The sequence below is a fragment of the Pseudochaenichthys georgianus genome, chromosome 7, assembly GCF_902827115.2.
Source record: "Pseudochaenichthys georgianus chromosome 7, fPseGeo1.2, whole genome shotgun sequence".
In the NCBI taxonomy this organism is placed as follows: domain Eukaryota; kingdom Metazoa; phylum Chordata; class Actinopteri; order Perciformes; family Channichthyidae; genus Pseudochaenichthys; species Pseudochaenichthys georgianus.
Genome location: NC_047509.1, coordinates 16,706,737 through 16,767,684, shown reverse-complemented (window position 1 = coordinate 16,767,684; position 60,948 = coordinate 16,706,737). Strand labels below are relative to the sequence as shown.

The following is a 60,948-nucleotide window of genomic DNA, read 5'->3' as shown; positions in this document are numbered from 1 at the left end:
AATTGTGAAACAAGAATTGACTTCACTTGAAGATCAGTTAGAAAGCAGTTGAAGGAGAAATATCATTTTTCATATGATGGGTTTTCCCACTGGGATTACAGCTGAATGAAATATGATTCATTCTATTCCAGCTTTGTGTGTGAATGTGTGTGTTGGGTGGAGGTCTGGGCGTTAGCCGGAGGAGCATCATGACAGTCATGTCAGAGCCTGTCTTTGAGTAGGAAGATGTTTCTCGTTGTTTTTGCTCTAGGCTTTCTGCATTCAGTCTTGAATACACGTTTTTTAGACTTCAGAGTTCCAGGACACTGAGCTGAGCTACAAAAGTCTGAAAGACAAGAAAGCCGTTGATTGAAATAAGAATTTATTTACACCCTTAAACACAGGGGATTCAATGGATGGTGTAGGAGCCATTTTATGGGTGTCGTGTCACAACGAAATTGCCATTACAAATGGTAATAGGAGGAAAACCACGGGGGATGGAAAATGGATATAATGAGTGTTGTAGGTGATGGTATTGTGGAACCAGGTGGTACTATAGGTGTGCCAGGAAAGCCAGGGCTTGGTTTGAAGCAGTGGCAGCTGGGCGAGACTTATGGTTAGGGCCCACACTGCTCACTCAGCATGTCTGCAGTTATTTCCTCAGGCCTCTTTTGGTCCTCTTGGATCTGTTGAAAACAAGGAACGGTCACAGGGGATAAAGTCAAACATGTTTGCCCACAAAAATCGTTGAGTGGACAATTACACAAGCTAACATTTTAAGGTTGCAAAATCCTCTATCATTCGAAAAATAAGCAGTCAGCAAATGATGTGACAGGAGTGTCATCTGAATGGCCTACCACACCCAGCCATACAGCCAGCTCGCCCAGTTTGAGTGAGTAACATGGCCTCTGGGGGCCCCCGAGAGCTGGGCGGAGGCAGGGAGGGGAAAGGGTGGTGCTTCAAAATACCATCTTATTTAGTGATAAACAGCTGCTACATAGCCAACTTAAACACAAAGAGTGTTGCATGCTGTAATCATGATAGCTTAATTTTGACAACTGCTATGCCTTTGTTATTTTGCTTGTCATTCTGCAGCATGACCTTAGGGCCCCTGCCTGTCTTCTTGGAACTTATATTTAAATGTATAATAACATAATTACTTCTCCCCTGTCTATTGTGGCTGCCTTTTGATCCCAATGCGACTTGTGGCCCTTTGTAACAACTATAAACACTTTTGAATTCAGTAAGAAGTACAAACTACTTATTTTCCGGCCATAATTCTAACCTGGAAGGGGAACCCCACCTATTTTAAATACAAAATGTAGATTATTTGTCAAAGGAAATAATACTCAAGGACAGACATTTTGAGGGAGGTTTTTGCTCCGGTTTAAACTGAGCAGGCATCCATGAGTGTCGTACATCTCTGTGAAAAGTGTTTGTGGCATAAAGAAATAAAAAAATCAGGTTCATTCTCACGTTTTCTGATGGTCGCTGACGCGGTTCCTCAGCACATTAATCTGCAGCAAAGAAAACATGAAAATGTTACTCAGAGGATGTCTATTATATCACGTGCCTGACTTCAACAACGTGTGTAGTGTTCTGTTGTACACACTTCATATTTCTGACTAGTTAACTGGTACTGCATTTCAAACTTCTCAGCCTCCAGCTCGTTCATCCACTCCCACAGCGCTTGAGCTTTCGCCCTGGGACACACAGATCGAAAAATATTACGGTATGATTGTTAAGAGATTATTTTTCTCGTGAAATAATCTCCCTACTTTGTGTTTCTTGAGGCTAATTGAGACAATATTTTTCCACCTACTTGAGTCCGTCCTGGCTCATGTGCTCGATGTCCAGACCTTTGCGTCTGTCGCTCAGGATCTTCTTCTTCTTCTCTCTCTCAGTCTGCCTCTTACCACTCCGCTTTTCTGTCTGTGGGAAAGTGAAATACAATTTGATTCTGGAGTAATATCCTTCACATGTTAACTAGTTTTACCTCCTATAGTAACCCTCTGACTGCTCACCAACTTCTGCATGTAACCTCCAAAATGGAGGCTGGTGAGTGTTTTCTTCTTTTTAGCTTCATCATCTGCTCTCTTCTTGGCCTCCTCATCCTCCTTACGAGTTCTCTCGTCCTAAAGCAAACAGAGAAAATGAGGATCAGGTTTGAAATGTTAGGAGGTGGTTCATTGAGTGCATTCAGGAAGTATGTTACATTTCTGCAGTCTGAAAATGACTTTACCTCAAGACGCTTCTGTCGTTCTTTTTCTCTCTCACTGCGAATTCTATGCTGCTCAGCGCGCTCAGAACGACGCTTCTCCTGCACAACAGATCAAGATCTTAGCATATCTTAAAGCCGACTTAAATGTCCTCCGTGTGAATACGTTTAAATATGTTTTATATCGCTTAACGCTCTTACAATCCTATCCGTGAGATGAATGAGCTCCTCTTCTTCCTTCTTTCTGCTCTCAAAGTGAACCACAATCAAAGTCTGAAGCTCCATCAGGTCTTTCTCCATCCTTTTACGATGTATATCCTACAGAAAAAGCGGGTTAGTGCTTCTTGTGCTTAATGGTATGAGTCTTTGTTCATTGGTTTGCATCATTAAACAGAAATTGGCTCTGTAAATCCATCACTCACGTCAAAATCCACCTTCTCTCCATCTGGGATCTTAGGAGGGATGAGGTTGGGCATGATAAATGGCCTGCAGAATTTAAAAAGAAGACAAACAAACATGGTTCATCACATCAATATGTTTTTGCCTTGGAATAGATTTCCATTTTATTGCACAATTGTCCACAAATGTTGTTTAACCAACCATTATAATGTAAGGTGACATTTTGAGGATGAGACTCATCCACGTCTCTTTTAATTTTGTAATTATGCATTCATAACTTTATTTAATGTCATTTCAATACGATATGTCATTATGGGCCTCAGTAATGTCAAAACATATTTATAATGCAATGTGAACTTTTTGTATTATTATGAGATTTTAGGACTACCGTGGTGCTTCCCATAATGCTTTGGGGGATGTAAACAGGAAGTGTATTGGGCATAAGCAAGCATGAGGCACGTTTTTTGAGCCTGAAGGATTTGTAAACATGATGCAAAATGCACCATTAAAGTATGCCAAATTACGCATTAGCAGCTTTTCACTGGATTAGTTTGGTGCAAAAGCAACTTCTAAACAACGCGGTGATTTTCAAGAAACTCTGGAGCAATAAGGAGCGTGTTTTTCTGACTTCTAGGAAGTTTGAAGGACGGACATTGGACATAGGCCTACTGATATCCCTGCAACATGTAAGTCACACAAAGTCTGAAAATACACATTTCATGTGTGTTTGTTTGCTCGTATTTGACTAAGTTATGACTCAGAAGAAGAACGGTTTTAGGCCTGAATGCTGATTAAAGTACCTTATTATGTGCTAAGCTAATCAGCTGCAGGCAGTGTGAAAGATGACCACAGATATGAGTGCAGTTAAGTTGCCCAGATTTAACTTCTTCATGGGTATTTTGTTTCTATAACTCTACTGTAGAGGATCTGTGTGTGTGTGTGTGTGTGTGTGTGTGTGTGTGTGTGTGTGTGTGTGTGTGTGTGTGTGTGTGTGTGTGTGTGTGTGTGTGTGTGTGTGTGTGTGTGTGTGTGTGTGTGTGTGTGTGTGTGTGTGTGTGTGTGTGTGTGTGTGTGTGTGTGTGTGTGTGTGTGTGTGTGTGTGTGTGTGTGTGTGTGTGTGTGTGTGTGTGTGTGTGTGTGTGTGTGTGTGTGTGTGTGTGTGTCAGCATGCGTGTATCAGGGAGTGTACTCACTTAAATTTCGGTTTGGCCTCCTCTGTTTAGAAAGAAAGCAAGAAGTGTGAGAAAAAAAACCTATGGGCTAGTCCAGACCACAAACGCTCACCAAAACATTCCATAACCCTAGCAGGAAACCCCAGCAGGTAATGACAATGGAGCCAGTGTGTTCACTAAGTTAAGCAGATCATTTATCTCAGGCTATCTATTTTACCACCCAGGCTGACTATATCCAAGAAACAGGGTAACATCTCCTGCCAACATCCATTTGATGTCATTTAGATCAACAGTGTTACCTTCTCCGTCCTCTGCTTCCTCTTCTCCATCTGTAACCACAATAAGATACTTTTAGAGGCTTGTGTGAGCTTGTCAGTGTGTGTCAAATAAGTGAGTGCTGACGGACACACACAACTATATCTCATAGAAGAGATCATAAAAGATGATATAGCTCAGGTTATAATTCTTATCTGTGTTGGTGGGTGTGGCTGATGTAAAGTGTTGCAAGTGTCACAAATCATAATTATCAACGTGCCAGACAGGTTGTCTGGATTACTGTGAGATCGCTCGCCAAAGAAGGAAAGGCATCTGTGACCTCTGAATAACACTCCACCAAACATTGTGAGCAAAGGCAGTAAAGGTTAGGCTGAAAGGATAGTAGCTATTTGTTCATAAACCAAAGCATTGGACACATTGAACATTTGACCGTGTGTTTTTGTCAGTTGCTATTATTCCCCGTCAGGAACCCATTAATCTGTTCTAAATGCTGTGCTCATAAGGCTAGAATATGTTTATATTAATTTAAGTGAAAACTTTGTCCTGCTGATGGGACTCAAGTCGTAGTTTTTGTCCCATAGGCACACCAAAGTATGTGCCATGCCTTATCTTTATATGTCTGTAAACGTTGTTGTATATTTACGAATGCCAACAAACAAGCAACTATATCAATTATAACATGTTTGATAACAAAATAATTAATGTATTTGCCTATTTATATCAAGCAGAAGTTTACCCATTTAAAGCAGACAGGAGAAAAGGATGTAAAATGAGGTTTGGTAAGTGTGCAGCAGACTCAGACAGAGCACACGATCAGGCGACCACAGCCGCCGTTTGGCAAGACCAACAGATGCCGGAGAGAGGAGTGGAAACGCCCAAACTGCAAGCACCAGGAGTGTGACCTTAAAAATATTTAAGACTTCATTCATAACTTTTTCTATATGTGTGGGTTTCTCTAATTCCACATCACACAGTTTAGGAACCACTGAGATAAAGGAAAAGTCTTTAGGACTCACCCTCAGGTCAAATCATACGGACACTAACTATTTCTGAGAAACAAAAAGTCCTCTTCTCAAGGTTCAAATTCTTAATTGTCATATGTGCCAAATCTACAATGTAGTTTATTTAATGAAATGTAGTTTTGGCAAAAACAATCCTAAGTGTCAGGCTCCACCAACCATGTGACACACACATCAGGTGACATGTGCTTAGGGCGATTGTCTCAATATTATTTATGTGAACAGATCAACAAACTGTTGAAATGTGTTATCTGTGAATTTACAACACCTTCCTGACACAAAGAGGGGATGGAATGATGACTTTGAATTAGACTAACATTTCTCCTACTTCTATTTATTGACAACGAGAGAGAAACGCCTGAACATTTTATATTTGGAAAACACTGCATTCTGAATAATAAGCAGAGCCTTAGGGCTGGGCGGGGGGGGGGGTGGGTCCGTGGAATTACTTTCACCGAGTGATGAAATGTTGTGACAGAGAGAGGAGGAACACAGTCACTGGATACTGTCACATACCAAAGTGAAGTGTGACTGAACATGTTCCCACCCGTCTCTTAGTGATTGTTACAGGCAGATTAATCATCGTTGCTTTGGTTCCAACTCCACACTGAGATGTCATCTTGCTGCGTACGCACTGACAAATAACAACAGTGTCCACATGTCTGCACTGACAACATGTGTTCCCCTCCGAAACCCTCACCTTGCTCTTCATCACCCTCTTCCTCTGCAGCAGGCTCGTCCTCCTCCTGCACGGTCTCTGCCATTGTACGGGAAAATAATAACATGTCGGTTAGAAATCTTCCCGCTCACTGGGTGTGATATTGACTCATTGCCTTACTGGAACCATAACTCTCCCTTGTCAATGACCTGTTATTTGTCACAAGTTTAGTGAAATGAATCAAATGAGGGCAGAGCTACTAACTCATAATTCAATTAGATTTGTTCTCCTACTCCTGCTATTACAGCTGCTTGTTTGCACTCGTCGGGGTCGTGTCCCCGCCACATTATTTTAATATGGTGTTTGGATTGGATTGTACCAGAGTGGAAAGCTTGCCAGCAGATAACAGGGGATTAGTTCAGAATGACCCACCTCTGGAATTTAAAGCAGATGGCACTCAAGAGCTGGTGAAGTTAAAGTCAAATATAAAACCTTATCAGGTGACCCATGCGGAAATATCTCCATCACTGGCGGCACAATGAGACTGACTTTGTGGACTCAGACAATGGTTTGTTTTGACTTTTGACAAGTTGTAATCTACAGAGGACAAATCATGATGATTATTTATCATAAATAAATATGTAATCCTTTAATATGCAAATAAATAAAGACATAGATATCTAAATAAATGTGACAACAAATGCAGAATAGAACTAAATTACTAAACGTCTTAAACTGTATTTTTTATTCTCTGTAGCCTACATTTACATGTATATATTTTTGTGTTTCTTTGATTAGACTTTTATAATTGTCTTTGTATTTATGTTTCAGAAGTTTTTATTTATTGGTGTTTTATTTATTGATTAATAAGTCATGTTTTTTTCCTCCACACCCTACCAGAGTCCTCACTGGCCAAATATAAAAGGGATATTGTTCAGTGTGACATCTCAATACCTGTCTTGGTCTTGAGCTACGCAGGATAACTGATAGATTTGTATTATATTTTAAAACCAATTGAAAGGCTGTGCGTGTGCGTAGAGAGCTCCATTAAACTACATGTGGTGGCTTATATTTCAGATTTAAAGGGTGTTGTTATAAGTAGAACATCGCCTGCTACTCTGCAATGCTATGTCCACAAAATCAACCGTCATGTACAGTTAAAAAAATATGCTTTTAGCTCAAAGCACAAGCAGTACCTTCCTCCACCTCCTGATTTTCTGCCTCCACCACCTCCTCCTCCACCTCTTCTTCCACCTCTTCCTCCACCTCTTCTTCCACCTCCTCCTCTACCCCCTGCTCCCCTGCTGAGCAAAAGCACAGATCCGTTTAGTAAAGCCAGGCAGCTAGCAAAGCAGCCAGCAAAACCCAGAAAGAAAGAAAGAAAGAAAAAGCATTGAAACTCAAGCATGAATGATTTTGATGTAATAATCATTCATGACTTTCAGTCACAGCCAGTGGTGGAAATTAATTAAGTGCATTTACTCGAGTACTTTGCTTAAGTTCAAGTTTGCGGTATTCTAACTTTACTTAAATATTTTGGTTTTCATGCCACTTTCTACTTTTTCTTACTCATTCAAAGGAATGGGTAATATTTTACTCTTCACATATTAGCAGTTGTTGTTACTACTTTCCAAATTACAATTTTTAAATTGAGTTAATGATGCAATGCTTTGTTATAATTTAAACTATCAAATATTTCGTACAAGTATGCCAGTTTATGCGATGAATCTATATGTCCTTGACAAAATTATGAATGCTAACCTGTAAATCGTGTTTACCAACTGGCAGTATTATTTTTCTTTTCTTTTTTCAATTGTCTTCAATAGTTTTGAGCTTTGGACCATTGAAAGCACACATTAAGTGTACTCAAATTACTCAAGGTAATAGTGATGACACCTCTCTTTTATTTTAATTTTGTATTTGAATAAAACAAACAATCTATAAATGATCAATAAAAGAATCAGCAGATTAATGAATAGAATATATGAGCCTATAGTGGTAGTCCTGTCAACAAATGACATAAAATAACCTCATCACAATCAAATGATATATTTCATCACAGCAACTGTTTTCTTTTTAGAAATGACAACTTTTACTTCTTTATTTTTTTATTTCCGATTACCTTTACGTAATGATTACGTTGTTCCTATAACAAGTAAAGCATCTGAATTCTCCAGCACTACAGGCAGCCTAGCCTGACTGTTGATCTGTATCATTCCTGTTGTTCAGGGAATACTGAGTCATAACCACAACTCATTCCTTGGTTAACTGATTAGCTTCAAAGTCCCATACCTTCAGCGGCTTCCTCTTCTGAATCACACAGTCAGGAAAATACACAAGAGAGGGGAAATACAAATATAATGACATAGGGAGAAAGTAAAACATGTTACACACAATCACAATTACTTATGGTTTACTTATTACAATCAATGGATGTTAGAGGAAGATAAAACCATTAAGAAAAACCCCTGAGTAACACTTTAACACATAAAACACATTTAGTAACACATTTCCCTTTAACACTTGTTGATTTGCCAAAAAAAATGAACTAGTGCAATCTTCGCTCAACAAGAAAGTCTTAGGTTCCTAAATCAAACTCACTGGATTACCTAAATAAAACATCTATCAAAACTACACAGCTTTAGTTTAAACAGTATATCACATCTGTTAGTGCTGCTATATGACTGTATGTGATGAGTCCCGAGTACTCACCATCCACCACCCTGTGGAAAATAGACACATACATTTTTATTCTGTGAGAAACTCATCTGTCATCACATTACAGCAATCTCATTTCAATCGCTGTAAAGAAAACTCCTTGCGAGGTATGTTGTATAACAGGGTATGTCCTTTTACAGTTACACATGACACATGTGTAACTGTAAAACACATGCAGAAACATTAGACACGTTTAATTGAGCTTTTTTATAATTATTACAAATGAAAACAACCTACTCCTCATACTCCTCCACCGCTTCCTCGTTGTCAGACATGACAGGGAGCGCTCAGGTGGGCAGAAGTGAATCTGAACGTTAAACAGAGTCCATCAATGAACCTAGAATAATTTCTCAGCTTTAAATCAACATATTATGAGAGAAATACCGAGCTAAACTTACCTGAGTAACAGCAATGCAGAAAGGGATCTGATGGAGAGGTTTAATGTGCAGCAGAGGAGATGTGGCTGCCCTCTCTAATGAGAATGTGGGGTGACTATCGGAGGGTAAAGGGACACACTGCGTGACGGGGAAGAGGCTTTAGGACCCCTTGTTGTGTTATTAATAACCTGTTAGATAGCATGTACTCTCCTTTATCATCATTCCCTAAAAAGGCCACTGTGTGAGTGTGCAGTGCCAAAAAGATCCAGATAAAGCCACAGTCGCCCGCAGACAATGACCCACAAACCACACACACACATTCTGTCACCCATGTAAGGCAACCTGCCACTGACAAAACACAGGCGTCCCACTCTTATCTACACCCCCCCCCCCCCTCCCGTCAGATAAGTGATGTGACAGAGTAAATATGCATCTAACACTAGAAAGTGTTTCAGTGTTGTATGAGTGAGCAATTCAAATACATGTATGACAGACATTTGTGGTTATAAAATCTTTTATTTCTTAGACATATTGCCCTCAATGGCACAAAACAAAATGTATATTATGGCATATTTAACAAAAACATTCAATTTCAACTCCAGAATTCCCACGATTCAGTAAAAAGTATAGCCGTCATTAGCCTTAAGACCTTCACCGTTTTAAAGTGCTTGAACAATTACACAAAGTAAGTTAGGCAAATAGCTGAAGAGGTTTAAAACACATGTATCACTTTACAGAATACTCTTCCTCACACATTAAGTATTTTCAGTGTTTGACACATTTGTAGTTCAAGAAGCGATGCAGATGTGTATGATTGTAAAGCCTCCTTAATTTAAAAGCAGTATTCTATTGAAATAAAAGAATCAGTCAGTCATGGCATACAATAATCTTCCAGTGCTTATCATCTCCTCTCTCCTTACTCCTACAAACAGCAGGCACAAACAGGGAAGAAATATTGTTAAATAAACACATTTCATGTCATATTTGAATATATTGCTATGGAAAAGCGCAGTTTGGGACCGTCAACGTGCCTGCCGACCATAATAAAAGGACAGCCTTCACTTGTAGATTTTTCCAGGCTGGGCACTGTCCTCCTCTCTCTTCTCAAACAGGCTCCTCTTACTGGTGATGTCTACATTTCTCAAGTCCTACAAATAGAAAATTAAAAGCTTATTTCAACAACACAAAGCCCTCGATAAACAGGCAGAAAAGACAAAACATAAACTCTCTGAATATACCGTATATATACATACTGATATTTGTTTTTCTATAAAGAAGTATAAACCAGTAAATCTGCATATACAAAACAAAATAATACAAGTCTATCTTATATATTTAAATCTTTCTGTAATTATACATTCTAAGCCTATATTTAATGTTTGTTCTATTTCATTTCCCTTAAAACGTATGTTCATTTGCAAAAATTGTTTTAGGAATTGTTGTTACCCAAGTTTAATTTACACAGGAGTATACACAATAGGTTTTACCATGTGGTTATTTAATATGGCTCATTTATTTATTCAAATACCAGAAAACACTCAAGCTTTATTGTGATAGACTTTGTTATTCACATATTGTACTGTAAACATCCCACAAATGGCCAACACAATAAAGGAAAAGATAATGTTGCTTTCAGAATAAAATAACTGAGGTTGGCCATGCATTTAAAAATCGTAAATAATTGTTATCGTATGGAGTTATCTGAAATTGTTTGGTCAGAGTTGACTAATTGTTTGTAGCCTTTATTTAACCAGGTGAAAGCCCCTTGAGATCAAAATATCTCTTTTTCAAGGGTGACCTGCAGGACATTAGTTACACATGTAACATAAAAACAACAGAACAACAATAAGGATGACATACAACATAATGTACAGGGTACAGTTTACAAACTCTATTTACAGTGACAGGTACCATGAGTATCAAACAGCATGTCACCCAGCCGAGTTTTAAAATGATGCAGGGGAACCAAAGTGCTCAGTTTTAAACCGATTTGCAGACTGTTCCAATGTAGTGGAGCTGCATATCTAAAAGCTTTCTTCCCTAAGACAGTCCTAGCACTTGGCACATTTAATAAAACAACATCATGAGATCTCAGGCAATACGTACTTTCAATTCGTCGAGAGATCAGAGAGCAGAAATAAAAAGGTAGTTTACCCAACATGGCTTTATAAATGAACATGTATGACTGATATGGGGTTAGCAGCAGGAAGAATGCAAATATACTGTATGAGGCATTCATTTCCCAGTAAAGCTGAAAGATTGCTACTGCCCTCTGGCTGCTACACTTGTGTAACTTCTTAAAAATCTTAGATACAGTGTTGAAATGGGGGGGAAACTTGGCAGCAGACAACACGTATTGGCCGCCAGCTCTAAACACTGAAATATCTGGCGGCCCTTCAGGTGGATAACCGGCCAAACGCAAGTTTATTAGTAATGGTCTTACTGTGGGATTGTGTGAAGACCCGGTGTTGTTGGTCTTGGTGAGCCAGCTGGAGATCCGGTCTGACATTCCGGATTTGAAGCTCCTAAATTCCTGTGAATTTCCGACAGAGATGGAAAACAATCAGAAGCCATACCTGCTCATGATCTCAGTGCACTGCTGGGACACGCTGATCTGAGGAGTGATTGTGAGGAATGGCTGTACCTGTCTGGAGACCCCGGGGCTGGGGGGGCCCGCTCCCTGCTGCTCCTTCTCAAAGAGACTCCTCTTCCTGGACACCTCGTCCAGCAGGAACAGAGTCCTCTGGGTGACGTCTGGAGAACGAGTCACTTCTCCCTTCTACGCACATATAGAGTTTTTACAAAATCAGCGTTCAGAGTAAGAAAATTACGGTTAGTTGTTTAGTTTCTGGAGTTGAATTATTGTGTTTTGTTTCAGAGAGTCTCACCTGTGCAGCCTGGGCCAGTCTCTCCATCTTCTCCTGGATGGACCTGGAAGAAATTCTCTGCTTGGAGCTGGATCAAATGAGAGCACATTGAACAAGTCAATCTGTGTACACTCACTTTTATTAAAATAACAATATTTCAAACTTTACGCAGAAGTAAAAACAATTATTATAATTCAATAATACAAACTCACTTTCTCTGGAAAGATGATGTTTTGTCTTCATCTTCATGTTGGTCCTGGTCCTAGATAATTAACATTAAAAACACTTTCAATCACATTTTGTCAAAGGTTGAACAAATTGTTGATGCACTAATCAGCATCTCCGATCTATAAACCCAGCCAATATAGATGCAATACCTTAAGATACCATACCGACAAGAATATAGCACTGTGATAAATATGACCTTTTACAGATATTCAGTTTTGTGGAATTTTTTAGTACATTACAAACAAATAAAATCATTAAATTAAAGTCTTACTGTGTTTGATTCAAACTTCTCGGAGGCCATCCTCACACTTGCACTAAAATAAAATAAAGCAATCGGCGATCAAACGGATGTAGACTTAACACAAAGTCACTAAAAAGATCATCACAAGGATGTTTCCTTACCTCCTCCGCAGCGGTGCACTCTCCTCTTCCTTCTTCTTCATCATCTGTAGAGCACCAGAGTGTATGAGTTTGTTAGCTAGTAGTCCTTACAGTCGTCCACACATCAGCAGCTAATGACCAGCACATCCCGTCTCTCGTGATGAGTTAGGGTGTTAACAAAGCAACGCGTCAGCAGTAATAGCTTCTCAATATTGCTCCAGCTATTAGCATAACCCTAAAGCTCGAGAGCCACAAGCAAATTACTTGAGCTGATAGTCGAACAGCTGATGCGAGATTAAATCGTGTTTTAACAGTCAAATAGGCAAAAGTCAATGTTGGCATTCAGCAAGAAGAATGTGTGTGTGTTGGATGTGTGTGTGTTGGATGCATTTACCCTGAAAGATATAGTCCTGGAGCTCTGTCTGACAAACGCTGGTTTGGATGTCTGTTCGAAGTTGCCGTTGGAAGGAGAGCCATTCACAGTGGTCTGAGTTAAAGTAAAGAAAAAAGCTGTACTTCCCCATATGATCAGAAATCATTATTTGGAATTAAAAAAAATACAATGAGCATGTCTTCTTTCATTCAAGGAGGTAGATCCAACTATAGAGCCAATTTGTTCTCATCTACATAAGACTGTACGCTTCACCCTTAACACCAGAGGGTGCTGCTGCTTTATGAGCAATGGTGTAAGCAATGAGCAGCCAAACTCATGATGGAAGCAAAACATGAAGCCTAGGTTTATTATTTCATTGTGAGTTAAAATACCTCCTGTGTGTGTCCATTCTGAACAGGGCTCTGAGCTCCCCCAGGAGAGGGGCTCTGGCAGGGAGACGGACAGTGTTCTCGAGGCGAGAAGGGGGTCGTCGGAGAGCGAGGGCTCATGGGACTTGTGCACCCGCTAGCGGAGGAACCTTTGTCCAGTGAGATGGAGACAGAGCTGCAGCACCAGAAACACAGGTGGACTAAAGGTCAGTGAAAGATGTGGAACCAGTTCCAACTCACAGTACAGCTGAAGAGTATTAAAGTCCATAATGCAATCCATTCACCCTGAGACTCCTTTTGTTGTTTTGTGTGTCTGTGTCTATCCTTGGAATAATAGAGGCTGACTTAAAACTCAATACAAAATATGGTGTGGGGAATTGTTTAAGCCAATCAGAAAAACCTGATGTTCCGGGCTGCTTCAATGACTAGTTCCTTAAATGTCTTAGACAATATGTGCAAGATTGCATTAAACATGTGATATATATCTAGTAGTATTCAGGAATATGTCATAATCCATATTCTATATTTACACCATATCTAGATAAATTAAGCCTGGTTTGAAAGCACATGCTTGTCTTCATATGGTTAATATTCAAACAATAAACTCTTGACTTTGGTTGTGTTTTCAATGTTTACACCCTTCTCCTCTGCTGAACTTTAATTTCTGTGTCTGAAATCAATAACCTTTATCTTATCTTGAAATAATGTTTGATCTATATTTGATCCTTCCCGATGACTCATGTTAAATAAAAGAACATTACATGACAGAAATGGTGCTTGTTAACCTGACAAACTTGCGAGCCCGGTCGGACGACGGCTTGGGATCGAGGTCTTTTCTCGACGATTGTCCATTTTCGGGCTAACAAAGACAAGAAACAGGAAAGACGATCAACATGAGCGCTCAGCATTCAAGCTTTTGAACAGAGCCACCTGAGATACGCCTTGCATGACATAACATTTTGCAGTTATGGCCTAATTTGCAGATGCCCTGAGTTAGAGCCGCCTGTCTGTGTAATAAAAAATAAAGCTGATAAATGACCTTAAGAACGCCTTATCAAAGTTTTATAGAGGATTTGCATGGTCACTTGATTCACAGGAATAGTTTGAGCTCAGTACACCAACAATGTTTATAACTAACAAGTACTTATGACATGCAAGTGTGTGAGCATTATACACTCTCTCTATGTCTAGCTTTGTTCACCTAAATAGCATTGCTGAGTCTTTCCATATTTACAGAACTTGATACATTAATATCTTTCCTTGGGGGGGAAAGTTGTTTTTGTAGAATCTAGAAAATAATTAACATAACTCTCCCTCCGTGAGGGTAACAGTTAACTGGGATTAAGCTCACTGCAGGGTGGCTAAAATGGTAGCACTGTGTTGTGACTGAGTGACAAATCAATAGTTTGGATTTGAGTGTTTATCTGTCAAAACCCTATGGTCAAAACCTGTCTGTCAGTGAAGCCACTTTCTTTGTATTGTTTGGTGTACCAATGTTGATCTGTTGGTTCACTACTTTGCCTATATTGAAATATATTAATAGCAATGGAGGGATTGCCATAACATTTGGACCAGACATGGATGAACCCAAGAAGATGAATCCTAATGATGTTGGTGATTCCCTCTCCTTCATTTAGCCCCACCAGCAGGTAAAGTATTCACTTATCAATCAATCAATCAATCAATCAATCAATCAATGTTTATTTATATAGCCCAATATCAAAAATGTTACATTTGTCTCAGTGGACTTCACAGTTTGTGAAGTCCACTTATCCTGTTAAATATAAAAAGATGTACTGCCTAGATTAACACAAAATGTAGTACTGACATTTATGGTTTTCAGACAATGTTTCCTTTGGTAATACCATGTTTCATCTATAACCATAACCGGTTCAAAATGTATATTTGTTATATTCTTTGGTTTAGACCAAACTACTGACACCCCTGCACAACTACTGACACCCCCTTCAGCCTCAGTATAGAATACTTTATGTTTTTATACTTATAATATTTATATTGACAATTAGTTAACATACTCTACTAAGATATTGAACTTGCCATTAAACCTCCTTAACAGCAGCATATTAGCATTTAGCTCAAAGCACGGTGTGCCTCAGTACAGCCTCACAGAGCTGCAAGCATGGCTGTAGACTCTGAGTCGTGTTGTCATATAACTATGATAACCACATTTTAATTTAACTACACTAAAGGTTAACAAATGACTCCGGTCTTACTTGTCTGTTAGTGCTGGTGCTGTTGGTGGGGCTGTAAGAGGCTGGTTTTTCTGGTGGTTGTGGTTTGGATGTGGCTTTCACAGGCGGCAACGCACTGCTCTGCTCCTCCTCCATGTCCCCCAGTAGCTCCACCCTGGCTTCTCCTCCGCAGGCCTCCCCTTCTTCTTCCCCTACCTCCTTCTGTCTTCTCAGTGTCTCCAAATGTCTCATCCTCCTTCTTTCATCACGGGTACGCAGCATCTCCACAAAGTCTAGCTGTATCTGCTCGGCACTGAGAAGAAATAAGTAAAAGCACACTTGTGAATGACAGATATATGATGGATTATCAGGAGGGGACTGTCCCTCGTGTGTCTGATCAGGTTTCTTTAATTAAGACACCCTACAGCTCCTCTTTCTTTGAAGGCTGCTTCAGGAACTCGGCTTGTGGTGTTTTTGATTCAAAGCTTGGTTTCAGGTTTCTTTGTTTGTTTGAAGAGTATAAAGATGACACACTCCCATGGGGCAAAAGTGTCTCTCCTGAAATCCATCCACTAAAATTGCTTAACATCAAAATACATGGACTATAACTATTAGCATCCCTATGGCCCTGTAACATACAATAAAACTGAGGGACAAACCGAGAAAAGAGAAGAAGAGCATAGCAAACACCGACCGCAAGAGTATCATTTTCAGGGACGAGTACAAATGAATAAAGGTCTTTAATAAATTGTTAAAATAACCTGCTGAGGCCCTGGGACATCTCACTGTTGGACACAAAGGTGCTGTCACTGGTGGGTGTGTCTTTGGTTGTTGGGCTGAGGTCATCACCAGGTTCGGTAACGTTGGAGCTCTTCACCCTCCTCCTCCTCCTCTCCCTTTCCACCTCCTCCTCATCCTCCACCGTCCATTGCCGGGCCAGGCTGAAGAAAGTCATTTTGCACATAGTAGACGAACATTATAATCAGGTAATGTGGGCGTAAAACAGAAAATGAAACAGAGGTAGACAAGTACTAAATTATGTCCAAAATGAAAGCTATAATTCATCTCTTGACATTCATCCAATTAGCTACTTGTTTTGGTTGATAGATAAAGATAGATTACCGTTATAACGGTTACACAAAACCTGCTTTACTTGTTCATCAACTGTGTAAATGTTAGACTACAGTTGGTTGCTTGTCTGAACAACTAGACCATAAGGTCTAATGTTATGCAGGATGTGTGTAGTAAACACATCAGGTTAGTGAAGACACAGTGCAGAAGGGTAAGACGGTAGGCTACACATTGTCCAGTTATCTCTAGACTTTAACCTGAAAAAACAACAACTGTGACTTCATTCAAACTAAGAAAGTTAGAAGTGCCTATAGGCTACTAACAATGATAACAAAGGAGATAGGAAACCACTCACTGTTTCATTAAGCGTCCAAGGGCACACAACACATCTGAACAGATATAATAATATCCCTAGATAAATATTATAAACTAGGCCTATGTTTTGTCCTGCTGAGAGTGATACTTTTCTGCTAGTTCAGTGACTAAAGTGAACCTCCATAACATATAAAGCAACAGCTGCAGATGGAGCGCTTAACCAAAGGTGTCATATTCTCTTAAAACAACAGATAATCTTACCTGGACAAAGCCGACCAATTTTTCCGACTGATGGACATATTGGACGAAAACAATAATTTCCAGGCGCACTTCGCTCACTCAGGAAAGAGTCGACTGGCTGGCAGTGTGAGGGCAGTAGTCAGATTACAGTCAGAGTCGCACGAAGCTGTCCACCTTTACCCCGTTGCAGGAGTCACGTGACCGCAAAGGTAAGCTACCCACCTGAAAGAGAGAGAGAGCGTGTGTGTGTGTGTGTGTGTGTGTGTGTGTGTGTGTGTGTGTGTGTGTGTGTGTGTGTGCGTGTGTGTGTGTGTGTGTGTGTGTGTGTGTGTGTGTGTGTGTGTGTGTGTGTGTGTGTGTGTTGTGCATATGACACCTGTTTATTTAATAGGCAATATCTGTATATTTTGTAAAATGCTTTAGCAAGACATATTTTGTTAATGCCAATAAAGCTTTTTGAATTGAATTGCCGCTTTTAGGAGAACTGCATGGAGTGGCCGTTGCACGCTTTTGTGCTATTGCGATACATTTAAGCTAACATGTAAACTAACAATACACAGGGATTATTAGCCTAATGGTAATGTAAATCAGTATGGTTAAAAGACAATAACGTTTAAATAACTGATAACAACACAAGGCTCAAATAAATACTTTAAATAGAAATAAAGATCAAAGAAAATAGCTTTTTTTTTTTTAAGAAATGTCAACTGATGTGGTTGGTTCAAACTTTACCTGTAACTTTGCTTTGTGTCAAACTGTGTGCTGATGCTTTGTTGCAGTAAGTCTCTTTACAGTGTGAGTCAGACTGTTTGCTGTGTGTGTGTGTGTGTGTGTGTGTGTGTGTGTGTGTGTGTGTGTGTGTGTGTGTGTGTGTGTGTGTGTGTGTGTGTGTGTGTGTGTGTGTGTGTGTGTGTGTGTGTGTGTGTGTGTGTGTGTGTGTGTGTGTGTGTGTGTGTGTGTGTGTGTGTGTGTGTGCGTGCGTGTTTGAGGCCACACCTGTCCTCAGAGCCCATGCAGTCAGTGTTTCGGACTCTGACCTTTATACAGTCTATGACTGACCCAGGCTCGGATCAGTCCAACACACACACACACACACACACACACACACACACACACACACACACACACACACACACACACACACACACACACACACACACACACACACACACACACACACACACACACACACACACACACACACACACACACACACACACACACACACACACACACACCCTCCACCTCCTCTGGCTTTATGACCAAACCTGCACCTGCTATATTATGTGTACACCATATTAACACAATAAACAGGATGAGCTACAATCATAACTAGAGAATGCAATTCCTGAAGAAATTGCTAGTGGGAATGCTTTATGCTGAAAAGCTGACGCTAAACTGCTATGCTGAAATGTAATGTGTAAGAAGAAAGTGAAGAATTTAGATTGAAATGATACATGAACACTGGGGGCTTGAATGTGTAATGACGAGAGAAGAAAAGAAAGTAAAAAGGCTTGGAAAAGCAGCAGAATATTTGAACTGCAAACTTTTGATGACATCCCATAATACGCTTAGATGCGTTGATGGCTGCAACGTTACCAAACCTGTGAAGTTTTGGGCCGTTTGGAGCATTTTCACTGAAGTTATGAGAAAACTGTGATTCATGGTGAGCATTGTGTTGCCATGGCTATCTCAAAACTGTCCCGTAGATGTCTTCACGGCTGGACTGTTTAGCACACATGTGAAGTTTGACCACTTTTTGAACATTTTCATAGGAGTTATAGCGACATCGTCTTTTATGGCGAGGGAAACGGCATATGATGACACCCCATAATTGACGTAGAGCTGTTGAGGGCTGGACCGTTAACCATTATCTGAAGTCTGGTGCTCTGAGCATGTCAGTTGGAGTTATGACATCATCGTGTTCCATGACACAGGTGTTTATATTTGAGCTAACGATATGTCCAGAGATCAAAGGTTGCATGGTGATATAATAATAATAAAGAATGTTGTGCGTAGCATAACAGATAGTTGACAAAACCTTTGCGAGATCACGCAAAACCCCGTTGCAGTTTGTAGACGGTCCCTAAGCACTCCTCTCCCTCCTCAAGCTGCAGATTGTGACCAATTCTTGATGTTTAGCTCGGATGACGGCGCGTATCGAACTGTTCTGATAAAAACGACTCTTTATCTCGTTGTCTACCTTTCTATGATTGTAAAGTCATGTTGTTTGTATTTTTACAACGTTATGTTCATGAGTTATTGATCCGCGAAATTCGAAACTGTCAATAACTCAGCTCAGAGGGCCGTGCATGTCCCCTCGCTCTGAGTATTCTCTTGAGGTGTCTTTCACTTATGTGAAACCCGTGCCTATTGCCAAGCACTGATGTAATATCTTTATATTTAAGGCCAAGCTCAAAGTAAAATCGATGAACCGCTCCATTGTTGTGGTTTCTGTGTTGCCGTAGCAGCCGAACTGACCAGGAAGTACATTGAGCTAAATGAAAAGATATCGCAAAGGTTTTGCGATATCTCGATATCTTTTTTTTCAAATAATTTTTTTTTCCTTCTCCATGTCCCCTAGGGCAGTGTTTCTCAAACTTTTTCAGACCAAGGACCACTTAACCAATAAAAAAACACTCGCGGACCACCTAACTCCACACATATCCAAAAACACATCGTTTTTTACAAATTGCCTGAAAATTGTACAAACAAGTGGCAACATGTGTGATGAAGGTGTTTATCTGGGCTATATCATGCAATTGAAAGTGAAATTTAAGCTTGTTCCATTGCGGAGATATTCCCGCGAGAGTGCGGAAAACTCAAATTAATTAATTTATTTCAAATGTGAAATTTTACCAATATACTCACGGACCACTAGGGGGCGCTCACGGACCACCAGTGGTCCGCGGACCACACTTTGAGAAGCACTGCCCTAGGGGGCTCCATATGAATCAAACAAGCAACCTTGTATTTAAAAGATTAACTGACATAGCACGTGGTATATAAGTGGTGTGGCTGAGTACTTTAAAGGGTTCATGAATAGAGGGGACTTGAATGTGAAATAAGAACAAGAAAATAAAAGTCTAAATGCTTGAAAAAGCAGCAGAATATTTGAACGGAAAACTTTAGAACTAAAAGCATACGTCACCAATAATGTCTAAAATATGTGGAACATGTTGAAGTCAGTATGAAGTCTCCATCAGACGGAAAATAATAGGCTGAGACAGTCTGTTAAACTCCAGTGACCACGTCATTAGTCTGCTGCTCTAATTATGTCAATTGGAGTTATGACATCATCGTGTTCCATGACACAGGTGTTTATATTTGAGCTAACGACGTGTCCAGAGATCAAAGGTTTCCATGGTGATCAGTGAGAGGAAAGCATTTTCATTGTTCTGAATGAGAGATAAACCTGTTACATGTGAACGTTTTGTTGAAGAACCGTAACAGATATCGGTGAAATTTCAAAGCGTGAAGCATGTCAAGGAACTTAAGCATCTGAAGTGTACTTTTTGTGTACTTTCGGGTTAATAATGTGACCTTTTTGGCAGATTAACTAAAGGTGTGCGGCTGCTGTGGTGGGGAAAGTTGAGGCTGAACTTACAATGGAGTTTAATGGAGACATGTTGAAAGATGTTGTCACTTCATGCTCTCAAGAGGCATTTTGTTTAATTATTTTGCTTTATTTTTTTATCTTTCAAGCTACGAGATGTTTTCCTACGTTTGTCATGAGAAATTATGTCTCAGGAATGTAGAGTTTGGGAATTATGGCAGGTTTAAAAATAAAATATGAAGGCAAAATTCAATCTGTCCTCCACTCTAGCTGTGACATCACGCATTCTAAAATCTGAAGAAGGCCTCTTTACCAAGGTCTGAAAAATGTTTAATATCTCTAAAAGTAAGAATCAGATTTAAAGTTGTGTTACACGAATAATGTCAGAAAGATGTGTGACATTTTAAAGTTGGAATGAGGTTTCTGAGTGAAAGTATGAAGGAGCAGTTAGCAGTTGAAGAAGGAGCAGTTAGCAGTTGAAGTTGCAGGAAGATTGTTGAAGTCTGAACAGTTCTCCATTGACTTCCATGTTACAAATGGGATGTATTATGGGATGTATCTCTGGAATTATGAAAGTTATGAAGGATAAAAGAAATACCCATTGATTTCCGACAGAGCTGAACGTTTTGATGTTTGAACGGAGTTTCTGCGATGTTCAATGTGGGAGGAGAAGCAGCGCAAAATAACCCGGCGGAATAATAAATAATTTTGTGCGTAGCATAACAGATAGTTGGAATGCTGTGTCAGCATTCCCACTAAATTATAGATAACGTGTTGCTCTTGGTGGAATACAGATCCTTTGTTGGGGCTGCTTGGGCTAGTATGAACCTGCTTCACTCCTCTTTGGAAAAGGCTTAAAGCTCGGAACATTAAAATGCTATCTGACGGGGTTAGTTTACATGTCATCATGCATGCATCAGTGCTGTCTTTGTGTGTAGACTAAGGTGTGTGTTGCTGCAGTGCTCATAGAGAAACAAAAAATATTAAACGATACACGATTACTGCAGGCTCTTTGCATACAGCATGATAAGGCGATAATGACTAAAGCACCATTATGGAAGCACTTTCCAGGATGTGCTTTATGATCATGCAAAACAGACAGCGCCTAAAGATGACTGTTCAACGGGTTGCTGGTGTGGACAGCTACAGAAACATGCTCATCGGTAGAAATATGCTGTCTCAAAGAAGTCCCTCCGAAGTCAATTTCTTGGAGTCTGACTCATATTTCACTACATGTGCACTGTGCCATGAAAAGTCAGGGGATCTTCAAAGGAATTATAATTCATCTTAAACGGACAAGGAGACTATCACCTTGCAAGGGAGAAGATTCCCATAGTTGTATTTTATTAAGGAAGCCATTGTTCATTGTGCACACATTTACACTGGAAATATTATTTGTTTACAGTTCATTAATCTATAGCCTTCACTTACAGCTTTTCACCAAGCAAGATCATCAAAGCTGCAGGTTTATTTGGCCATTGTATTAATGGCTATACAAAATGTTGACAATAGTATCCACATCTGCATCTAAAGATACAAGCAGCCTTTTTTAACTTACAAATATGCAGGAGATCTGGGAATGAACTAAGCTTTTAAATCTTTGGGGTACAAGTTCAATACCAGTTATGAGAAAAATCACAAATAATTGCACATGGCACATAGTTACATGTATTTTAACACCTTATTACTGAACATCAAACAGTTAAGGAAAGTGTGGAAAATCTTTCAGGGAGCATTAACTAAATAAGCATACACTAAATGAAAAGCATTAAAGAGAAATGCATAATCTGCAATATACTGGATATATAATTGATTCAGATGCCGTCTGGGTTCACTAAGCAGGACCCTTAGCAGCATCAAACATCTTCTTCCTTCCCTCCATCCCTGACATGGCCTCCACATTCTTCCTCCAGTCGCTGTCCTCTACTGGCCTCTTCTGTAGACAGATTACATTAGATTGTTAGAGACTGTGAGTTAGAGCAGGGTCAGGAAATCTTCTCATCATTGTTGAGTCTAAGCCTTTGAGGCCTATGTTGTCACCTGGAAATCCCCTGAGATTACTGTGGTAGTATAACTGGTTTACATCACCTAATTCACTCAGAGACACACATATCCATGCAGGCACACACACAGAAACACACCAGCACTGGGTAATCTGCACAAGTACACACACACACCCTGACCATGGAGCAGAACTGTTCCCAGAAGCTACTCTTCTGTGCACAATGGCATCATTGTCTTATCGTACCTCCTCTCACACATGGTTGCCGCCCTGCACTGGCCTACTGCTCCGTATCTCAAACACACCCTTTACACACACATGAACACACTTTTAAGGTGTTCAATGGCACTTTCTGTGCTGACATCATATGTATCAGAAACAGTAAGATGCCTTGTATGCTTTTGTTTCCCTCTGCACACACCTTCTCAGTGTCCTCTTTCTTCACAGATTTGAGGTTAGCCCGGAGGTCCATGGAGACTTTGTGCTTAGAGCCCAGCAGCGAGCGAAGGATGGCGTCAGCAGACACCCGAACACGGCGAAGACTAGGTCTCTTGAATTTCCCCCTGAGGTCCAAAACCTTGAGGTTCAGGTCTTTGATCTGAACCAAGAACAAATAATTGAAAGGTAATTACAGTTAGTACTTTAGGATTTTCACATGTTTACAGTTCTGCTAAATTATATGATTTCCAGTTCTGCCCAAAGCACATGGAAATGGGAAGAAGAAGTGATGTGTACCTCCCGTTTGTTGAGCGTCACTTTGGCTTCAATGTCGTATCGCTCCTCATCCACCACATCTATTTTGGCATGGAGATCTCTGCAGAGTTCCTGTACTTATACACACATAAAACAACCAACGTTCAAAATATGTTTTATATGAAAGTGGCCACCACCGCAACCAGACACCAGTTTTAGTTGCAGGATATCATCTTTTTTTACGTGTATTGGTGTTTGAAGATCTGTAGAGGAAGCAGCTTTGTAAGTGAATCAGTCTTTATCGGCTTTTACTGGATTTGAATTATGAAAGAGCCAGTGGAGGGAGTAAAGAATGAAAATGGATGTGGGAGAATTTGTGGAATTTGCTGACAAGTCACCTGTAGCTGTCCGAGGCTCAGGCCGCTGGTGTTCAGCGGAGGAGCTCTCTCTGACAGATAGTTCTGTTTCTCCTCCTCTTTGACAACAACTTCCTGTTCCAATTCCTCCTTGGCCTTTGCCACCATCATACTCTGCACAAATAGGAATCAACATACAGTATGGTTCTGTCATACAGACTCCTCTAACATTTTCCCTGCTAAAGCACATCAGCACATCATGTTTTGAAACATTTAGGACTTTCAGCACATACTCTGGATATTCAGATTTATTTGTTACATTCGAAAATTGCAACTCTGCTGCTCCCTTGTGGTCAAACACATGTATTACTTGATCTCTGATCCCTCTTACCTTGAGCATCAACTTCCTTGAAGCGGAGATCTTCGGCTTCCTCTAGATAGGGGGTATTTCAGGACATTGCAAATTAAAATGTTAAATATTCACTTGCAGCTTAAAATGTCATTGACTGAATTGTTTCTAGTAGTTTTAGCATTCAGAAATACTTAGATAGTTGGTGATACAACTGGTCTTACCTCTTGTCTGTAAAAGAAAATGGGAAAATAATTAAAGTGAAAGTTAAAACCAAAGATTAATCCTTAACCAAGCTCAGAAATATTTGTTTTGTAATTGTGTCTAAAATAAGACCATAAAGCCTGATTACTCACACGTGCTCAGGCATCCTGCTGATGAGATCTCACTGAAGGGGAGACAGATGAGATTAGAACACACACACACACACACACACACACACACACACACACACACACACACACACACACACACACACACACACACACACACACACACACACACACACACACACACACACACACACACACACACACACACACACACACACACACACACACACACACACACACACACACACACACACACACCACACACACACACACACACACACACACACACACACACACACACACACACACACACACACACACACACACACACACACCATGTATGCATCACTTCAGGGGACATTACATTGACTTACATGCATTTCCTAGAGACTTATCCTAACCTTAACCATAACCAACACATGCCTAACCCTAACCCTTAGCCTAACCCTAACCCTAATCCTAAACCTAACCAAGTCTTCACCCTAAAATTAATGATCCCCCTCATGGGGACCTCCAATTTGTCCCCATAAGGGAAGCGAGTCCAACCCAGTCTCACAAAAAAACGTGTAATAACTACGTTGGTCCACAACGTAGGACGTAGTATTTCTACGAAAACGCCTCTGAAATTGTAAAATGCCTACGTTTTTTTTCATCATTCATTCCAATGGCTGGCATCTATGTCACGTGATCTTCACATTTCTCCCTGCAGAAAAAAAAAAACATGGCCGAACTTCGTTTTATTCTCGGTGTAAAATGCCTATTTAAAGTTACTTTGGCCATTAAAATGCGTTTTGATGTCATTTAATGCGAGAAATATGAGTTGTTATTTCAGATTATGTGTGCAGTGGATGTACATGATCTTTAGTTTGCTAGTTATTACGAAGATTACTTCAGGAAATGGTGTCTATACAACGTTTTCATTGTTACCAAGGTGGTTGCTAGGGACGCTGCTATCGATATTATTTCTGTTATGTTGTGTAACTGTTTAATGGTGTTATCTTTATTGCTACCCCCTTCCCCGTCAAAGTATAGTGTTGGTCCACAGCGCAAACGTATTAGTTTAACAAAATCCGCATCTAAAATGGTGCAGAAACGTTATTTTCCCCTGTACAATTCCAGTCTCACATCTCACAGCACATCGTCATTAACAAATACCGGAAACAGACCGAAAACACTTTATTCCGAGTGTGCTTGCTTTTCTCTTTGAAAGTCATCACATAACAGCATTGTAATACACGGTTCGGCTGCATTACATATTACATATCTGCCGTAGTTCTGTATTTATAGAGCCCTGATGAGAAGACCTCTAGACAAACATGAGGAACTGCCGCCAACACTGGAAACGTGACGTGGATCATAAATATATCAACCATTAAACAACATCTTACATTTCTTTTCACACAATGCGTCTCCTTGCAGTATCAACACTAATTCGGCTGACTTTTATATAGAGAGGCGAAGTCACGCCCATCTACTTCCGGCCCATGGGACCCCGGAAGCGAAAAATTAACATTGAATTCAATGGAGAGAGAACACGTATCTTTTGATCCCGTTTGAATTGTGCCACGAACTACACATATGATGTTTCTCAATCTTAAACAATAAGTTCCATGTCAAAAAAGTCACATTTTGTCGTAAAACTGTTGAAATATAAGACTATGAAAAATACGCGACTACAAAGATTACAAATCCCAAATCCCATTCTGGCTCGCGTAAGTGATGTCACAGGCGATAATTCTCCAAGTGGTTGCGACTCGTAATTAAAGCGAAGAAGAAGAAGAAGAAGATCTCATAACCGATTTATTCCCTCCAATAAGAGATTGCTAAAAATAAATGCACTTTTACAAGATGCATGTGTGCTTTGTACCAGGTTGTAATCACATAAGTGATCAAACCACTTGCTCGTTCTATCGATTGCCGTCTGATGAAAGGACCAGGAGTCGCCGGATCAGACATATCAGGTAATGCACATGTTGTGCATGGAACATATAGTCAAGTTACCTACCTAGCTAGTAGCGACGAGTAGCGAGCACGTTAGTTAGCATTACATTACTTAGCCTTGTCATTTTTAGTAGCCTTACCATGAAGTTATTATTTTATTACATGAAGTAAGAGTAAGAGTAGATGGTAAGTATTTCGTGAAACATTTGAAGAGTAGCCTATACTGCGCCATGAACCGGGTGCTAAGGAAGCAGTCAGGGAGAGTCGAAGGCAGGCAGGGAGCTTTGCATGACAGATTCTTCTGGACGTGTTTCATTGTGATGACAGTAAGGGTGAGTCAATCTGTTTGTTGGAAAGACAGTAGTTGAGTGATTACTGAGAGAAAATTATTAGAAGGGATAATTATTCAAAGTGTTACTGTTGTGTTACTTTAAAGTGTTGTTACTGACCTTTTTCTCTTTTATTTCCTTTCCCTCACCTGTAACTGCTGAGACCCTGAGGAACATGCACACTGACCTGCTCTGGCAACCTGATTTCCACTGTAGGTAATAGTATTTGGTTATGGTATATTATTTATATACTTCAAAGGCACAATGCACCCCCCAGAGACACACATGTATTGAGTGTGATATTGTGCATAGGTCAAGTGAAATCATCTTTACACACTAGAAAACTGTAGGAGCGGCAACTTGTTTTGAAGTTGATCTGTTTTCTTTATTCTTCTCTCTTCCCAGCTCCATCCATCACCGTGCTCTGTTCCTGCAGGTCCTGCTTGCTAATCATTATGCTCATATGTTTTCACACAATTACAAATAAAGTCAATGTATTGTATGACATGAAGTTGTGCTTCATTCGGAGTCAATAATACATTCATTCTGCCTTCATCCATTCTGCCTTCAACTGCACAATGACTGTGGACTGCACCGACATCCATGTAGCTGCCCCCAGTAAGATGAACCAAGCAAAGAGGGTCACTATCATGCCCAAGGACATCCAGCTGCATCCGCGGAGAGAGGGCTTAGACTGACCCGAGACCAGCACACCCAAACACAACGGCTCTTTTAAGAGCCACCTACAGTTTCAAAGAGTTGCAATCCTACGTTATTATAATGATTAAACTGGTTCATGTGTCACTTAGTTTACTGAACCGTGATGAATGAAAGAAATTAGTGAGGTAGTGGTTTACTGAAGTTACAAAGACATTAATATATGAGTGACAGGTCAGTGTAAACACAAGCTTCTGTCAATTATGGATCATTCAAACTATATACAAATAATATGTAATAAAGTTCTAAAATAAGTATTCGGTATATTCCTTGATAGCTTTTGGAGAAGGTTGTTTTTAAGTTTACTAAAAATCTATCATTTCAACTGTTTCACTTTATAAAAATGAACAGGTGAGTAGAGCATCATTGAGTTTCTTATTCTGTCAGTAAATTATCCAAATGAAATGTTTATCATTATTTTAGTCACAAGTTGATTGTACCTTTTTAATAATGACCTTACATGGTCGGCAAAGTTAAATTAACTTCAATCAAATCTGTTCTGAGAAAAAACTAATACATGTTTAAAGATAGGAACTTGCCATCCCACTGAATAACAGTCCGTAGAGATTTAAAGGCGTAGTTGTAGTTCAGTCCAACGTTTCATTTGGATTAATTTCTCCAACAGTCAACTATTTTCATAAAGAATATATATATTTTTCAAAGTCAACTTTATTGTCAATCTTACTCAGTTTGTGTTTATAGACAGAGAGATCAAAAAGACGTTTCCAACAATCCCAAATACGAAAAATTAAATTATACAATTTACAGATATGTAATGTATACAAATATATATATCCTATATACACCATCATGTATAATGATGGTGTATGATGTAGAAGGAAGTGTGGTAGATAACAAGTAAATATAGAGTTACATACAGATCCATGTTACAGCAAAAGATGGAATAACTAAGAAGCACGCAGTATAATAATAATTACATGCAACAATTAAATAACTGCTCAGCATCTCCACCACAATCCCAATCTGCTGTGTCCTGTTTTCCTCCCCTCTGCATAACACCCCATCACACATACGGAACACAACGCAGAGTCTGAGGGTGTTAAGAGTATGTTTATTTAAATGTCCTCCTCTCTACTGGCCAACACAGGGAGCATATGCTGGGTGTAGAATTGTTCCAGGAGGAGGAGATTTCCATGCCATGCAGGGTCTTTGGGGATGAGGATGATGATCGCCTCCTTCGTGGTCCACACAACAAAGTAGCAGAGACTCCGGTCTGTGATGTGCAGCTGTCCTTGGACCTGGTGCCAGTATGGGTGATTCTCCTTGAGAATGTATGACCCACCCTCCTCACGGAGACAGAAGGATGGTAACTGGACTGCCTCCGCGATGGTCATGTTCATGTCACCAAAATCCTTGAATCTACACACAGCAAATAAACTCAAATGACACAACGAGATGTAAAAGGAGATCACACATACAGTATAGACTATATAAAACTGTCCGCTTCAATCTGAAGAGCAACTAAAACAAAACACGGGAGTGTACCTTGTTCTTGTGAACACTAATGTTATCCACAGCATACACAGAGACCACGAAGTTCTTAAGGAGAAAACTAGTTACTAAAACAAAACACGTTAGTGTACCTTGTTAGCTAATGTTAGCTAGCTGACATTAACGTTACACATTGCACTCATATTACTCACCGAAACCTTGTAAAGCCGGTCCCGCTGCTCTTACAGAACCGACTAACTCCCCTTTCGTGTATGTACAGCTCTCAACGTGTCCAGACTTGTAGTCACCTCGTTTTATACTTTTATTCTCATTCTGAAAGAAACAGGTGAAATTTGCTAACGTGACGGCCGTCTTTGTGATGGTGACGCGTATTGTGCGAGACGAGAGACCTGTAGTTCACTCAGCGGTTTCACACAAAAAAATGTGTAACTTCACAGTTTTACGACACATTTTTATTTTTTTGACTTGCAAAATATTCTTTTAAATTGACAAACATCATATGTGTCATTCGTGGCACAATTCAAACGGGATCAAAAGATAACCTTTCTCTCTCCATTGACTTCAATGTATAATTTTACGCTTCCGGGGTCCCATGGAGGCTCCCGGAAAGGGAGGGACTTCGCCTCTCTATTTGATCCAATTGGTAGATAGGCTGTATTTACACCATAAAGGTGCACAGCTGATATAAAGGGACACCTAGTGGTTAAAGCATGTTATTGAATTTCATTATTTTTATTATTAGATATTAATAGAATCCCTATAAAGTATATTCATTACTCGTTATTCTCTACTAATAGTTAATTAAAGACTGTATATAATGACTATTTTGCACATCCCTTTCAAGATTTCAAGATTTTCTAAGGTTTATTGACATATCATATAGGCCTACACAACTATAGTGTAGTTCTGCACTGAATGAAAAACTTGGGTTGCAGGTTCCTCAATAGTGCATTACAAGACATCTATCAATATGTGTGCATACCTCCAGCAATGTTAACTATGTTGAAGCACTTATTTTAACTGATATTATACATAATGTATTATACTCTTATAAGATGTATGTAGATAGTATAAGAAATGTACAGAATATGACAATGTAATGGTGGAGGTACACATATTGAAAGATGTCTTGTGATGCACTGTTGAGGAACCTGTGACCAAAGTTTTTCATCTCCGACCTTGTCAGGTATTGAACAATCAATAAATAAAGAACACAGAATTATTAAATATAAAACACAGAATTTGTGTGATTATACTAAATGATTTACAAATAAACACCACTGCATATTTACAACTATACACATGCTGATGTAACGCAAATGTTTCCAACTTGGGATCAATAAAGTATATCTTATCTTAAGATGATCGATGGCTACTGCCATATTTGCACAATGTGCCTCTGAACCTTGACAAGTGCATGTTTCAGGCTCATCAATGAACAACAGAAGGGGTCATAAACACCCGTTCAAATCCAGTTTTGGACAGTCTGCCGTGGTTCCATCCCATTTCAAGTGCTGTTCGACGCTCGGCACACTCTCCAATCACAGAGCTTGAGGACTATCACGGGGTTTGTCAAGCGAAGCGGAGAGAATACTTACTTCCGGGTGTAATATTCTGTAAAGCAAATGAGCTGCTCCGACCCTCGGTCCTGACGGACTCCAACTTGTGTTTATTAATCAAACAAATAAATAAACACAAGGATAATTATGTGTTATTGTTGAGTAAATGGAGAATTGCACAGGGGAAAATAACATATCTATCGTGGTGATTGACATTATTCACCCACGGATCTATGGGTTAGGGTATTGTTCTGCACAGACATTTTAGTGAGCCGGACTTCCTGTCTCCGCCGGTCTTCGCTTCCCGGGCATGAAGCTGTTTACATGTGTTTTGAGATGCTAAATAAAAGTCTAGCTTGTACCTTTGATTCCCCGCCTCCGACTCCCATCTCTCGGCACCACACTATGCCACAATTTTAGATGCGGATTTTGTTAAACTAATACGTTTGCACTGTGGACCAACACTATACATTGACGGGGAAGGGGGTAGCAATAAAGATAACACCATTTTACCCAACATAACAGAAATAATATCGATAGCAGCGTCCCTAGCAACCACCTTGGTAACAATGAAAACGTTGTAAAGACACAATTTCTTGAAGTAATCTTCGTAATAACGAGCAAACTAAAGATCATGTACATCCACTGCACACATAATCTGAAATAACAACTCATATTTCTCGCATCAAATGACATCAAAGGGCATTTTAATCGCCAAACTAACCTTAAAATAGGCATTTTCCACCGAGAATAAAACGAATGTCGGCCATGTTTTTTTTTTCTGCAGGGAGAAATGTGAAGATCACGTGACATAGACGCCAGCCATTGGAATGAATGGTGAAAATAAACGTAGGCATTTTACAATTTCAGAGGCGTTTCCGTAGAAATACTACGTCCTACGTTGTAGACCAACGTAGTTATTACACGTTTTTTTATGAGACTGGGTTGCGAGTCCCCACACGTGACTGTGTAAACAGATTTGGTCCCCACAAGTATAGTAATGCTAGACCACACATACACACACACCCACACCCACCCACACACACACACACACACACACACACACACACACACACACACACACACACACACACACGCACGCACGCACGCACACACACACACACACACACTCACGATGAACAGTTGTCAATGTTTGTTCATCAGCCTTTGGAGATAATTTTCCATTAGCACTCTGTCTTCATGTGAAGTATGTTGAAATGTAAGTAAGCTGTCAGCAGGCTAATCATACTAAACTACACACTGACTTCTACTCTACACTTTATTGTGTGACCTCCCCTTTTCATGTTTCACAAAACTAATTGCTGCATGTTTCAGAACAATTATAGTCACAGTCAGCCAAGGGTTTCTTGTAGAGTTGCATTGGAGAAAGATTGACGAGTAGTTCAGGACTAATTTACTAATTAGAAAAATATATATATATTACAGTTACAAATTAAAACAAATACATTAATATTGAGTCAACTGTAACACCTGAACACCGCATGTTGAGAATATGAACGCTGATTAGAAATCAGGCAAAATTAAACAGTTTGGTTAAAGATAGTAGATAGATAAAATCAATATTTTAAAGTTATTGATATACATAAGCGAAGAGTGTTGGCTAAAAAGAATACGCTAAAAGTAAGGGTTAAATATTAGGTAAAGATATAAGACACAAGTTTACAAACAATAGGTCCAACCAATGGATCCACTAAACAAGGGGAAAGGTTAAAATAAGGTAAAATGTAGGTTAAATGAAAGAAATAGCAGCAGCACATCCGACCAAAACGATGGGAACTACTAATCCCGGCATCAAGCTTAAAGTGTAGTATTAATGCTATAGCTTTACCGCTTCTGATACTTATATCCACCTCAACACAATTTCTTTGTGGTGCATGAAACATTCAATAAACTTGACTAGGATCAAGACTTATTGTTGAACAGTCTTTCAAATTAATTTAGATAGTTTGGCTTGTGAAATATTGTCTACAGAGGGTAAAATATATTGAGAGGACACTGCTCCAGCGGATTAGGAAAATTCCAGACTGATAGCGATCCTCATCCATCTCTCCCGTCTCTCATCCCCATCTTTCTACTCGGGATTATCTCAGAGAGAGGAATTTAGAGTGGCCTGTCTCCCCAAATAGACTAGGGGACATCTGATGGACAGCTGTGGAGGCTGATTGTGCTTTGGGGTGCCCAGCCCGGATCAGGGATTAACTGCCAGTAACTCGTGGAAGAGCCTCTGTGGTGCAGCCAACTTGGCAATGCAAAGAAAAACACGCCCAAAATGCTCTGAAAAATTCTAGTAAGCATCAGATTTGAACAGAGAGTCTACAGATATAAATGGACCTGTTTCTGTTATTTCAATTCATAATTGTTCTGGCTAATGCACTTATTGGTTAGATGCAGCCTCAGCCAAAAGGATGAAGACAAGCAACATCAACGTTATAGCAATCTACCAATATCCCTGTTTACTTTATTTGCATGTATTCCTGTTTACTGATCTTCCTGCTAGACTAGACTTCCATTGCATAAACCATTAAACGAAACTTGAAAGTGTTGACATTTTCTACAGGTAAATGGTTGTACCACACATACAATGGCCATCCATTAAGTCTGTGTACCATTCATGCACAGAAGGAAATAAAAGACTTAAAAACACACCTGAAAAGCTTTACAGAATGCACTATCAATGGAACTTACCTGTGTCAGAAGCGGGAGAGAGAAAGATGCGACGGCAGCAGAGGCAGAACTCAGATAAGAGATGAAGCCAAATATTTGGTGTCCCTCTATTTAACTGCACCCCTCACTCTCTCTTTCTGTTTTGTTAGTGGAGGCTATAATTAGTAAACCCCATCTCTCTTACTGTCTAATCTCGCTGTTTCCATTTGTCTCTCACAGATTCATTGTTAACCCGGGCCCAGCAGTTACAGCCTGGAGATTTGACATTTGCACGACACAAGAGTGATGAAGCCAACTCAGATCAGGAGCTAAAGGTAGACGTTTTAATGACAAAGATTGTCTGGAAGCGGAATTGACACTGAATAAGGTCGGGCAAAAAGCGTACACAATAAGGATTTCAATTAGAGGCTTTAGAAGAAAGTGACCCCTGTGCTATGGAATATTAGGTGTCGTTTTTGTTGTTATACAGTACTTTTAGCCACAGTAGCGGCTACTGTGAATATTAACTTTGGTCTGCTGGTTCACCGAATTTGTGCTTTCTGTAATATCTCCACAGCTATTTCAAGGAGCGCCATGACATTTTGTACAGACATTCTAATCCCCATTACTTTTTCCACTGGCCCCAACATATTTTTGTTGTTTAGTAAAATGCCTTGGCATCTATTTGTGGATTGGCATTGAAGTTTGCACAGACATGCATGATTCCCAGATGATTAATCACAAAAATGTGATGATAACATGACTTTGGCTCTAGCACCATGGTGATGTTGTTTTTTCTGGTTTTGAGTCAAATGCCTTTACCCCCGCAGGATGAATTCTTATAACATTTATGACCCCCTGATAATCAGATTACATTTTGACTTTGTCCAATACTTTGGTTTATAAATAAATACCTGCAATATTAAAGACACTCCCCATCAGCCTCAGCTGTTCACATTGTTAATTAGCGCTAATTAGCAAATGTTAGCACACTAACACATTAAACTAAGATGGCCAGTATGGCAAATATACTGCCTGCTAAACATGAGCATGTTAACATTGTTATGTGAGCATGTCAGCACATTAGCATTTAGCTGTTGCATTGCTGGGCCCTGTACTGCAGCCTCCCAGAGCTGCTGGCATGGCTGTTGACTCTAAACCTCGAAGGACAGATCAAAATGCTAGACATGCTTGCAGGGAGGCCATTGGCAACATTTGCCTGATGTTGACAGACTCTCTTGACAGACAAAATGAAACTTCAGTGCAACATCTGTAATCCAAATGGAAACAAAAGGGTAGCTGCAGCTGGTTCAAAATACAAAAAATGGGGTCCCTGGCAGGTGAAAGCACCTGAATTTCAGTTTGGTAGTTTTCTGATTTTGTAACACGTGTGTTTACAAGCGTTATGCTTGTGTAGGCCTACATAGAGGTAGAACAGACCAAACTAAATGCTCATGATTTATCTAAAAGTAAAATTCACAAATTAAATCAAATTGAATGTTAAATCATAATTTGACTGATACCATTAAAAAGGCTGATAAGATCGTAACATCCACACATGAATATAGTTTGATATTTCAATGCCATTGTGGTGGATTTATTCATTTGTTTGGGTTTTTAGTTCAAGGGCGTAGCCTATGGCCACTTTGTGATGTTTTCCTACTTCAATTGTGCTAGACATGTCATGATAGCTTTCCATATTTTAGTGTGGGGCAGTGAACAATTTCCATATCCATATTTGTTGCATCTATACAATAAGAGACACACAGATCAGGGTTCAACAAAGTCCAATAACCTTATAAGAAAAGAAAAAGGAAGATGCATTTCACACTGTGTTATGGTATGTAAGGTTTATACAGTATCTTGTAAAGTATGTGTCAGTGGATTGAAGGGAATACAACTTAAAGTATAACATACAAACATATTAGATACACATGACAGAAAATATCAATAAAAAAAGCAGCGACCTGCACATGAGAAACACACAATCCCCAATCAACAGTGTGTAGAACGATTTTTTTCTCATGGCAGGATAAAGACAGACCTCTAGTGGTTTAACACTCACACAGCAGCTTAATTTGGTAGAGCCTGAGAAAAAACTGGTAAACATTTTTGAAGTTGTATTTTGGGCCTTGTTTAAGAAGTATGCGCACACACACCTTCCTCTTTTACAAGGACTGATCAAATTACTTTTCTTTTTGACTTAATGTCTCTCCTTTTCCGACTAATACTCATCCAACTCTAGATAAGCTCATGTTCTAGGACTTTGTTTATAAAAATTGCAGGTCAATGTCTGTGTGTTTATCAGCAGAGAAGACCAGACACCCTGGATAAAAAGTTATGATGTTTAGAGAGGGCATTCCACTGAGGAGTGTGAGCACACACTCTGAAGGACTGGACTTTAAGGACACATTGCACATAACCACTACCTCACACTCTTCCATAGATCTCCTTCAAATAAAGTAACACACACACACACACACACACACACACACACACACACACACACACACACACACACACACACACACACACACACACACACACACACACACCACACACACACACACACACACACACACACACACACACACACACACACACACACACACACACACACACACACACACACACACACACACACACACACACACACACACACATATGCACAGACCAATGATCCATCACTGGGTGTATCCTTGCAGTGCTCCTGGTCCCTTTGCTGACTCATACCGTGTGGCTAGCTCTGGGGTTTTCCACAGTAATGCGAGAAGTCGCTACACAATCAAACCTTTATTCCCGACCTGCACAGAGCCCCAGAGCCACACACAACTCACAAACACACTGCTATACGAACAATATATACTAGGCCTCGCTAATGAGAGTCTGCTGATGCTAAATGTTCTGCTGGGTGTGCACATAAGACTTCTGTAGGTGACTACGTATGTGTGGGTGGATGTTTGTGTGCACATGCCTCAGGCTCACTGTGCTTCTCATTAGTCCTCCATACTGTTTTGAACAAAAGGTGTCCTGACTTCAGCACACACACAAGACAGCACTGTCCCAGAGTGTGTGTTTGTGTCTGGGGAATGGGGATGTGTGTTTTTTTCCAGAGGCTTTAACAGCAAGGTTACACCACAACTGGAAACAGATGAGCTTAGCAATTAATGTTGTGGACCTCAAATAAATTGCAGCTGACTGTTTAGCTCTCGTAATGTTCTTGTGTAGAGAACTGAAGCATTGTTTAAAAATAGAAGACTTCAGGATTACAGACACAAATGTATTTAATCTTTTTAAGATTATATGGTATGGCTTCAGCAAATATATAGAATACAATGTGCAATGAATATAAGCAAAATATTTGTACTTCATGTTCAACTTAAGAAATAGCATGCAGATCTGTTCAGTCTATAACAAACAGTTTCAAAGCCAGTAACTCAGCGATATGTTTCTATCGAAAGCAACACTGAAAAAATAAAGTGACTCCTTTTTCAACAACGTTGGAAAACATTGGCAAATGATGTCCAAAATGGAAGATATTTGGAAACATCAAGGCACAAGGGCAAAAAGTGTCCCAGCTACACAGTTTCTGTCTGCCATCTTTTCCTTAGGCAGGACCTCAGTCAATGAGGTTTTTTCAATGCTTACAATATATCAAATTCCTAGGCTTTGTAAGACAGCGTGAATATGCACATTTAAGAAGACTAGAAGAGTGTCTGTGACGGCAGTTCCTGGTCCTTTAATCCACATTCACTGATGGCAGTATTGTACATCCCATCATGCCTTGCACCACAGGATCAATCAGATGGATCTGGTATTTTCGACCATTCTCAACGCTGATTGGTTCACTACCATGACGTAGAAAGGCTGGAGGAAAAGAGAAAAGTGTATTTTAATATTTAATTCTAACTTTATATATCTGACACAGGGGCAACAGCTGATGGTGTTCTTCAAAGAGTATTTGTAGTGAGTTATGTTGCACTGTTACCACGGCTACTGAGTTAATTTGGGCACTTGACTACTGCAGCTCTCTTAAGAAATCATCGCTGTGGATTCCTGGACTGTGAGCTCATAGTTCAGACTTACACACTCAGTTCATGAACATTTTAGATTTTCCGTCACTAGTTTCAGTAAATAACGCTGTTGTCATGTCATGGCACTCCCTGTGTTCTACATGCGGAAAAGCTGTACAAAAATGTATGGGGTGCTAACCTCTGATCGCCCCATATGTCCATTTGTTTTAAATTAGTTACAAAAAAACAAGAGAAGGCAGTTCTTGTGTGTATGTGTGGGTGCATGTGTGTGTGTGTGTTTAAAAATACTTGGCTGCCTAGTGAGGGAGAGGCAGGCAGATGTTATTTTGGTGAGGCTCAGATTGCATCGTTATTATGTCCTGAAGTGAGAGTGGGTTTGTGTCCTAAGACGACTGTGGTGCAGTATGGCTGTTGACCAGACTGATGCGTCTTCAAATCTGCAGTGGAACATATAAACACTAAAGTGGTACTTGTAAATAACCTTTAACTTAGGGCTTGAGTACTGCTCAGCCATGTGGCACCTCATTACCCAAGAGTGGGGGTGTTTTCATTCCATTCAATCACTGCACCACCTTGTTTGTTTATAGCACCCCTTCAACCACAGGATGGAAAACATATTGGTGATGTCAGCGGCTGCACTGAAAGTGGACTTTTTGGGGGTTATGGTGGCAAATTGGTAAACACTGTATTTTGTGAAATGTATCTTGTTGTGTTTAGGTGATTCTTTGATTTGTTTTTTTTACTGCCAATCTCAGTGACACAACGTTGATGAACCTAAGGCAATTCAGATTTTGGAGATTGTGGTGCCCCACCCCCCCCAAAAGACAATCCTTGTTTATTGTAATGAATAGAATAACCAATTATTGGCTACGTTTGATTATATCACCACCCGATTAAGGCTTACCGTTACCAGCTCAGAGCTCCTCATCCTCCCCAGTGCTGCCCAGGTGTGCTGTGGACAGGTGCCTGTTCCTCCCTGTCTGCACGGCCTGCAGGTTCTTATAGCGCACCAGAGCCAAAGCGATCTCCGCGTTCCACGCCGTGCCCTCCTGAGGACATCGAAAGTCTATCTCCTTCCCTGTGGCCATGACCACGGTGAAATACACCAGCCCTCGCTTGTATTCCACGCAGTCCACCGTGGCCATGCGCTCAAAGCGGAGCTCCTTGGCTCTGGAGCTCCATGCCGAGCTACGAGCATCCCCCCCTCCGCCTCCTCTGCAGTTGTGCAGCCGCAGCCCTTCCTCGGTGAGCACGCAGCGCTTCTTCTTCCACAGCTGGAGGAGCCCGCTGCTGCGCTTCTCCAGCAGCTCGTCTCGCATCACTTTGGCCGGGAGCGACATGGCCACACTGAGGCGAAGTCTTCAGACAGAGCCGGAACACAGTAGCCTGCTCAGGAGTGATGCGGCTCAAGATTTACCCACATTCACATCCGTTACTTTGTCGGTGTCAGGTGTCCCCCAGGAAAACGTATCGTTTTAGCTACGACATTAATATGAATAGCCAATACAGTTTATCTTATAGTCCGCATATAAATACAATCCAAGCCCCACTGACAACTCTTCATGGAGGTTGGTAGGCTGGTCTGCCTGGATATGTTTGAACATGCCCGGCTCCACTGTGGACCTTCCCCGCCTCCTCGTGGTGACGGCAGGAGGAGATCCTGTGTGTGTGTGTGTGTGTGTGTGTGTGTGTGTGTGTGTGTGTGTGTGTGTGTGTGTGTGTGTGTGTGTGTGTGTGTGTGTGTGCGTGCGTGCGTGCGTGCGTGCGTGCGTGTGTGAAATACATGATTTGCTTCACATTTATGATACTATTTATATTTATCATTCCAAGTTCCAAATAGTGTTTATGATGAGCTGATCTTGTGTCTCTTTTAGAGCTGGAATGTGAGTGGGAGGCTTAAGATGTCAGATGTTGTAATATGTGAGTGCGTGAGAAAGAAACAAAACTTTAGAAAGACATTTCTTTGAGCAGATACAGAATGAGACAAATGGATGACGAATCAGCCAATTATTAATCTTTTTTTGAAAGTTAGTTTAGTGTAGGCCTACTTGCAACAAACTTTTGAAAATATTCCAGTTCTGGTATATTTTGCATATGTTGTATTATACATTGTAAACTTGTATACATCCTAAAATAATGGTAGGTGTGTGAAACCAACCACAACAAACTGAATGTGATTATTACATTTAAATTGACCTAGTGTAGAAACTGGTTACATTTTTCACAACAAATGTGAAAGCCCTGCTGATTCCTCTAAGGTTTAATTAGCTCACCTAATAAAATTGTTGTCATTCTTGACAATGACATCCTTTACGGTAACTGGGCCTCAAATATGACAAGTGAGCCTTGTGGGTGGAGTCCAGCTCAAATTCCTCTCAACTTTATACGATACTGGACTCTTCCCATGATGTGTCACTGTGATGTTATGAGAGGAATGGATACAATGAACATGTGACACACACACACACACACACACACACACACACACACACACACACACACACACACACACACACACACACACACACACACACACACACACACACACACACACACACACACACACACACACACACACACACACACACACACACACACACACACACACACACACACACACACTTTGGGCCCCATGACAATATATCACATTGGGCCCCACCACCAGGCACTGGCCACGCCAACCAAGCACAATTGCTGTAACCACACCTCCAGAACCCAACCGACTCATTTATGCTTTAAATAACTACCTGTACAGGCTTGCATCCATCTAGTAGTCCAATACTAACTGCACAATATTTACTGACACTGAGCTGTGAAAATATAACACTGTGCAGACGTGCAACATTCTGCTGCAGTATAATTCACTATTTGATATAAGACTAACATTCCTGACAATAGATCTCAATAGTCATCTTTTATGGTGTAAATGCATTTTTAATAACATTTTTGAATGGAACATTCTCAACATGAATGCATAAATCCAAATAAACATAACTTAAATATACATGACCTCTTAAATTAAAATAAAGTGAACATTAACACCAATATTATCATTTATAAAATGCTATAACAAAAAAAAATAACATAAGATTTTTTCATTAAATATACATACCAACTACAAAATAAGCGGGTATTAAAGTGTAAATGGACAACAAAACGGAAATGGAAATGAAAAGGCCTGATGGTGGTGCTAAATCAGAGCCATATTACCTGTTCTCAGTCTTTTTCTCATCATGCATCTTCTGTGTGATCCAATATTGTTACCATAGCCTTGCCCTTTAACAGTTATTACGAGCCCTTGCTCAGCCTTACTCACCAAGAGCTCGGCGCCTAGCCTTCTTACAGGCAACGTCATTGATCAAGTCCTTGAAGTTCAGCTTTCTAGCCAACTGACTTTCAATGGACAGCATGGCAAGACTGCAAAGCCTTATGGGGGGACAGGGCTGCTGAGCCTAAAGATGGATATGTTGGTCCTGGCACCAGGGGGAGGGACAAGTGATTTACTATGAATAGCTGCTAAAAATGTACCTGCATTTATTAAATGTCAGCTAAAAGAGGAGTGAAATGAAAAACTTCTGAAGTTTCTGTGAAGATATTAACAGTACTTAATGTCAGCTTAGTAAATTATTATTTACAATGGACTACGCTTAGCTAACAGACTCATTTCCACCAGCGCAGTTGCGTTGAGAACTGCGCACAAGCCGTGCTCATATGCCGAGGCCCCCTGCGCAATGTGAGGCCCCATGCAGCCTGCATGATCGGCCTGTAGGGAGGGACGGCCCTGAACACACACTAGGGCTGTCCCAAATACCACTTATGTTGTGAAGCGAGACACAGGACGCAGGACCCAAAAGCAGGACTCAGAGACAGTTGTCCAAAAATAGAATTTTCTTTAATAACAAAAAGTAAATCGTACTTTCAAAAAATAGAACGTAGTTAAACAGCCAAAACTAAGTTGTACAGCAACACAAAAACTCACTTGGCAAAAGGTCTCAATCTCAAGGTAGGTATCAGGAGTCAAAAGGCCTAGGTGCTCACGACATGACACATAACAAACTGACAGAAGAACAAAGAAACACCAGGGCTATATATAGGTGAGGGGGATGGGCACAGGTGAAAACAATCAGGGCAGGGCCAAGCAATCTCACGGGCGGGAAACACACAAAGGTAGGAAATGTGGGATCTGGAATGACAGGAAAGATTACTTTCAAAATAAAAACAGGAAGTGACAAGATCAAAACACAAAACTAGAGTAAAAACATAACTAAACCTAACATATCTGGCGAGTCACAACATCTTATCACTTTTTCACCCATTAAAAACAACCGCCACTTCAATCTTTGCTTTATTTATTAAAATGCTGTCCAAAAAGCATAACATACAAAATGAGCAATGTTTAATCTACCTACATATTATATTATACCGTTGATACGTTTAATTTACAGAGGTAAAACTGTTAGAGCAGATCAAATCTTTAAAGCAGTAACAGAGAAGTATTTTTTCAGGATGATGTATAAAGATTGACTTTTTCTGCACTAGTAATCTTATTTGTTTTATGAGGCAGAGATGCTGTTATATTTCCCACTGTACAATCTTATAATGCAGCTTTTCATCAAGCATTGGTCTTGCAGGTGCATGTTGAGTGGCAGCAGTCTGTTCTCTGCAGGAAACAGGCAGTACTGCAGCTCTCTGGGAACCTGAAGATCCTGAGGGCTCTACCCAGTGTGAGAAAGAGACCCGGCTCCCTCACCAAAGCTATATCTTTGTCTGCCATAACAGGCTGTAGAAAAGAAAGGGAGAGTCAAATCAATCCTCCTTGCTGTCTTATCAACATCATATCATTCAGTTTCTAAGCATTCAAGTCAAAGCTAGCTAATGTTAAAAGCATCAAGTTAGCCCCATTTGGAACCAGCATAGTTAAAACATGTAAAAACATTACTTTTATTTTTTACTAATTAGGATTTATATATCTATGTTATTAGGAAGTAGTGGGTTATGTTTCAAAAAGCATTTGTGGGTCATACTTTCTGCTAATCTTTATTTACTTTTTTATTTCAATCTTTATTGAACTATTCAAATATATAGGAGGATATGTACTCAATGTGTCACTACAGAGACATCAAATTATTATGAATAAATCAATACAATTTTCACAAAAAGAAAACAAACACATTATTCTTTAAAGAGTTAATTCACCATACAGCATGACAGTTGTGAATGCAAATTAAAAATATTTAGCCAATCAGCAGAACACAAACGTTTTTTGGTTTTGCTGTTTGTAATTGTAAAATTATAATACTTAAAAAAAATGGAAAGCAGAATTTGAAATAAATGAAGCTTTTCAAGCATTAAACATAAAAGGCAAAGTGCACTACACAAATGTAACTCGTTGTGGATGTTCAGCCAGTTCTCTCAGTTTAATATACTACATTGAAGGAAGGAGAACATTTTGCTGTATGGTTTTGTACTTTGGGATATATTTATGTTTTAGGGGGCCCTCTGCTGTACTCTAGTGTGTATTACAACCCACTCACTCGCCACCTACAAAACATAACACAACTTAACACAACATGACATATAATTTAGCTTATACATGGTAAGATGGGACATTCATCATCATTTCCTACTAAAGTTTAGGATTTGCAGTATTGCTCTTATCAAAGTAACACTGTATATGTTGTGTTAGTTCTGAGGTTCATCTCTTTCTCCATTCAGCCTGAATGGATCAAGACGGGTCGTCCTGCCATGCTACACCATCCTTGACCAAACAGGTCTGTCAGCAAATTACCATACAATTACCATACTGTAAAACTGCTAGGCCTATATGCGTATTTAAATTAGATCCATAATGTGCCACAAGTGATATGCCTCTTTAATAATGGATTCATTCTGAACATGAACATGGGTGCAATAGTATGCTATTTGTTATATGTTTTCATGTAGAAACTAAAGTAATCTAATAAACCCTACACTTTCTTTTGCTAAATCTTGTTGTATGTGGTCTGGTATTCTTGCAGGATGTTTAGGCAGTTGCGTGGATGTTTATAGAACATGTGACCATTCTTACATTTGCAGTAGATTTCCCTGTCCTTATCAGCAATTGTGACTTCGCAAAGGTGCTTTTTGCACGAGGCACAGCAGAAACATGCCTTATGCCATGACTGTAAATGAAAATAATGATTTTTGAAGGTTTTCTTTTTTATTACATAATGCATGTGCAAATGTGTGTTTTTCTTACAGTCCCAGCTGCAATTATTTCCTCAGCCTGGTAGATGCTATTGCTACAGCGAGGGCATCGTTGTATTCCATTGAATGGCATTCTGTAATAATGCATACAGCATAATCAAACACAAAGCACTTTTACAGCAGCTTCTTATTTGTTGTATAGAAAAATTGCTCACAGTGAGTTAGATTGTAGAAAAGAGCAAAACATTAGCGTCTGGCTAAAAGAACAAGGCATGTTATTAAAATGTTAAACTCTTGGTTTAAATGCCTGTTGTTTACCGGTGGAACCATGCCTTGTATGAAAAAAAAGAATGAATCAATTAATACATTCCCAATACTCAACCATCAAGCAAACACTTTTAGGAATAGGATTCTCTGTTGTGTAAGAAACTAATTTAAACATCCAGATTTGGTTGCCTGTAATTTACGCCTTGTGAAGTCAGCCCAGAGACTCTAATTGCATTCCTGCCAGTATTCTGCAGCTTTGCCAAAGACCAGAAAGCCAGCAGTAAAGCACGTAAATGATATTTAGATTGTGAAAGATACATGTTATGTGGGCCAACGAGCAGGACATTAGATACAGTTAGAGGCAAGCAGGAAGCTTAATCGGGCCCGAATATATTTACGTTGCTTACCTGCAGGTTATAGGTGGTGTCAGTCAGCTGCTGTTGCTTCTCCTAATAATGTTGTCATTACAACAAGTAGATTGTTGCTTTTATTTGCTTTCAGTGGTCTGTTGTTTTTACTATATGGTTGTTTTTATGTTTTTATTTTGTAATTGTTACGTTTATTCTGGTTTGTTTTGTGTTGGTATCTTTTATGTGATTTTATACTTATTTTTATGTTTTGTGAGCTGAACTGTGTGATTTTATATATATAAATAAAGTTGGATTGGATTGGAATAATCAAAGGTGTTCAAACCTGGTGATTCAAATATACTCTAAATGAAAGGGAGGAGCTTTGGTTGTTACTTCTTCAGGCTGCAAACCTGTTGAACAACGGGAGAATGTCTGACCAACTGGCAGGGGCGGACTGGGACTACAAATCAGCCCGGGGGGGGGGGGGGGGGGGGTAGACAATCTACTAGCGGTAGACATTAAGGGTAAATAATGTCTACCTCCGGGCCGGTGGACTTGTATTATCACTGGCCCCACCATTGTAACCACTGGCCCGGAGCATTCGTCCACAAAAAAAAATCGACTAATAATGATGAAAATTAACACATTTGTTGCAATAGTAATGTATACACTAACTACATTACTACTTGTACTACAACATTTAAATCATCAGTTCTTCCTCATTTTCCTCAATTGTTCATATTTGGTTTATTAAAATAATGATATTGTGGTCATTGTTAAAAAATGTCTGCTATTATTATTATTATTATTATTATTATTATTTGTATAATGCACTTTCTGCCTTCCTGTCATTAGGAGTTAGACATGTAATGGCTATGAAATAGATTTGATTAGAACCTTCATTATCCTAAACTGCTGGGACATTTCGCCAATACCTTTATATTGTCTACTCTTCACTTACTTGTCAGCATAGGTCGGCATTGATGTACAGAGCCGACAGAAGACCTTGTTTATATTGGCATCATATTGAGGGTGCAGTGACGCGTCCTGAAACCAGGAAGTAAGCTGCTGGTTCCCTCGACAAGGGTTTTGGAAAATAGCTGGAAATAAGGTCTGTGGAAAACAAACCTGTTAAATGCACGTTTTGTTCAGCCGGATAATCTCCACATGTCTACCCTACTTTTATAATTTTCGAATCATAAATCTAATCGATAGATTATAAAAGGGTTTTAGGACGCGTCACTGCAGCCAACTCCATCGATCAAGCTGGCTGAAACTTTCTCTCCCTCTTCTTCTAATGCTCCCTGTCACTCTCCTTTAACTCCTCCGGTGACTTTCTTTTATTTGAAGATAGTTTTTTGCCCGGCGCTTGGCCGGTTACCGCTGGTATTAAAAACATTTGGCGAATGGTTAGGTGGCGCGATAGTCTGTAGTGAAGGAGCGCGCTCCCGCTCACGGGAGCCTGCTCCCGCTGCGCTCCGCAGCAAACAGCTGTTTGCTTTTCACCCAACAACAACGACAACCGACTCACGGAACGCTATGTTGTAGCGTTGATAAACGAAACAATTTAACTAAATTGCTAATCAAAATACCAATACCACAGGACACTTTTTCTTTAAGCAATATTTTTAGTGGCCCGAGCGGGCAAGTGCAACACGTACGTTATGCTGGCCCGGGGTGTCTCAATAGTGCTTCCGGGCCAGCGGGCCATTTAATGTTGAGCCCTGCCGGTTACCGGCCGGCCCACATCGTCCGACCGGCCCACTTCAGTACCGGCCCATCGGGATTCGTCCCGAACGTCCCGATCATACGTCCCGATGGCCAGCTCCGCCCCTGCCAACTGGCCAAATGAGAAAGGGACCTACTAAAAAGTAGATCTGACACTAGAGAATTTAGCTATTATGCAAAAACCTGCTAAATAGCACATGGACATGTTACACTTTATAAGCACACTACATTAGGCTCTTTGCCACAAAATACGTGTGAAAAATCACAAATAAACACAGTGTGAACCTTGAGCATCCCCCCCACTAATGCTTTAAATGCAAACCGGCCCCAGGTTTGCAGTAAGCTGGGCATGGCCTGTCAGATGCTAGTGGCTCGGGTAGTGTTTATAAACAGAATTACTCATGTTAATCATGTTTTCATTCTGCTTATTATTAATGCAAAACAAGTTGGATTTAGATTGTCTGCTAATGAAGGCTACTTTGGAATTTGCCAGAATGTGTTATATTGCCAAATGCCGGTTCAACCGGCTTCCATATATAATTAAACCGGTTTAAGCTCTTAAACAGGACAAGACCAGTAAAACCAGAGGCCTGTACGACGAAGCCAGTTCAACAGACCCTGATATCTTGAGTCATCTGGCTCAACTACCCCTAACAAGCTCCATCTGGCTAGGTGGTCCTACGATGCTGGTTATCACCTCGGTAAGGTTTCTCTGTCCGGCTACGAGTCGAGCACGTTCACATGAAAAGGGCGGGGTTAGCAATATTTTACCAATCAGAAACATGGAGAAGCATACTGACAGCAGAACGGTATACCTCTTGAATTAAAGAATCATGAGTAACGATAAGTAATGATAGTAACTATCATGTTAGACAAATCTCAGGAATTAAAATGTTAAACATCCATGACTTAAAACACTTAATCCAGAATAAAAGCCTCATAGTTGCAGCTGCAAGGTGCAGGAAGAATGGTTGGTAAAACAAAACGACCAACTGTTTGAATGAATTAACAGGTAACCTGTTAATATATTCATTCAAACAGTGAGGCAGTGATATCATAAACCTGTTACAGGTTTATGATATCACTGCCTCATTTAAGACTTGAGTGGATCTGGTTTGAATTACACTTGAGTTTGTTTTTGAGTATGATCTGAATGACTTTGCTCCACTTACTTATGTTACAGAAGATATTTAAGTACGCTTGCTTGCCGCAAATGTCATAATAGTGAGATAGTTCGGAAGATAGGCAGTGATATTCTATTAATTTACACGGTCACACACACAGGTCATTCTCATGTTTTGAATTTTATTTCTGCACTCAATAAAAACTCCTGCCATTAAAATATTTCAACCTCATTTATTGTGATGTTGTTTGGTAAGCATAAAATACAGGAAAGCAGTTTTTACTCTATGATGTAGAATATGAAAAAGAGATCTAGATTGCAGACGTAAAAACAGTTATAGCAGGTAGTGAAAATCATGAAAGCAGCGTTTAACAGAAAATAAATGTTTCAGTATTAAACTTTGGTTATTTATAAAGATTGACTGTTGCAGCACTATTGATTGTATTTGTTCTTTATGAGGCAGAGATGGGGTTATGTTTCCCACTGTACAATCTTATGATGCAGCTTTTCATCAAGCGTTTGTCTTTCAGGTTGGGTGGCAGCAGTCTGTTCTCTGCAGGAAGCCGGCAGTACTGCAGCTCTCTGGGAACCTGAAGATCCTGGGGTCTCTACTGAGTGTGCGACAGGGCCCCGGCTCCCTGTCCATAGCCAAATCCTTTGGGGCCAAAATGTTTGCCATAACAGGCTGCAGAAAAGAAAAGGTAATTAAAAACAAATCCCCCACACGGTGGTATCAACATCATATCCTCAAATGTCTTCTTTCTTTCCTGAATGATAAAATGTTTGCAAAATTAGAGATTAAATCCATTTTTTCCGCTCTGTTGGCTCTCGATTGAAAATTCAAAAGTAAAAGCGGATATGTATAAAAAGAATACAACAACTTATTGTTCTATCCTCATCGACAGGAGAGTGTTTGAGGGTTCTTGTAAACAGACATTTTGACTCATCACAGCATGAAAAGCACAAGTGGTACTGATACCAGTGAGTAAGCCAGCATTAATGATACTAAACCTTAGCACTTGCTCAGCTTAATGGAGTACAGCCATCATCACTCATTTCTTAATCCTGAAAATTGTACTGTATCGTTGTGTACTTGAGGATTTACTTATGTTTAGGGCCCTCTGCTGTTTTCTTGTATGCATTAAAACCTACTCTCTGGCCACTTACAGTACAACACATTGCAGTTTATGTTCTCTCATTTTAGATGGGACATTTCAGTTATGCATCTTATAATTTCCCCCTTATCTCAAGGATTTGCAATCTTGCTTTTATAATAGTCATACATCATATCCTTTCAGACTAATTCAGCCTGAATGGATCAAGATGGGTTGTCCTACACAACTCTGGACCAGCATTAAAAACAGGTCTGAAAGCAAATTACTATACAGTTACCATACAGTAAAATCACTAGGCCTATCTATATATAATAGACTAATGGGCCACAACTTGTAGGCCTCTTAAACAGGAATTCAATCTAAACAAGCATGTTGCAAATCCTGTTCTATTAGGTCTGGTTTATTTATATATTGTTTAGCCAGTTTAACGGATGTGTATTGAACCTAGAGCTGCACAATATACAAGTTTTTATCCTCAACACAATGTCATTTTGGGCGATGAAGACACTGCAAAAGACCGCAATATTAAAATTGAGTTAGTTGAAAAAGTCAGTAAAAAACTGCCCTTTAAAACGGAATCATCCATCTTTTTGATCACTATAATCTTGTTCAATATGTTTGATAAAACTATGTTGGGATTACTTTCCTACAAGCAATGTGTTGTATTTTAGCCAAATACTGAAAGCAGCAGTATTGCACAACTGAGTACACTTTCATATCTGTTAATTATTGCAAGTAATATCCTTAACGCAATATCCTTAACGCAATATCCAGCAATGTAGCAAAAGTCTTGAGTTAAATGTGTCAGTTTTTACATTTGCAGTAGATTTCCCCGTCCTTATCAGCTTGTGTGGTTGACTCCAGGCTCTTATTGCACGTGGCGCAGGTGAAGCATCCAACCTTATGCCATGACTGTAAATAAATAGAAGATACATTTAAAACGTTTTTTTGCAAGCGTCCACACATGTGTTTGATTGTGTGTGTTTTCCGTACATTCCCAGCTCCAATCACTTTCTCCGCAGCGTAGACGGCCTTGCCGCAGCGAGAACATTTGTCCGACCCCCCAAACTTCTGAGCCAGTTTAGACGGGTTTGGGTTGCTGGTTGGATGATGGGGAGCAGGTCTGACGTAGACAGAGAGAAAACTTGTTTATAAATAATAATAATAATAATAATAATACTAATCTTTACTTACAGTAATAGCACCTTTCATACAATAAGTGCAGTTCAAAGTGCTTCACATAGACATTTGACAGAAAATTGATATACAATAGAATACAGTTACCAGTAAAATACATAAAAACAAACAAAAAATAGCATAGAGTAGACATGTAAAAAATACATTTAGATTAAAGGTACACGATGAAATTGTGCATCAAAATGAGGATAGTGCAAATTCAACACACAATCGGCTGACAGGTTCAAATGTATCGCATTCGCAATTCATTGAGAAAGTGCAGCAGAGAGCCGGAGTTTGCTTCCTAAAAGGCTAAATTGTACAAATGTGTTTTGCGTTTATTTTTTTAAACTTCCACCGAACTGGCTTCCCTGAGGTCTATAGGTATTTGTTTCCGTAGTTAATGAAAGCTGCCTCACCAAACTTCTTTGTACCGCTGTTTCTGGGAACTTCTAATAAACCGGCAGCAGAGGATCGCAGTGTTCCTGATGGTTTGTAGCTTACAAGGGAGTTAATAATATAGCTTGGACCTTGCCCATTAAGGGCCTTATATGTCAGGACCTTAACAACAACCCTAAAGTAAACAGGATTGTTAGGATAAACAGGATAAAGCACCTTAAAGGGATGGAGGAAGTGTGTGTCGGTGTGTTACTCACTCCTCATGTGTAATGCCTAGAGACTCTCCCTTGTCCATACTGAGGGTCCCTGCTCCCTGGCCATAACCGTAGCCTTTTGGTCCATACTTCTTGCCGTAGCACCCTTTGCAGTAGACTTCATCCAGATGAACAGCTACAGTCGTGCTGTCCAAGTTCTTCCCACACACCACTGATAAAACACACACACACGCACACGCACACACTGTATGTTATCACAATGCATATTTGTCCACGTCTTGGAGCACAGTCATGTGTTTTTATAGGATTCCTAGTTTCCTTTTATGGAACGGCTCAATTTAAAAAGTATGTTCTCATCTAGATTCCACCACAGGAATGTTTGCTTACAACGCAGAAACACAAATAACTCCACTCAGTCCTCTATGAACCTACATATTTTTCAAGTTGAGGAAGAGAAATACCTTTTATAACCTATTTCAATGCATTTTTAAAAATGCTCATAACTTTTTACAGTATGATGCAAATTTGTTGTAGATGGTTGCTGGAAGAGTTATTTTTAATGTTTGGCCTCTGAGAATCAAAGAGTAAGTATCTCTTTTAGGACTCACTGATCAAATGTATACAAGAGGATATCTTTTATAGAAGAGAGAAATGTTCATACTTATAAGAATTACAAGAATAATCTACATTTTAACAGTGTATTTTACTTTCTCTTTAGGCAACCATGTAGTATAGCCTTTTATTTTATGCCGTTTCACGTATTCATGCCCTTATTTTCTTTCTGATTAGCTGAGCAGTTCACATTAGGTCGGTAATACTTGTGACTGTAATGACAAGTGTCAGTAGTTCAGTGGTTTCAGGTTGACTGACAGGAAGCAGCAAATAGTTTACTCACTGCAGAGGAAGCAGGACCTGTGGAAGCTCCGTCCGTCACAGAGTACCTCTTCTGCAAAGTACACTGTCTTATGGCAGCGGCCACACTTGTTTCCTCCTCCTAATGGCATCCTTTAATAATGCATACACAAACACAAACACATTGTTATTACAGCTATTTTTTGTTTCAGAGAGATATAGTGTTAAGATCTGTCTGTGTTGGTGTTTTGTCTTGTTTAGATCTGTCTGTGGTTCCCTGTCGTTAGGTTCCCTGGTGTGTCTGATTACCCGATTGTGTTCACCTGTGGCCCCTGTGTTTTCTCCTCCCTCCTCACCTGTGTCTTGTTTGTGTGATTAGTCTTGTGTATTTAAGTTCTGGTTTTTCTGGCTGTCTTTGTCGGTTCGTCTTGTGTATTGACGTGGTCTTCGGTGAGTGTCCTGTGCTGTCTTTGTGTATATATAGCCTTGGAATAAAGGAATTATTTTTACTCTAGTCTGCATTTGGGTCCTGCTTCCTGCACACCGTAACATTACGAACCGACCAACGATATGGGCCCAGCAGATCTGTTTGAGCAGGAACTAGTGGATTATACCATTTCTTTGTCTGACTACGCTCATCGATGGATAGGAGTGGTCAGGGTTCAGCAGCGAGATGCTGCTCTGGCAGATGCAGTCCACCTTACGCTGAGGAATCAAGATTTGGTTAAATTCTTACCGGCCTGGCTTTTGGATTACCTCACGGTTTGTTTTCCTGATCCTGATAGACCCAGGTTCCCTTTTTGATACCACACGTCCGTCTGGCGTCAGCCCCTGCTTCTCACCCAGTGTTTGCTACAGTCCAGGAGCCATTCACTGCTACTCGTCTGGCTTTTGGAGGTCCACAGAGCCTCCAAACGGCTCCTAAGAGGAGTCGCAAGGCCAGGTTAGCAGCACGAGCCCAAAAGGCCATGGTTCCAGAACCAGTTCAGCCCCCAGCAGCCATGGTTACAGCCCCAGTACAGGCCCCAGCAGCCATGGTTCCAGACTCAGTTCTGGCCCCAGCAGCCATGGTTCCAGACTCAGCTCTGGCCCCAGCTGCCATAGTCCCTACTCAAGTCCTTTCTCAAGTCCCTCTAGTCACTTCCCTAGTCCCTTCTCCAGTCCCCCCTTTAGTCACCTCTCTAGTCCCTTCTCTAGTCCCACCTCTAGTCCCTTCTCTAGTCCCACCTCGAGTCCCCTCTCCAGTTCCCTCTCAAGTCACCTCTCTAGTCAACAATCAAGTCACCTCTCGAGGTCCCTCTCAAGCCCTCTCTCGAGTCTCCTCTCGAGTCTCTTCTCAAGTCCCCTCTCGAGTCTCCGTTCAAGTTCCCTCTCAAGATCCCTCAAGTCATCTATCGAGTCTCCTCTCAAGTTCCCTCTCGAGTCTCCTCTCGAGTTCCCTCTCGAGTCCCCTCTCCAGTCACCTCTCGAGTCCCCTCTCCAGTCACCTCTCGAGTCCCCTCTCCAGTCACCTCTCGAGTCCCCTCTCAAGTTCTCTCTCGAGTTCCCACTCAAGTCCCTACTCAAGTACCGTTGGAGGTTCCGCTGGGGGTCCTGCCAAACCTTTGTCCTCTCCCGTTGGAGGTCCCGCCGTCTACTCTCCTGCCGGGGGTCCTGCCAGCTCCTTGTCCTGTCTCGTTGGAGGTCCCGCCGACTACTCTCCTGCCGGGGGTCCTGCCAACCCTTTGTCCTGTGCCGTTGGAGGCCCCGTCGACTACTCTCCTGTCGGGGGTCCTGCCAACCCTTTGTCCTCTCCCGTTGGAGGTCCCGCCGTCTACTCTCCTGCCGGGGGTCCTGCCAGCTCCTTGTCCTGTCTCGTTGGAGGCCCCGCCGACTACTCTCCTGCCGGGGGTCCTGCCAATCCTATGTCCTGTGCCGTTGGAGGCCCCGCCAACTACTCTCCTGCCGGGCGTCCTGCCAACCCTATGTCCTGTCCCGTTGGAGGTCCCGCCGACTGCTCTCCTGCCAGGGTTCCTGCCAATCCCGTGTCCTGGTCCTCTTCCGTGGGGGATCCTGCCGAGGCCTGTCCCACCAGCTCCGACACCGGGTCCTGCCCGGCCTCCGGTGCTGTCCCGTCAGCGTCTTCCTGCCCGGCCTCCGGAGCTGGCTGGTCTTCACCCTCGATCCCGGCCCTCTGAGAGCCGCAGTCTTCACCCTCGATCCTGGCCCCCTGAGAGCCACGGCCTTCGCCCTCGAGCCCGGCCCCCTGACTTTCCCGGCCGCAGTCTTCGCCCTCGAGCCCGGCCCCCTGAGAGCCGCGGTCTTCACCCTCGAGCCCTGCCCCCTGAGAGCCGCGGTCCTCGCCCTCGGGCCCGGCCCCCGGACTCTTCCTGCCACTGCCTTCGCCCCTCCATAACCCCCTTTTCAAACTCTGCCTTGCCGCCAGGCCGTCCGCCCGAGACCCCTTCCGGGTCCTCCGCTGTGCCCCTGCACTGTCAGCCCAAGCCCGTCCTCCAGACCCCCTCCACCCACCCTGTTGGCTCTAGTTCTGTGTCCCTCCTGTGGCCCCTGTGTTTTCTCCTCCCTCCTCACCTGTGTCTTGTTTGTGATTAGTCTTGTGTGTATTTAAGTTCTGGTTTTTCTGTCGGTCTTTGTCGCTTCGTCTTGTGTATTGACGTGGTCTTCGGTGAGTGTCCTGTTCTGTCTGTGTATATATATATAGCCTTGGAATAAAGGAATTATTTTTACTCTGGTCTGCATTTGGGTCCTGCTTCCTGCACACCGTAACATATAGCTTACGTTTAATTTGTTTGATTACAGTGGTAGAAAACGGCAATAATCTGTAACTAAAATAACATGTATTTCCTTTCAAGGCATACATATATTCTTGGTTTGAAGGCCTGTCATTTAGTGGAACTACACTTTTTACATTACATTGCATTTAGCTGACGCTTTTATCCAAAGCGACTTACAATAAGCGCATTCGACCAGGAAGTTACAAACTTGAAGAAAACAGAATCATATAAGTACATCAGGTTTCATAGAGCCAAGCCTTTCAAGTGCTACTCAACTGGCTTTAGGTAAGCCAGTCCTTTATTAGTATACAAGTGCTTTGTTAATAGTTCTATCGCTCGAAGTGGAGTCGAAAGAGATGAGTTCAGTCTGCGCCGGAAGGTGTGTAAGCTATCTGCTGTCCTGATTTCAATGGGGAGCTCATTCCACCATTTTGGAGCCAGGATAGCAAACCCACGTGTTTTTGCTGATGGGAACTTGGGTCCCCATCGCAGCGAGTCGTTTGGCTGATGCAGAGCGGAGTGTACGTGCTGGGGTGTATGGTTTAACCATGTACTTTGAATAGAAAAACAAATGTATCAAACTAATTCATTCCTTTACTCAACCATCAGAGTAAACACATTGAAAAGAGTTTCTGCTGTAAGAAACCAATTTAAACTTACAGATTTGGTTGCCTGTAATTTTGGCTTTGTAAAGCCAGCCCAGAGACTCTAGTTTTACTCCTGCCCGTTTTCTGTGGCTTTAAGACAAGCAACCCAGCAGTGAAGCAGAACATTCAAGAACAAAATCCTTTTTCCTTGTTGGTTGTCAATAGGCTAGAGGTGATTTCCTTGGAAAACGTTAGACAGTAAGTGTAGAAATAATGTCAAAACATGAGGTTTTGAGGAGTCTTAGTTGTTGGAATGTGAAAGACCCTGGCATCCTGCCGGTTTCTACCCAATGTGTTTCCAGACATGACCCTCCCAATCCATTCTAGTGTATCCACATCCACATTCCTGACCGTGAAAACCCTCCCTCCTCCCGCCCCAGACTCACACCCTCTACTCTCTGCCTGTGTCCGACTCATGACTTCTGCAGATTTCTTAATCTAAGTTGTAGGTGTTTTCTACAAGTCAGGAAATATGTTAAAAGGCAGCTTTTTCTGTTAAGTTGAGCTCTAAAAGCAGAATATGATCTAAGGCTATTTCCATCACCCTTAGACACACCCCCTGCATTTACCTGACACACCAAACTATCTATCTTTATTTCCTCAAAAGTAAATACAACACCCCAAAGTCAAACATAACTTCTTTGCTGCTGGCACAAGAATGCTTCCTAATGTGAATACAAGCTCATGGTATGATGTTAAATCATAGCTTGGAGAAAAGTATGGGTGGAGCATAGGGGTGTAACGGTATCCGTATTCGTCCCGTACCGTCACGGTTCGGACGTCACGGTTCGGCACATGCAGCCACACGACGAATGCGCCTTTTTTTTTTTACGAGTGGGAAAAAAGTCTGTCAGGGCAGTATCCATTACACTATTTATAATCCAGGGGGCGGTATTGCGCCTAAAAACTGTTTGCCAGCCGCCTTTAAACAACAAATGAAGAACAAGAAGAAACAACAAAACGAACAAATACAAGAAGAAGAAAAGTTAGTTTTGAGTTCAGATAACACACAGAAGCTAGAACCCACCTGCTTCTTTGTGTGGGAACATTTCGGGTTCCCTGTGGACTACAATAACGATGGAGTGGTGGATCGGACGAGGACGGTGTGTCGGCGTTATTAGACAGCGGTGCGGTATGCTAATTATGCATTTGGGACTTTTCTTTTTCTTGTTGTACCGAACCCGTACCGAACCGTGACCCCCAAACCGAGGTACGTACCGAACCGTGAATTCTGTGAACCGTTACACCCCTGAGCATTGTGTGACTGTCTGCTGCGACACTGTGACTTTCCGTCTTTGTAAGCACACAAGAAAAGGTACTGCTGTTTTCTGGGATGTAACTGGAATGGATGGTGACTTTAATCCCTGGTGATGTACGTTAATTATATGTTCTACTGTTAGATAGAACAAATGTACTGTTCAATAATAAACTATAAAACCATCAGGATTCTTATTATTTTGCACCTACCATATCAAAGTTCTACCAATAAGGCCTTTTAAAAACGTATCTTTTATTTAGCTTGATCATTGAGTTTCTGGCTTTTTTATTGAACTATTTTATTTGAAAGGCTTCCATAGTCATAATTGAAATTAAAACTGATGTGGTCTGAAACTGACTAGCACTACCACAGAAGTCTGAACTGAGTAAGATTCAGGGAAACGATGGTGAAGCAGAAGAAGTATAGGAAATGAAACAAAGAGCAAAATCAAAGGCCTTGATTATTTATGTTCTATCAGAGAGAATACATATTAACAGCACCACTGAAGCCAACTCACAAATCAAGTTCATTTGATGTAAAGGTAATGCAGTTCGTATACTACAGTACTGGAAGCAGAACCTGAACTTGTTTTACTGAAAGTAATAGCAGACATTTCAGGGATATTGTTGTGTCAGGCATTGATAGAGCAACAACCGTTTAAAGCCTTCCAGCAGACTAACTAGAACATTTGACTTGATGTCAGATCTCAAATACATCTCACACTCTTTTGTTGTTTTACAGCAATTGGGAGCAAGACGATCAATGAGGAGCAGAACAAGAGGGAAGGAGCTTGGACATGAGAAGAGTTTTGATGAAGACGTCAGTAAGTAAACAGAAAGGTGAGAACAATGGGATGATTGAATAAACTTAGTCAATATTTATTTTGATTTCTACATATAAGGGCCCTTCTAACTTATGTCACGTCATCTCAAAGGGTTAATGTGAGTGACTGGGTTGTCAGTTGTCAATCTGACCTTAAACAGAAAGGCATAGAGAAGTGAAACAAATTGATAAAGTAATAACAAGCACTCTAACTTCACTAAAGGTTATAAGAGCCATAACTCTGTTTAAAACGGAGGCTGTTGCTGGTCTTTCAGAGGTAAATATCAAGTATTCACTTTGAACATAACATTAATTCCAGTTCTCTGCTAAATGATTTAAGGCAGTCTTTTTGAAAATGATTGCAGCTACATCTAGATAATTGTGGCTCTGCAAGTTTAGACAGATTAACAGGAATGCTCAAACAAACCAGAGTGAATGAGAGGTAAGAAGTGGAAACAAAGGAGGAAGTCAGAACATGAGGTCAATGTGACTTTGGTGACATATGTGCAATAGGCTGAGAATAACATCAGTAGGATTACTATTTAATTCTATATACATTTCTACACTTCGTGGCCCACACCAGAGAGCTTACATATGTGTGAATACTTTATTTGTCTTGTATTGCGCATTAGTGTTCCACATTGTGTTACTGTTAAGCTGCACACATTGATACAGCTTTACAAACTCTAATGCATGATAGCTGTTCAAACTAAAGAGGCTCTTCTGATCTGACTTGCATGAAAAATACATTCAGATTATGAACGAGTGTTTTTCCCATCATGCAACCGTACAAAGAGCAGGAAATTAGATACAGTTAGAGGCAAGCAGGAAGCTTAAACAGGCTGAAATATATTTACATTGCTTACCTGCAGTTGTAGGTGCTGTCAGTCAGTGATGATGGACAAGTTGAAGTTTGATTCCTTGAACAGAGAAAGGCAGCACTGGGGTGTGTTCAGGAAACAGGCGATCCAGAGAAAGGTGGAGGAGTTGCACCTTTAAAAGTAGCGTAGTCACTAACCTAGATTTGATGTCTTTATCCCTAAAAAATACAAAGAGACTCAGACAGAGTTGTTCTTTTGTGCCTCTCCACTTTTCCGCTGTTCCAGATGGGCTGAAAGGGAGGTGGTTCTGAGCTACTGCTGCAGGCTGCAAACCTACTGCTGCGTGTTGAGCAACAGGGGAGTTTCTGACTGACTGGCCGAGAGAGAGAGAGAGAGAGAGAGAGAGAGAGAGAGAGAGAGAGAGAGAGAGAGAGAGAGAGAGAGAGAGAGAGAGAGAGAGAGAGAGAGAGAGAGAGAGAGAGAGACCTTCTAAAAACTAGAGGCAGAACTGACAGTGCCAAACACACACACACACATTTTGGCTATCATCAGCTTTCCATCCAAAATCTTGCCATACTGCCTCAGCTTCAGTTTCTTTGAGACTGACTTTGCCATGTCTTGCTTATCATCACAAATTGTTTACACTATAAACACAGCGTGAACCGTGCTCTTCCCCCCCCCCCCCCCCATCCCACCACCACTTTACATGTGATCTCTGTTATGTTACCAGCCTCAGACTTGTAGTAAGTTGTGCATGGCCTGGCAGACACTGGTGTCTCTCGTTTATACACCAACATCATTATGTTAATCCTAAAGAACGTGACATATTGACAAATGCCGGTTCAACCGGTTTCAATATAATTAAACCGGTTAAAACTCATAGACAGGACAAAACTTGAAAGAACAAAAAAAGTAGCCCGACTCCAGAGTAAACACCTTCCAGCTCTTGATGGAATGTTCTTGTTCTACATGATAAGGTGATGAGCCTTTAACAGATAACCAGTTTAAAAAGTTGAATGGTATCAGCTGTTGTCCCTCTTACTCAGGAGGCAATCTCAAAGTCATTCCAGCCTTTGTACTTTATCACCACAACCTTAAATGACCTTTGAGAGGTCGCTGGTAAAGGTCCCTCTGATTTGCTTAATGGATGAGAAACCATTCATAGAAATGGATTGAGGAAAGCAGAGATTAGTCACAAAGTCACTCTGATTTGCCTCTGCTACCATCGTGTGGTCATTGTGGGCACTAACCACCGGTACAAAAACAAGGCCATTGTTGTCCATTGAAAGGGACAACTTATTGTATGATTCCAACTTACCGTTTTTTAAATGATTAATTAATATGATGATTTGTTTTCACATTGTCAGAAAATAACTAATCGGGAAAGTTTCAAATGTTTGGCCTTTTCAAAAGCAAAGACAGTCCCAACCTTCATTTATTCTGCTATCTTGAAAATAAGTTAATATTTTACAACAAATACTCACAATTTGAAGCTAAGGCCAATGATTTATATTTACATTTATGCTTAAAACAGGAACTTCCCTGACTTTATACATCAGTGTGTTTACAGGTCTTATACTGTAGATACAACTCAATATGTGACAATGATATGACAACCCAATGCAACATCAATGTAGTAATCTTTTAAACGAGGATTTCACAATCAAAATGGTTGCCAGTGGACTAATATATCAGTGACTTATTTCAGCACTAAATTAATAATTTGTTACTAATACTTTAGTTTTCAAGTGATATTCTATTAATTTACACGGTCACAGTTTATTGCTTACCCGCATACAGCAGTTTAAACTGTGTTTTCCTTATCCTGTAATCGGAACCGACGGCATTGTGTTTCCACTCTCGCACGCACGCACACACACACACACACACACACACACACACACACACACACACACACACACACACACACACACACACACACACACACACACACACACACACACACACACACACACACACACACACACACACACACACACACACACACACACACACACACACACACACACACACACACACACACACACACACACACACACACACACACACACACACACACACACACACACACACACACACACACATTTAACGTTCCACACATTTAATTGACATACTTTTAAAGTGATTCTTGTAATCATTATGACTCTCATCTGTCCTTCAAGTAAGTAAGTAAACATAATTCTCCTTCAGATACAACCAAACCCACTGTAACTGGTTGATATGCATGCGCACAAGTCCTCATCAAATGTTTTGTACAAGGTGTAATGCCTAGGGAGCCTCAGATTCTCAAAACAAGTTAAAGCTGTCGGGAGAGGGGCCTCGACTATTTCCACTCTCATCTCTGTGGCCGGCACCTCCCATCCCATCCAGAACTTCATGAGGCTCTTAAGCTCAGCGGAAGATGCTGTGTTAAAGAGAAATGGCTGATCAGTTAAGACAGAATCTGCTGAAACGCTTCAACGCTACAGTAGCTTAAAAGGTTATACAGAAAACATAATCATGCGTACCATTTTCAATGAATGTTTTCAAGAACCCAGATACTCGACATACATCCACGACATCGGCTTCGTCATCGTCCTCGACTCTGTAGCTCTCAAAGATGAAAGTTATAGATGAAGGCCAGATGATGCAATCCAAGATCATCTGATAACACACATGCAAATTCAGCTGTATTCAAAACAAACTAGTATACATTGTTGAAGATTACAGTCTCATAGGATTGGTTTGGCTAGGTGTTTGCGGCATTGGACTTCTGTTAAATGTGCTTTACCTGAGGTGTGACCTGTGCTTCTGATTCTCTGGGGAACAGGATTGGGATTACATCTCTTCTGTGAATGAGAAGCGACCACAGTCCTGTCTCTTTTAAGCCTTTTTGGAACTGATTGATTTGAGGCCTCGTTCGCTCGATGACCTGAAATACGGGAAACATGACATATTGTATACAAAATCAGTGATCTTCTCTGATGATTTATAGTTCAATTAAGATGTTTTGCGTTTCATTTCTGAACTCACAACAATTGTAGAACTTCATAAGCAAATATGAATGTCACTAAGGCCTCTGGCTTTAACAAAATTGATGTTTGAATGCTAAACATGTTTTGTTAGAATCTGTTGTGGATGCAGAGGGACTCCTGACGCTCAGATTTTGTCCCTCTTTTCTTGCTAACCAGTAGTCAACCGGGTATCTGGTTGACTACATGTGATTTGAAAAAAAAGGCTAAAATGTGCTTCAATGAGACTTCATCAACATTGAAAGACATCTGTCTCTAAATATAAATATGACTTGATAAGGATGTGAGAAACCCTCTTTGGAATACTTCTTTGGGACATGTTGTAATGACAGTGTATTTTGTGGTGAAGCTGTAGAATAAAGCAGAGTGAACATTTACAGCATGCAGGAGAAGCTTTTCAGACAGCCATTTCCTGTTGGTGGCGTTCGGTGCTGGCAGCTCCCACGACAGGCAGAGCTGATGGACGGCGTCAATATCTTTGAACTTGGCATCTCCTTCAAGCTGTAACAAAACATGATCAGATGAAGAGAGCATTTGAATTGGAAATATAATATATATTTTTCATGTTGACGGTTGAGTCTTTGAAGTACTAATCTTAAAGCTCTTTAGTTAACATATTAAGTCACTATAGCTGTTTGATGTTGTCCAAACTGGGTGTCAGTGGTATGGGACCACATTCGCGTGAAAAAGAATCACAAGCAGCACACTGTTTGTTTCTTTGGGAGGAGAGATCCAAAAACACACCTGAGAGCTTCCATATTGTAACTTTAAACTCAATGCTCACCATTTTCACAGTGTCTCGAATATCAAGGTCAGGGCAGTCCTGCAGTGTCAGAGGAGTGGTCTCCAGCGACCCTCCAAAGAGGATGTGAACAATGGCTGGGCTGAGTCCGGTGAAACTCGGGCCGCCGTGCAGGAAGGTGTGGCCGATCATCCGCCCCGCCACTGCGAACATGTCGTTATCCAGCAGTCCATCTGAAACTGAGGGGGTGAGGTGGTCGGGCTCACCTTCAAATACTTTTGTGATGGCTGCACTTCCTGAAACAGTGACAAATTGAGAGCACAAGTTTAATGCCAAAAAAGTTTTGAGATACATTGAAAAATTACCTTTAAGGCTGTAAGTGTGGATTTTGTATTTGACTTTAAGACTTCAACTCTTAGTTTTTAAAATCATTTTTATCATTCTTACATACTTGTCCCGTAAATCGTCTGTTCCTTTAATCATCAAGATTTGTAAGCCAGTTTTTTAAAGCCAAAATTAGTAAACCGTATTAGATTATCTATCTTTTTTTAATTAAATTAATAA

At 40.7% G+C, this 60,948-nt stretch overlaps 7 protein-coding genes across 10 annotated transcripts in view; 1 reads left to right on the top strand and 6 right to left on the bottom strand.

Moving 5' to 3' along the window:
• Positions 1 to 344: 344 nt before the first annotated feature.
• Positions 345 to 8,482, bottom strand: tnnt2a (troponin T type 2a (cardiac)). 3 transcript variants are annotated; one of them, XM_034088116.2, is made up of 14 exons: positions 8,434 to 8,482; positions 8,014 to 8,031; positions 6,918 to 7,025; positions 5,764 to 5,820; positions 4,068 to 4,097; positions 3,790 to 3,811; positions 2,620 to 2,683; positions 2,399 to 2,515; positions 2,222 to 2,299; positions 2,004 to 2,114; positions 1,802 to 1,911; positions 1,592 to 1,682; positions 1,456 to 1,496; positions 345 to 665 (listed from the first exon to the last, which is right to left on the bottom strand). In XM_034088116.2, exons 1-14 carry the CDS (start codon positions 8,465 to 8,467, stop codon positions 632 to 634), a joined length of 915 nt encoding a protein of 304 aa, XP_033944007.2. In that variant the 5' UTR covers positions 8,468 to 8,482; the 3' UTR covers positions 345 to 631. The 3 variants fall into 3 exon arrangements, with proteins under 3 accessions (XP_033944007.2, XP_033944008.2, XP_033944010.2); XM_034088117.2 differs by having other exon boundaries at positions 6,918 to 7,022; XM_034088119.2 differs by lacking the exon at positions 6,918 to 7,025.
• An 838-nt stretch (positions 8,483 to 9,320) lies between these two features.
• Positions 9,321 to 17,034, bottom strand: lad1 (ladinin). Of its 2 annotated transcripts, XM_034088091.1 has the most exons (14): positions 16,894 to 17,034; positions 16,008 to 16,187; positions 15,289 to 15,559; positions 13,840 to 13,913; positions 13,058 to 13,229; positions 12,687 to 12,779; positions 12,314 to 12,357; positions 12,183 to 12,225; positions 11,896 to 11,945; positions 11,705 to 11,771; positions 11,461 to 11,595; positions 11,260 to 11,349; positions 9,848 to 9,964; positions 9,321 to 9,738 (listed from the first exon to the last, which is right to left on the bottom strand). In XM_034088091.1, the coding sequence occupies exons 1-13, from the start codon at positions 16,929 to 16,931 to the stop codon at positions 9,875 to 9,877; spliced, it is 1,347 nt and encodes a 448-aa protein (XP_033943982.1). In that variant the 5' UTR covers positions 16,932 to 17,034; the 3' UTR covers positions 9,321 to 9,738; positions 9,848 to 9,874. The 2 variants fall into 2 exon arrangements, with proteins under 2 accessions (XP_033943982.1, XP_033943981.1); XM_034088090.1 differs by having other exon boundaries at positions 9,321 to 9,964.
• Positions 17,035 to 21,774: 4,740 nt separating this feature from the next.
• Positions 21,775 to 32,969, bottom strand: tnni1a (troponin I type 1a (skeletal, slow)). The gene is made up of 8 exons (XM_071203610.1): positions 32,886 to 32,969; positions 24,185 to 24,216; positions 24,023 to 24,059; positions 23,871 to 23,912; positions 23,522 to 23,653; positions 23,166 to 23,255; positions 22,852 to 23,028; positions 21,775 to 22,364 (listed from the first exon to the last, which is right to left on the bottom strand). The coding sequence occupies exons 4-8, from the start codon at positions 23,877 to 23,879 to the stop codon at positions 22,263 to 22,265; spliced, it is 510 nt and encodes a 169-aa protein (XP_071059711.1). The 5' UTR covers positions 23,880 to 23,912; positions 24,023 to 24,059; positions 24,185 to 24,216; positions 32,886 to 32,969; the 3' UTR covers positions 21,775 to 22,262.
• Positions 32,970 to 36,109: 3,140 nt separating this feature from the next.
• phlda3 (pleckstrin homology-like domain, family A, member 3) lies at positions 36,110 to 38,493 on the bottom strand. Its single transcript, XM_034088141.1, has 2 exons — positions 37,782 to 38,493; positions 36,110 to 36,710 (listed from the first exon to the last, which is right to left on the bottom strand). The coding sequence occupies exon 1, from the start codon at positions 38,215 to 38,217 to the stop codon at positions 37,792 to 37,794; it is 426 nt and encodes a 141-aa protein (XP_033944032.1). The 5' UTR covers positions 38,218 to 38,493; the 3' UTR covers positions 36,110 to 36,710; positions 37,782 to 37,791.
• Positions 38,494 to 46,744: 8,251 nt separating this feature from the next.
• LOC117450102 (cysteine and glycine-rich protein 1-like) lies at positions 46,745 to 56,965 on the bottom strand. The gene is made up of 6 exons (XM_034088138.2): positions 56,656 to 56,965; positions 50,332 to 50,441; positions 49,479 to 49,647; positions 48,640 to 48,769; positions 48,462 to 48,558; positions 46,745 to 47,216 (listed from the first exon to the last, which is right to left on the bottom strand). The coding sequence occupies exons 2-6, from the start codon at positions 50,438 to 50,440 to the stop codon at positions 47,140 to 47,142; spliced, it is 582 nt and encodes a 193-aa protein (XP_033944029.1). The 5' UTR covers position 50,441; positions 56,656 to 56,965; the 3' UTR covers positions 46,745 to 47,139.
• nav1a (neuron navigator 1a) overlaps positions 55,154 to 60,948 on the top strand; it is a 91,499-nt gene continuing 85,704 nt past the window's right edge. Inside the window, exon 1 of the mRNA XM_034088055.2 lies at positions 55,154 to 55,806. The gene's annotated coding sequence lies outside the window, so the exon portion shown is untranslated. The remainder of the gene's footprint in view (positions 55,807 to 60,948) is intronic.
• Positions 58,716 to 60,948, bottom strand: part of LOC117450081 (uncharacterized) — a 3,313-nt gene continuing 1,080 nt past the window's right edge. The window contains exons 4-8 of the mRNA XM_034088105.1: positions 60,427 to 60,680; positions 60,021 to 60,143; positions 59,402 to 59,542; positions 59,139 to 59,274; positions 58,716 to 59,035 (exon numbers count right to left, since the gene is read on the bottom strand). Coding sequence (XP_033943996.1) covers positions 58,818 to 59,035; positions 59,139 to 59,274; positions 59,402 to 59,542; positions 60,021 to 60,143; positions 60,427 to 60,680 — 872 coding nt within the window. The 3' untranslated portion in view covers positions 58,716 to 58,817. The remainder of the gene's footprint in view (positions 59,036 to 59,138; positions 59,275 to 59,401; positions 59,543 to 60,020; positions 60,144 to 60,426; positions 60,681 to 60,948) is intronic.

What these genes read in the sequence shown, in the direction of transcription:
- tnnt2a (XM_034088116.2), bottom strand. Translation starts at nt 8,467, where the DNA reads ATGTATGTGTCTATTTTCCACAGGGTGGTGGATG. An exon ending in AAATCAGGAGGTGGAGGAAG is followed by an intron (nt 5,821 to 6,917) that starts GTACTGCTTGTG and finishes GTACAATGGCAG; the next exon opens with AGACCGTGCAGGAGGAGGAC. An exon ending in GAGGCCAAACCGAAATTTAA is followed by an intron (nt 2,684 to 3,789) that starts GTGAGTACACTC and finishes TAAATTCTGCAG; the next exon opens with GCCATTTATCATGCCCAACC.
- lad1 (XM_034088090.1), bottom strand. Translation starts at nt 16,931, where the DNA reads ATGTCCATCAGTCGGAAAAATTGGTCGGCTTTGTCCAG. An exon ending in CGGGCTCGCAAGTTTGTCAG is followed by an intron (nt 13,230 to 13,839) that starts GTTAACAAGCAC and finishes CTGGTGCTGCAG; the next exon opens with CTCTGTCTCCATCTCACTGG. An exon ending in GCCCCGGGGTCTCCAGACAG is followed by an intron (nt 11,350 to 11,460) that starts GTACAGCCATTC and finishes GGAAATTCACAG; the next exon opens with GAATTTAGGAGCTTCAAATC.
- tnni1a (XM_071203610.1), bottom strand. An exon ending in TGACGCTCAACAAACGGGAG is followed by an intron (nt 23,029 to 23,165) that starts GTACACATCACT and finishes TTCTTGGTTCAG; the next exon opens with ATCAAAGACCTGAACCTCAA. An exon ending in AGAAAGAGGACACTGAGAAG is followed by an intron (nt 22,365 to 22,851) that starts GTGTGTGCAGAG and finishes ATCTGTCTACAG; the next exon opens with AAGAGGCCAGTAGAGGACAG.
- phlda3 (XM_034088141.1), bottom strand. Translation starts at nt 38,217, where the DNA reads ATGTCGCTCCCGGCCAAAGTGATGCGAGACGAGCTGCTGGAGAAGCGC.
- LOC117450102 (XM_034088138.2), bottom strand. Translation starts at nt 50,440, where the DNA reads ATGCCATTAGGAGGAGGAAACAAGTGTGGCCGCTGCCATAAGACAGTG. An exon ending in CAGGTCCTGCTTCCTCTGCA is followed by an intron (nt 49,648 to 50,331) that starts GTGAGTAAACTA and finishes GTGTTTTATCAG; the next exon opens with TGGTGTGTGGGAAGAACTTG. An exon ending in AAGTGATTGGAGCTGGGAAT is followed by an intron (nt 48,559 to 48,639) that starts GTACGGAAAACA and finishes ATTTATTTACAG; the next exon opens with TCATGGCATAAGGTTGGATG.